At 44.2% G+C, this 72089-nt stretch overlaps 1 protein-coding gene across 1 annotated transcript; it reads right to left on the reverse strand.

Annotated features, from left to right (window-relative positions):
* Nucleotides 1-13655: 13655 nt before the first annotated feature.
* PRPS1 (phosphoribosyl pyrophosphate synthetase 1) lies at nt 13656-56011 on the reverse strand. Its single transcript, XM_056125667.1, has 7 exons — nt 55740-56011; nt 37031-37214; nt 30666-30764; nt 27277-27401; nt 23038-23211; nt 16314-16473; nt 13656-14730 (listed from the first exon to the last, which is right to left on the reverse strand). Exons 1-7 carry the CDS (start codon nt 55859-55861, stop codon nt 14638-14640), a joined length of 957 nt encoding a protein of 318 aa, XP_055981642.1. The 5' UTR covers nt 55862-56011; the 3' UTR covers nt 13656-14637.
* Between the last annotated feature and the right edge of the window lie 16078 nt (nt 56012-72089).

Here is a 72089-nt window from a genome sequence, read left to right on the forward strand (position 1 = left end):
TTGCTTTTTGGGTCACACCCAGCGATGCTCAGGGGTTACACCTGGCTCTGCACTAAGGAATTATGCCTGGTGGTGCTTGGGGGACCATATGGGATGCTGGGAATAGAACCCAGGTCGGCCGTGTGCAAGGCAAGTGCCCTACCCGCTGTACTATCACTCCAGCCTCTGAAGGAGACTCTTTTACTCGTCACCAAGGTTTGACTCCAAAGTCCAGGCTGTTCATCATTACACTGCACTTGTGGTAAATAATGGAACTCAAATTTAAGACGGGTTTGTGAAGAACTTTCAAACCTCAGGTTCCTAGGTTTGAGTAAGTAAGATGATGTGTGTGGCAGCATCTACAAGCTTGTATATGAGGGATACTGGTCAGTTTAATTGCACATGACTGCATGGGTGCATCATGTAGACACATGAGAGAGAGAGAGAAAGAGAGAGAGAGTAGAGAGAGAGAGAGAGAGAGAGAGAGAAAGAGAACTTTGGGCCAGTCATATTGGCCTCAAGTTGCCCATGCCCTCTGATTTGCCAGCCAGATAAAAACTACAAAGGTATCAGCTACTCTAGTGTGGAGAATAGTGGGTTATAGGGGGTGTGGGAGAACTTCCAGGATGCCAGCAGTGATTGATTTGGGGATTTTTGCCTTTGTTTGGGGGTCATCTCTGTCAGTGCTCAGTGGCTATTCCTGGGAAGATGCTCAGAGCCTGCTTCTGGTGGTGCTTGTTGGATCAAGCAGTATTTGGCTTGAACTCAGGCTTCCCACATGTAAAACATACACTGAGTCTTTTAAGTCATCTCTTGGCCCATTAATTTTTGGTTTTGATCTAGGTTTCTAGATATGTTCAGGCGGTGAAAAATCATTGTGGTGTGGAATGCATCCACCAGGCATTCCTGCCAGAAAGAAAATTATCCTAGATTTCCCCTTCTTCTCAATCCCAACATCATAATTCATTTTACTAGGACTAGAGAGATGGCTAAACGGGCTAATTGTGTGACTCTGGTTCAATCCCCAGCACCACACACCCCTTCAAACACCACTATGACTGACCCCCAAGCACTTAGCTGGAAATAGTTCAGAACCACCATTCGGAGTAGCCCCCCCAAGAAACCCAAAAAATTCATTGAACTAACGAAGTGTACACTTTCCTAGTTAGACTTCAACAGAAAGGTTTTTCTTTCAGAGGCATTTGGAGTTCTGGGAAAATGGAGCAGATGAACTTTTGCCTATTTCTTCTGCTAAGTTCAGTTGAAAATTCAGGACATCATTTGGAAAATAACCACAGAAGACTATGAAAGGTAGTGAGAAGACAGGTCAAGTGGGGTGAGAGGGGACTCAAGAGACAGCCTGGTGGTGAGTAGCCTGAGTTTCCTTCTTGCCTCTTGTCTACACCCCATAGTTGGAACTGAAGAAGCTGATGGTCTGGAGACCCCAAGAAGGGCTAATCCAAAGACCCCAACCAAAATCCCTTCATGCCTGGAAAGGGGCAGCATAGGATTGGAGGCACTGTAGAGGTTGATCTTTCTTTTTTGCGTTTTTGGGTCACACCTGGTAGTTCTCAGTGGTTACTCCTGGCTCTGCAATCAGAAATTATACCCGGCTGTACTTAGGAGACCATATGATGAGCTGGGGATCAAACCTAGGTTGTCTGTATACGAGGCAAGCACCTTAGTCCCTGTACTCTCACTCGAGCTCTGATACTGTTCTTTCGACTGTAGCTGAAACACCACCAGGAAAACAATGTGGGGAGCATCAACTTTAGTTTCAAACAAGGTTTCCTGCTGGAGGGGGTAAAAGAGGGCTAGGGTCTCTGTTGAACCATCACAAGGCCACCCCCTACAACTTAGGCAGTGCCAATGGAGCCCCTGGGGACTCTCGGCTTTCACTCCCACATGGTGAAAATGAGGTCCCCCTTTCCCAGCACCACATGGCTCCCTGTGTATGGCCTGGAGCATCCTTCAAGCACTGAGCAGTGAGAAGCCTCCCGGCACCACCAGATGTGGCCCCCAAACCAAACCAAATCAGGGCCAGAGAGAAAGTGCAGTGGATCAGGCACTTGCCTTGCATGCGACTGACCTGCATTCAATCCCCAACACCCCACAGGGTCCCACAAACACAGCTAGGAGTGATCCCTGAGCACAGACCCAGGAGGAAGCCCTGAGCAGGAGTGAGTATAGCACTAACATGTCCTCCCCCACCCCCTCCAAAAAAAACAAACCAAAACTATGAGGTCCTTGTACCCTGCCTGACAGGAAGTATCTGGGAAGGAACTCCCAACCCTGCTCATCAGTAATGGGGAGGATCCCTATCAAGTTGTCAACAGATATTTGGTGGGGACTACTTTGGCCCCTAGATGGCAATCATGTACGAATGCCCCATCTTCCTGTCCCGTGATGGGGTGAGATCAGAGGGAGACCAGCTAAAAGAGAAGGCTTCCATGAGATCCAAAAAAAAAAACCTTGACTAGTGATACCACTTCTTAGTGGCTATCCCGAAAAACATTAATTTCAAAGGATATATGCACACCTATGTTATTGTAAGTTATTTCCATATTTTACAATAGCTAAGATATGGGAACAACTGAAATGACCAACTACAGAAAAATGGTTCAAGAATTTGTGGGGCTGGAGCAATAGCACAGCATGTAGGGCGTTTATCCTGCACGCAGCCAACCTGGGTTTGATTCCCAGCATCTCATATGGTCCCCCGAGCACTGCCAGGATTAATTCCTGAGTACAAAGCCAGGAGTAACCCCTGTGCATCATCCAGTGTGACCCAAAAAGAAAAAAAAATGTTGTGATGTAGTTACTCAATGGAATACTACCCAGCTCTAAGAAAGAATAAAATTAGGCAATTGATCGTGGCATGTATGGAACTACAGGATACCATGCTGAGTGAAGTCAGTCACAGAGAAAGGGACAGATACAGAAAGATCTCACTCCTATGTGGGACTTACACAGTAAGGTAGAAACAAAGGGCTGAAAGCAAATGGGAGAACTATAAACCACATATTTAGTTGTTGTGGGGAGCGGGTTGAGAGGAAGGGGCACTGAGTCCTTGAGGGGAGGGAGATGGGTACACTGGTGATGGGTGTGGTGTTGGGATTGTGTGCACGGGAAATAACCAAAAACATTATTTCAAATCACAGAATCTCAATCAATAAAAATATTTAAAACAGAGGCTGGAGCAATAGCACAGCAGGTAGGGGCATTTGCCTTGTATGCAGCCGACCCGGGTTCGATTCCCAGCATCCCACATGGTCCCCTGAGCACCGCCAGGAGTAATTCCTGAGTGCAGAGCCAGGAGTAACCCCTGTGCATCGCCAGGTGTGATCCAAAAGCAAAAGCAAAAAAAAATATTTAAAACAAAACAGACTTGATTGGGCACTTCAACAAAGAGAAGTCTGTTCACTATCCTCAGTTAAGCAGAGAAATGCAAATGAAAAGCACCCAAAAGACCCCACTAGACAACCATCAGAATGTCTGAAATTGGCAACGCCAAGATATAAAAGAGGTCCCCCTGCTACCACATTCACATGGGATGGAGGTGAACTGGACCACATCTGCATTGCTGTTGGGAATGGAAAGTGGGACGCCCACTTCTGAAACTAGTTCTGCAGCTTTTTAAAGAAATAAACATCCTGGCCAGGGAGAGCTCAACAGGTGGAGTGCATACTTTGCATGTGGGAGATATGGTGGTTTGATCCGTGGCATCTCTTTGTCCCCTAACTAAAACAAACAACAACAACAACAACAACAACAAATTAATGAAGCAATTACCAGGTTGGGGAGATAGTCTAGCAGATAGGGTACCTGTCTTGCACACGGTTAACCTCTGTTTGATTATCAGCACACCACACAAGGTCCCCTGAGCCAGCCAAGAGTGATTTCTGAACACAGAGCGCTGGAAATAAGCCCTGAGCACTGCTGTGTTTGGACCAAAAACAAACAAACAAAAAGATGCAACTACCATTCAACTCAGTAACCCCATTTCTGAACATTTATCCCAAAGAAACAAAAACTTTTGGGGGCTGGAGCGATAGCACAGTGGGTAGGGCATTTGTCTTGCACGCGACCAACCCAGGTTCAATTCCCAGCATCCCATATGGTCCCCCGAGTACCGCCAGGGGTAATTTCCAAGTGCATGAGCCAGGAGTAATCCCTGCGCAATGCGAGGTTTGACCTAAAAAGCAAATAAAAATTTAAAAAAACCTTTGTTCACACACACATACACAAACACACACTCGTACGCACACACACATCAGGTGCGTGGACGTTTACAGCAGCTTAATTCTTTACTTTTGTGTTGTTGTTTCATTTGGGGGCCACACCAGGTGATGCACAGAATTTGCTCTTGGCAGTGCCTGGGGAACCAGGTAGTGCCAAGGCTAGAACACAGCCACCTCGCCTCACTGCACACAAAACCCTATGAGTTTTATCTCCTTAGTCCCCTCAGTGTAGGCATAATAGGCAAAATCAGTTTGGGTTTGTTTATGAATTATATCCAGAAGTGCTCAGGACTTACTCCTGGCTCTGTGCTCAGGGATCACTCCTGCTGAGATCAAGGAACCATTATGGTGTACCGGGGATTAAACAAAGTTCAAAGTTCAGCCAGGTGCAAGGCAAGCATCCTAGCCCCTTGACTATCTTTCAAGCACAGATACTGGTTTCATACTACTCTGCAAGGTCATTGTGGGGAACTAGGCAAGGGGCACAGAAAACGCTCTGGATTATTTTCCACAAACGCATATGAATCCTTACATATTTCAAAAGAAATATTTTGAGGGGCTGGAGCAATAGCACAGCGGGTAGGACGTTTGTCTTGCATACGGCCAACCCGGATTTGACCCCCAGCATCCCATATGGTCCCCCGAGCACCGCCAGGAGTGATTCCTGAGTGCATGAGCCAGGAGTAACCCCTGTGCATCACCGGGTGTGACCCAAAAAGCAAAAAAAAAAAAAAGACATTTTGAATAAAGAAGAAAGGCAGAGACTCTCTCTGCAGCTGGTACACAAAGTCCTGAGGCTTCCTTTGCAAAAATAATCACCAGTCCCTATCTCAGCTGCTGCTGGTACCTTCTAACCCTGGCCTTGGACTCTGTTAAACTGTTAGGGTGGATTCTTTAGTTAACCTGCTGTGACCACTCTTGCTTCACTCATGCATTCCACACCAAGTCGTGCGGTTCTGCGATGTTGCCACTGGCTATGGATAAGCTTTTGTACATGTTTCCAAAATTGTCCGCAGGGTCAGTTTTTCATGTTCCTAGTTGCTATTTGGAGGCTACACCTGGCCAGGATGGGAGGCTCCTCCCAGGGAAGTGCTGGGGTACCATACAGTGTCTAGGATTTAAAACCAGAGCTCCTGCATGCAAAGCAGGCATGCCAGGTCTCTGAGCTATCTCCATGGTCTATTTAATTTTTAAAAGACCTCTATCTTCTTTCTGAGACTTCTTGTTGGTTTCTATTTATTTTGCTCTGTGAGATAACCTATAACCCGGATTTTTATCTTGTGCACTTAAAACTTTGGTAACCTTTCCTCTTTATCCTCTAGTTTCCCTTCTATTCCGTAACACCCCTTCCCTCTTTGCCTTGCCCTTTGGATCCACACCCCTAGGATTTTGAGACCGGCCCAGTTTATAGCCTCACCACTTCATGGTATCTTGACAGGGCATTTGGACAAAAAATGTTTCTATGGTCATATTTATCAGCTAGCTGCAGCAGTTGCCAGTTGAGTCATCCAGAAGAGGTATGCACCTTAAACTTTGCAGTTCCACTCACAGTTCCACTCACCACAGAAAACTCACCATTCCCCCATACCCCCACCCCTCAATGACTACTATTTACCAGACCAGAAATAATGGACGCTGCCCTGCACTTTTCCTTCATTCCTACATCAAAACACTACCAAGGGGTTACAGAGAAAGCTCAACCAACTGAGCACAGGTTCTGCACGCCGGAGGTCCATGTGCAATCCCCAGCATGATGTGGACTCCTGAGCACTGCCAGGCATGTCCCTTTCGAACAAAACAAAAATTCCTAATAAGTCTTACAAGGAGGGTTACCACAGAGTGGATTTATGATCTTACCCAAATCAGGACACTCGAGAGTGCAAAAGAATGCCATCAATGAGACTGACAGAACAACGGGCATATGGTCACTCCTGCCCTCCCATTGTTCATCAATTTTGCTTGAGCAGGCACAAGTAACAAATTGTGAGACTTGTTACTGTTTTTTGGCATATCGAATACGTCACAGGGAGCTTGCGAAGCTTTGCCGTGCGGGCTCTCCGAGAGGGGCGAAGAAATCAAACCCGAGTCGGCCACATGCAAGGCAAACGCCCTACTCGCTGTGCCATCGCTCCAGCCCATATGGTCACTCTACATACAAAAACCTTCATAGGCTCAGCTCACCAACCTCCACTGATCTCCACCTCACCCCAAAGCACACACCCAAGTTGTGTTCTTTTTATGCACTTATTTTATTGACTGAAGTTCTGTGGTTTACTATTCTGTTAGCAATGGTTTCTTATACACATGATTCCAACACCATACCCATCACCAGTGTACCCATATTCCTCCACAAAATCCCAAACACCCTCCCACTCAACAACCTCACAACTCTGTTGTGCAGATCAGTTTTCCTGTGTTGCCTTCAGTCCCTTTTTTGCTATCTCATTGTGTATTTTTAAGTTCCACTTGTGAGACCATTGTTTATCGCTTTCCTTTTGATTTTATTCTGCATATCTTCTAGTTCTGTCCACGTTGTGGAAAATTGCATGATTCTATTCTTTCAGAGCCACATAGTTTTCCATTGTGTATATATGCCACAACTTCTTGATCCACATCTGGGCATTTGAGTAGTTTCCATGTCTTGGCAAATGCAGTGATGAACATGGGTGTGCCATGTTTCCTTCTGAATGAACGTTTTTTGTGTGTTTTGACAGAAGATGGCAAAAAGAAGACCCAGCTGTCTTCTTCTGGATGATCAGGTAAACACACACCACTCTGAGAGATGCATCCTTATCCCCACTCCCTCGCTGGCTAACTTTGAATCAACTGCTTCAGGCATAAAAATAGGGCCAGAGAGATAGGACAGGTCTGAGGCACTTGTCTTGCATACAGCTGACCCCAAATTGATCCTCCTGGTCCTCTGAGCGCTACCAGGAATGATTCCTAAGCACAGAGCCAGGAGTAATACCCGAGCACTGTCTATTGTGGTCCCCAGAACCAAAAAGTCAAGAGGTTATTTTTTTTTGGTGGGGGGCACAACTGGCAATGGTCAGGGGTTAATACTGGCAGTGCTCAGGGGACCATATGGGATGCTGGGGATCGAACTCTGGTCGGCTGTGTGCAAGGCAAGTACCTTATCCACTGTACTACCTCTCTGGCCCACAAACACTCAAAATAATTTTTACCAGGAAGCCTTTACTGCTCAGCCCCCTGCCACTCACCACCCCGTGTGCCTGCATCATGCCTGGTTATTTCCTCCTCCTCCTTGCCCTGCTTGCCCTCCTCCTATCAAGTTGCAATGTCATTTCCCCTGAGACAGAATCAGGGCCCGGGGGCCCATGGGACTGTTTCCAGGGCTGAGGACCCATGGGACTGTTTCCAGTACTGAGCTGTGTGAAAAGGCGTCGCGGCACTTACACTCCATACACTTTCCTAACTGCCCAGCGGACGAGAATCAGGGGCCATGTGGTCACCCTGGCAACTGGAGATGGAGAAAAGTGGGGGATTGAGACATGGAGGTTGCCGTTTAGGTCCCCTTAGAGCCATTTCCCCAGGTCTCCTTCCCTCCAGCCTGCTAGGCTCCCTCTGGTGGTCACTGAGCGGTAGTGACAGACAGGTCGTGGCTGTGGGAAGATGGGGATGGTCCAGCAAGCAGGAGGTGCATAAGCTGCCAGAGACCTGGGGAAAGATCAATTCTACTTTTTTGTTTTGGTTTTGGGGCCTCATCCGGCGATGTTCAAAACTTACTCCTGGCTCCGTGCTCAGGAATTATTCCTGACAGTGCTTGGGGGACCAAACCCTGGTTGGCTTATGAAAGGCAAGCGCCTAGTATACTATCCAGCCCCAAGGCTTCCACTTTTCTTGCTTTGGTCCACACAGGGCAGTGCTCAGGGCTTACCCCTGCCTCTCTACTTGATCACTCCTGGCTCTGTGCTCAGGGGACCATATGCAGTACCAGAGATCATACCTGGGTTGGCTGCTTTAACCCCTATACTATCATCTCTCCTGCCCAAAGGCTTCCACTCATCATGGTGTTCCTCCTGCTTGCCTACAGGCCCTCCTGCTCCCCAAAATCCCCACCCACTGTGTCATTAGACACTCTACCACAACAACCTCTGAAAGTGATGTACTGGCAGCTAGTCTGGCTCCAGATGAACACCAGAGGAAGAAAATCTGTGTGGGGCCAGGTAGATACCTCAAGTGATAGCTATACATACATGGGAGGTCGTGTGATTCCATGACACCGCCAATAACTGTGGTGAATGGTCCCTACTAAACAATAGACTTTCCAGAGCTGGACATACTGCAAGGATTAAGGAGCTTGCTCTGCATACAGCTCACACCATTTCAGTTCTCAGCACTATATGGTTCCCTAAGCACTGTCACGTGGGCTCCAGAAATAAACAAAAGTCCCCCTGAGAAAACAAATCTCTCAGGCCAGAGATTGTACATTGGGAAGGGGAATACGGTGGGTAGGGCATTTGACTTGCATGCAGCTGACCCGGATTCGATTCCTAGCATCTCATATGGTTTCCTGTGCACCGCTAGGAGTAATTCCTGAGTGCAGTCAGGAGTAACCCCTGAGCATTGCCGGGTGTGGGCCCAAAAAACAAGACCAAGAAAAAAATTCTTAGTGTTTTGTCCTGGTGAGATGATTGGCGACTCATGGCTGTGGCTATACCGTACTGTCTTCTAGTCAATCCCTGATTCAAAACCTTAAGATGTGAGCAAACTCGGGTGAAACAACACGGCCAGAAGCAGATTGTGCACAAGCTTGAGTGTCATGGGGCAGACATGGAGAAAATCTATGTCCTGAGTCAGATGGGATCAGGAGGGGTCAAGGAGAACGGTATCCCAAAAAGAAAGTGATCTAGAAAGAGGGCAAGAGGCAATGTTTAAGAATCACTTCAATCTTTTCTGAATCTATTGGGGGGGGAGAGCGGAGGAAGGGCTGGGGCCACACTATCTGTGCTTAGGTCACTCCTGGCCAGTGCTTTGGGAGACTATATGAAGCACCTGACACTGACCCAGGGTTGGCTGGATGCAAATAAGTGCTTAGCCCCTATCGTTACAGTTCAATTATTTTTCAACGGACTCACTATAATAAAATAGTTGTTGGCACACATCCAAAAAAACAAAAGCAACCAGTGTTGGCGTGGATGTGGGGAGAAAAGGACTCTCCTTCATTGTTGGTGGGAATGCCAACTGCTCCAGCCTTTTGGAAAACAATATGGACATTTCTCAAAACACTTGAAATTGAGCTCCCATTTCATCCAGCAATACCACTTCTGGGAATATACCCCAGGGCACCAAAACACACAGCAGAAACACCATCTTCACTCCCATATTCACTATAGCATTATTCAGCATAGCCAGAATCTGGAAACAACCTGAGTGCCCAAGAACAGACGAATGGATAAGGAAACTATGGTACATCTACATACACAATGGAATACTATGCAGCTGTTAGGAAAAATGAAGTAATGAAATTTGACTATAACTGAATGGACATGAGTCAGGAGAGGGACAGATACACAATGATTGCATTCATTTGTGGTATATAAAATATATATATAATAAAAGACTAATATCCATTGTCAGGGAAAAAAGGAAGTAGGAGGACTGGTCAATGGTTGGATCTAACCAAAACTGTGTGGGGCTGAGGGAAGATAAGATAGATAAGAGACCAGTATGACAATAATAGCTGGGAATGATCATGTTGGAGAAGAACTGAGTGTTAAAAGTAGGTAAAAAGATATTCTCAATAACCTATCAGTATCAATATTGCAAACTACAAGGCCCAAAAGGAAAGAGAAAGAAAAGCACCTGCCATACAAAGGGGGGCGGTGGAGTTTCCCTCCCCATCCAAGCAGAACCTCCGCAGTTGAAGACCTCCAGAACTCAACCGCATATCCATGCTCAAGGCTGCTCTCCACAGGCTCAGGCAAGCCTCACCTATGAGAGAACCTGCAGAAAAACCCAGGTATGCGGGACCCGTGACTGAGACCTCCAGGCTTGCTCAGAATGGGACTGGGCCTCCTCCCAGCTCCCCAGTTTTCCAGTAGCTTGGCAGTCACACCCACAAACTGTCTCTGGCGCCATATAATCTCATCATCGGCCAAGATCCAAGACCTCTTATACTCTACATGCTTGTTAACAAAATAGGAGACTAACACCCAAGAATAGCTAAGTACCTGGAGGTTTACTCCATAGCTTGGAAGCCATCCGCAAACACTAGGGGAAAAGGAAGCTCAGATAGAGAAGGGAGCACCAAATAAATGGTATTGGGAGGATCCTCCCAGGATGGAAGATGCATGTTGAATGTATACTATAGACCGAACATGATTGCCACTCAATGCCTCCGCCTCCTTTGCAAACCACAGCACCCAAAAGGAGAGAGAGAACAAAAGAGAATGCCCTGCCATAGAGATAGGATGGGATGGGGGGATGGAGGGTGGGAGGGATACTGGGATCAGTGGTGGTGGAAAATGGGCCACTGGTGGAGGGATGGGTACTCAATCATTGTATAATTGAAACCCAAACACAAAAATTTGTAAGTCTACAACTGTTCCTCATGGTCTCACTAATAAAAATAAATAAAAAATATATGGGGGTATGGTGCCGCCAGCAGGTCAATCTGTACCTGTGAGGCGAGTGCATCAGCAGCCTCAAGGCGCCTTCAGACTTCCAGATACCCCAAAATTGCTGCTGTGCCTTTGGCCAGACCCCAAAAACTTGGGGCAAAGTTTACCAAGAAAGTAAACGGCCAAAAGTTAGGTATGTGGGAAACACACCCACAAACCACCTCTGGCTCAGCTATATAATTGGAGGCAAGGCCTCTTTGGTTCCTGATTGAACTGCTTAATGGACATGATCCCAGAGACTCAGAAACGAATCTCAGAACACAGTGGCTTTTGGTAGAAATGTGTCTGGTCTTTGCAGTAGGCTACTGGTGCTGGGCCAACCCAGGTGGGAATAGGTTTCGTGCCTTGACCTGTTCCCCCTGGCGGCCCAGTGGCTGCCATCCGTCTGAGGCCACTGGATAGTCACATTTGGGCCCCCAGTGACGAGACACACAGGGCCTCACGGGATGGGGGTGGAGCCGGGCTTGTCCTCCCCACCCCAACGAGACCCCAAGTCATCGCCCACGAATGGCCTCTCTGGCTCCTCATCAAGCTGATTAACAGCCATGATCCCAGAGACTCAGAAACAAATCTCAAAACCCAGTGGCTTTTGGCAGAAATGCATCCGGACCCCGCAGTAGGTTACTGTCGCCAGGCCACCCCAGGGGGGAATGGGTGCTGTCCCTCCGCCTGCTCCCTCCTGGCGACTTGGTGGCTGTCATCCTCCAGAGGCCATTGGACAGTCAGGCTTGGGCCCGCAGTGACGAAACTTGTTGGGCCTCACGGGATGGGGTGGGGGGTGGTGGAGCCGGGCCTATCCTCCCCACCCCAACGAGACCCCAAGTCATCGCCCACGAATGGCCTTTCTGGCTCCTCATCAAGCTGCTCAACGGCCATGATCCCAGAGACTCAGGAGCAGATCTCTAAACCCAGTGGCTTTTGGCAGAAATCCCTCCAGATTTAAGTGTTAAAATTTCGGAATTTCAAAACCACATGGCCCTAGTGCAGCCACATGACATCATGTTATTCATAACCAGCAATAGAACACAAATTGTCTATTGTTGCCTTTTCAGCAGATCTGAGTGTTGGGGTAAAATCTCAAATAATGGTGGGTCTGGTGTCGAAATAGTGAATGTGTTCAAAGTAGAGAGAGAGTAATGTGAAAATCATCTGCCCCACAGGCAGGGGGAGGGTGTGGGATGGGGGTATACTGTGGTTGTTGGAGGTGGAGAATGGGCACTGGTGAAAGTACGGGTGTTTCATTGTATGACTGAGACTTAGACCCAAAAGTTTTGTAACTGCTCTTACTGTGATTCAATAAATAAAATTATAAAAAATGGAAAAAAATATAAAATACATGCTTGTAATCTCTTATATAAGGGCTCCAGGACAAAATACAACAATCTCCATACACTTTCCTCTTACGGTATTGGAAAGGTGCTCGATAGTGGAATTGGTATTTGAATATTAACTGTAACGAACTATTGTGAACAAGTTTATAAAAACAAAATTAAATTAAAAAAAGAAAAGCACGTTCCATAGAAGCAAGTAGGGGGTGCGTGGTGGTGGCGGTGATGGGAGGGAACCTAGAGACACTGGTGCTGGGAAATGTACAGTGGTGGAGGGATGGGTGTTGGAATACTGTATGACTGAAATCCAATCAACAGCTTTGTATCTATCTCACAGCAACTCAATACAAAATGTTTTAAAAACACGGATGCAAGAAATAGTTATTCCAATATTCAACATCAAACAAAAACAAAGAAAAGGCAGAGCTATACTTCAAAGGGAGCACTGTTTAAAAAGCAATAGAGCATAGAGCATCCCAAAGGGCCCCCATTTTGCTTATGCAAAATCTTACATTTTTAGGATGCTTTATAACAAATTCTTTTTTTTTCCTTTTTGGATCACAACCGGCTACGCACAGGGGTTATTCCTGGCTTTGCACTCAGGAATTACTCCTGGTGGTGCTTGGGGAACCATATGGGATGCTGGGAATCGAACCTAGGTCGGCCACTCACAAGGCAAATGCCCTACCCTCTATACTATCGCTCTAGCCCCTATAAAGAATTCTTAAATTTGTTTCCCCACCTCTCCCACAACAGGTTTTATTTTAGAAGGGCTGGCAGTAATGGTCAACCATGTCTATTGATGAAGGGAAATAATTTTATCTGGCAAAGTTGATTCAAATGGAATGATACTCTCTTGTAATTCCTACCCCCAAGAATAATAACTAGATATGAGAGGTATGGTTCATCCTACTATAATTCAGATAAAATGCATGATTACCATACTTCTAATTCTCAGTATAATCTGGCATCAAATACTTGGCTTTCTGCCCCCTTTTGAGTATTGGCGCACATCCATGGTGCCCAGGGATTTTCCCTGGCTCTCAATTTGGGGGTGCTGGGAATCAAAGGTGGTCAATGTAAGAGAAGCACATTAGGGGCTAGAGTGACAGTACAGAGGGTAGGATGCTTTTCTTGCACATGCTGCGCATTTGATCTCCAGCACACATAGGATTCTTCAAGCCCCACCCCCCAGGGGCGACCCCTGAGCACAGAGCCAGCAATAAACCCTGAGCACTGCCAAGTGTGGCCCAATCCCCCTAAAAGCATCTTAAGTATTTTACTGTCTCTTTGGCACCCTACGCACCCACCCCATACTTACAGCTGATTAAATCTTACTTAATGTCTTATCTGGGTGGATGGAGCAAGTAGTATGGAAACAGGACATGAGACAGTGAAATACCTAGACCAAAGTTTTGGCAGAGGCACCAAGAGTTATCACAACAGGCCTATGATCACACACAGACAGATCACCATTTGTTTTTATTGATTTCTTCTAAAGAGTCAAATCTTTTTTTTACAGTTTATGAAAGGCCAAATAGGTCCAAGGAAGACAAAAATTAAATAGTTAAATTAAAAGGCACTACGCCACCACCTATAACCTATACCCCAGGGGTAGCAGGCTATGGAAGAGTACGCTACAGTAATCTCACGGAAGTGGTATAGAATACCTAGAGGAATTCAGTTGTTTTGGAAGACTGTGATAACATGATCAGCTGGGTTTCTGAGGACATTTGGCCAGGAAGATGTAGCTAGTTCAGTGAGGCCAAAGGTAAGGATAAGTATAAAGAAGAATCCTTGTCATTGAATCACCTGATTGTGATTAATTAGGCTTTTTTCCCTCTCAAGCCTTTGTTGTGCTGTGCACTGGCTCCCCTTGGGTGCCAGCTGAGCACTGCTCAAGCTAGGTAGAGAACCACTGCATACAAGGATTTGGCAATCAGGTCTTAAGCAATTATTTGACATAGACTTTAAAAACCTAAGAGACTTAGGACTGAAGTGCGGAGCGGGGAGGGTGGTGTTTGGAGCAATGCTGGGGTTGGTTTTCTTATTAGCAGATCTGAATCATGGAAGCCCAGAAATATTGTCATGCAAATATTTGTGAAAGATCAGATAAGCTTTTCCAATCCCCAGCAGCCCTCCACAACACCCTGCAGCTGCTAAATCTAGCAAAAGCTGAACAGGAGTAAAAACTGCAAGACCTATTGAACTCAAGCAGCAAGAAGAAAGGAAACGATACAGCGGGAAATCTGAGTTATTCATCTCAATCTGCCTCTGCCTACAGTTAAGAGCGACACTAAAGTGGGTGAACTAAACTAGAGCAAGCTGGTTCTTCTGCTCAATCTTCGAGTACCAAGGGGAAGAAGGGTGACAGATAGGGAGGGGGAGTGGTGTGGGGATGGGGCTGGCTTGCTGGATTTTTTTATAGCCCCGGTAGTTCTCCTATTATAAAGGGACATGGCTGAACAGGTAGGAAACTGACTCCCCATTGTGAGTTCTCCTGATGGCTTCTGCCAGGATCATGGAGATATCGATCACCTGGAAAGTCACAGAAAACAGCAGGTTAGCATCATGGAGCACCACGCATGGAGGGGCTGTCCAACCAAGGGCCTCCATCTAAATTTCCGTGCTGTTTCCCCTCAAGTCAACACACTCCTAGTTATCCTAACATTTTCACTTAAATAAAAATTTATTTCCTGGGGCAGGAGAGATAGTACAGCAGGTAAGGCAGTTGCCTTGCATGCGGCTGATCCAGGTTGGATCCCCAGCATCCCATCTGGTCCCCTAAGAACCACTAGGAGTGATTTCTGATTGCAGAGTCAGGAGTAAACCCTGAGCACTGGTGGGTGTGGCCACCAAAGCAAAAAAGAACCCCAACTTTTTCTGCAGGGGGGGCTTGGGGTCCACAGTGCTCAGAGCTTATTCCTAGCTCTGTGCTCAGGGATCACTGCTTATTGTGCTTGCCACCACCGTGCTAGGGAACAAACTGGGCTGGCAGCATGCCAAGTAAGGCATCTGTCTTACTCCCTATACTATACTATTCCCCTGAACCCTCTTCCCAACATTTTAACTATAAACCACTTGAGAAAAAATCAAAATACTACTGAATAAAAAACCATGAGAGTAGACTGACATTCAAGTATTTTTTAAGAATTAAAAAAAATCTAAGCCAATAAAAAATCCTGAAGGAGGCCCAGTGATAGTACAGTAAGTAGAGTGCTTGCTTGCCTTGCACGTGGTCAACCCAGGCTCGATTCTTGGCACCTGATATGGTCCCCTGAGCCTGATGGCCAGGAATGATCTCTGATTGCAAAACCAACAGTAAGCTCTGAGCACCACTGCATGTGGCCCAAAATTTAATAAAAAAATCTTGAAGGACTACCCTCCAATTTGACATATTAAACCCAGAAAGCAAATGGATTGCTGTATTTTTTCCCTATTTTTTTTGCTACTCTCTGCTCTATGCTCAGGGGACCATATGTATTGGGGTTGAATTTGGGCCTCCTACATGCCAAGCAGACAGACACTCAGCCCGCTAACTCTCTCCAGGTCCTCAAAAGTGACTGTACATTTTTGGGGGGGGGCACACCAGTGGTGCTCAGGGGTTACTCCTTACTCTTCACTCAAGAATTACTCTGAGTGGGCCAGGAAAACCATATGGGGTGATGGGGATTGAACCCAAGCTGTATGCAAGGGAAATACTCTACTTGCTATACTCACTCTGGCCCCAGGTTACCGTACATCTTCAGTGAAGCAAAAGGCCACATTCTTTTCATGCAACAACACTCAACTGTTAGTGTCCTGGGTCTAAGTGAGAGCTTAATGAGCTGAAGCACATGCTTTGCATGCAGGCTAGGTTCAATTTCAGGCAACGGTGGGGTTAGCAGTGACATTCACACTGCGAATGAACGGGACGAATCCTGGGGTCCACTCTCAAGAGATTTTAAGGTTTGGACATTTGTATTTAATTTTTTTTTCCTTCTTTCACTTTTGGATCACAGATCTGACTGAGACTAAACCTTTAAATGCAATGGAAGCACTTTAGAAAATCCAGTCACCTAACTCAACATCTGTCATCACCACCTCCTGAGACTCTTATTTGGCAAGAGTCTCATCCTCACCTGTATTTTGGAGCAATGTTTCATCTTATCCTCTTGAGGTATGGTGTTGGTGACTACTACAGCTTCGAAACAAGCATTGTTGATGCGAGAAATGGCTGGACCCGAAAAGATTCCATGAGTCAAGATAGCATAAACTCTGGTGGCTCCAGCTGAGAGAAGTCTACAACAAAAAGCAGACTCAAGTTAGCTTCTTCTTACTTAAAGATTGCTGCTAGGAAGAAGAGCTATCAGTATAGGCTGCCGTCACAAAAAAAAGCCAGACTGGCTGGTTTAAAAATTTTGGATTTAGGGGCTATACAGGGCTTAAGGTGCTTACCTTGCATGTGGCCCTGGTTGATTCCCGGCATTCCATATGGTCCCACAAACACAGACAAGAGTGATTCCAGAGCAGAATCGGAAAAAGCCCTGAGCATCGTCTGGTGTGGTCCCCAAACCAAAAATAAACAAAAAAAAATCTAGATTTTTGGAAGATGGGTGTAGCTTAGTTGTAAAAGAGCCTTTCCCGGGATGTGTAAGGCCCTGGGACCTCATTGCTCCCTGAAGCAGCGCCAAGTGACTGAGCACTGAACTAAGTAAGAGTAGTTCCTGAGTGCTGCCATGTGTGTCTCCAAAATAAGCAAAAAAAGAAAGAAAGAAAGAAAGAAAGAAAGAGAGAGACAGACAAAGGATAAGGAAAAATGAAAAAAAAAAGCACAAAGCAAAAAGTCAGAATTTATTTTTCACGGGGCTAGATGCCGAGAAGTGTGACATCAAGCAGCAGTTAAGGTCTATTTCATTGGGGTGTCTTCCCTTGGTCTGCTGGCAGCTACCATCAGGCGGTGTGCTAACATGACCCCTGTATGTACACACATAAATGGAAGCAGTGCAGCAGTCAGCTTTCCATACTGTCCCCTAGAGACACCATCTCCTGAGGTTGGGCTGAACTCTTGCATAGGTGCGGGGTGGAAGCAGCGGGAGAGGGGTCAGGGGCGGTGTTTATTTTTCCAAACATTGCTCAGAGAGCCTGGGAGTCCTTCCAGAGATTCTCAGCCACCCTGGTTGGCAGACTAATTCGAGGTCCAGCGGACACAGTGCTGCCAAGGATCACCTGGGACACCTTCATGGTGCTTACGGCTCTCTAGGGCTGTTAACATCACCTAGGTGATGCTGCAGATTGAACTGAGCACATGGCTTAAGCCCCACATTATCTCTGTGGCCCGGGTAGTTCTTATAAAGGCACTTATTCCAGCATGGGGGCCCATCCTCGTGACGTCACATACCCATAATTACTTCCCAAAGGCCCTCTCTCCAAATAACCACCATACTGGGAATTGTGGCTCTACCTTCTGAGTGAGAGAAACAATTCAGTCAGTCCACAGCAACGAAAGAAAACTGGACTGAACACTTACCTGAAGGACTTGTGTAAAAGGACTCTGGCACAGGCTTTTAAACTCATTTAAACCCATCCCCTTGTCTGTCTGGGCACAGAGCCAGGCTGCATTTCCCAGGCTCCCTTGCAGAATAAGGTGAGGCTCCCTTGCAGAATAAGCTGACTTTATTCTGACTCCCACAATGTTGGCAGAGATAATGGACACCATCTACTGGGGTTGGGCTGAACTCTTCCATTGGTCATCCTTGTTCTGCTAGTCCCTTTTTGTCTGACTAACAGAAGTGTCTTCCAAGGTAATCTTGGAAGCCACCGTTTTAAAATACAACACAACTAGACTGAAAGAATAATACTGGTACTGAAGCACACCATGAAACAGAAATTTGATCATCTCAAGCCACTGACATTTCAGAGCCCAGCTATTTAGCTTTTAAGCGTCATTATCACTGATGAAGCAAAAATATTTGGAAACTCCAGGAACTAAACTAGGATTCAGTGGGCACAAAAAGATTCTTTTAGCACATATTATATGCTAGGCCTTGTGCAAAGACTGCATAATTAACTGAATGCTTTTTTTAAGCGATGAAGAGCAGGGCTGGAGCGATAGCACAGCGGGTAGGGTATTTGCCTTGCACTCGGCTGACACGGCCGACCCAGGTTCGATTCCTCCGCCCCTCTCGGAGAGCCCGGCAAACTACCGAGAGAATCTCACCTGCACGGCAAAGCCTGGCAAGCTACCCGTGATGTATTCAATATGCCAAACACAGTAACAAGTGTCACAATGGGGATGTTACTGGGCCCGCTCGAGCAAATCGATGAACAATGGAAGGACAGTGACAGTGACAGATGAAGAGTGATAGGTAGAAGGGAAATTTGATAGCGGTGAATGACACTTCAGAAATGAAAAAAAAGTTAACTCAGGACCAGACAGATCAGGGGCTAAGGCACTTCTCAGCAATGCAGCCAACTACAGTTTGATCCCTAGTACTGCATATGCATGGCCAGAGGTCACTCTGGAGCAGAGCCAAGAATAGCCCAAGCACCACTGGGTGTGGCACAAACCTTCTCAGTCAATTCAACTGGAACAGAAAACATAGGAAACACAATACTACCCATTGTAAACAGTGGAAAGCCACGAAATTTTAAAAGGAGTGACAGGAGCTAGCTTTAGCTAAGATTAGAAAGCAGGAAGGCAGTGTGAAAGATGAACAGAAAAGGTTATTAGAGATGGGTGACTGGAAGCAGAGAAAACAGAGGGAAGGCAAGTGAGTACAGTGAAAGCAAGAGATGGAAAAAGATGAATGAGAGAAATTGCTTGTGCTAAAAGAGACAGCTGGATGCGATCAAAGAGATAGTGCAGAAGGTAAGATAGATGCTTGCCTTGCATGTGGCTGATTTCCGGCACCACATTTGGTCCCTCGAACACAGATAGGGATCTATCATGAGCAGAGCCAGGATTGGATTAGACCTTGAATACTGTCAGGTGTGGCCCAAAACAAAATAAAGAGGTAAAACCAGTGTTACTTAGATAAAACATTAACTTTAAAATATTATTTCAGGCCTTACAGATTTCTTTTACTTGTTTCTTTTTAATTAAAAATTTTTAATTTTTTTTAACTAAGAGAGACAGTACAGGATTTAAGGAGATTGCCTTGCATTCAACTGGCCAAGGTTCTACTCCCAGCACCACATAAGGTCCCGGCAAGATAAGCATTTGCCTTGCATGTGGCTGATCTTGGCCTGATCCCCAGCATCACATATGGTACCTCAGGCATAGCAAAGAGCTAGAAATAGTCTTTGAGTACTACCATGTATGGACCCAAACACATCCAAAATAAAACAAAGAGGTAAAAATCAGTGTTACTAGTTTAGGTGAAATATTAACTTGAGAATATTATTTCAGGACTTATAGATTTCTACCTTTGTTTTCAATAAAAATCATGGGGCTAGCACCTTCACCTTGCTGCTCCACCATCCCAGGTGAAGCTAGTCTGGATGACATCACTGAGTCTATTCCGAAAAGGGAGGCAGAATCTCTCCCTACCAAGTGGGTCCCAGCTGCCTCCATTCCTAATGTGCGCCATATTAACATCCCACACCACAACTTCTGCCTGACCTCCTGTTTGCTGCTCTGTCGTGCCAGGTGAGTGCATCACTGGGCCTATTCTAGAAAAGGGAGCCAGAGTCCCAACCTATCGGGTGGGCCGCAACAGCCTCCACACCTGAAGTGCACCATATTAAGGGCCCACACCATGACTCCTGAAGTGAACTGCTTATGTGGCCACATGAAGATGTTTGTGACAAATTACACACTACTCACAGTTATGCTTCCAGTCATTCTGTGAGGACGGACAAAGAAAGAGAGCAACCTTCAATCTAATCCCTCAGCATCTTCCAGGGAGGTTATCTACAAAGACTCGCACCCAGCACAGCAATAACACTAGAAAACCAATGGGGGAAAATAACACAGAAGCCCACCAAATTCAATGAGCAAAAACAGCTACACCAAAGACATAAACAACACAAACTATCTCAGTCAATCCTCTGACAATGTCTTTAGTGATAATGTGATGAGGATGACCAATGAACTCAAAGCAATCATAGCACAGGTAGTCAGCAAAGCACAACAAAGTATGAGAGTTGAAGTGAGAAAACTATCAAAAGTGACAGAAATGAAGAACATGGTAGGTGATATTAAAAACTCAAGAGAAGCTCTGAATAGCAAAATAACAGCAGCTGAGCAGAAGATCAAGGAGCTCCAAGATGAGGAGGGAACTGATAGGAAATAGCAGAAGATGGAAAATAGAAAGTAATGCACAACATACCAGAGAAGTATGGGATGAGTTCAAGAGGAACAATATTTGAATCATCGGAATCCCTGAAGAACAGGAAGGCAATGTGATGAATAAACAATAATCATTGATAAGAATTTACTAGGGTTGAGGATTATAGGTGCCGAGAGCCAATCAGGAAAACTCTAAAAGATATTACACTCAAAATGACAAAATCGAAACACAGAAACAGAATATTGAAAGCAGCAAGATCAAAAAAGGAACTTAAAGGAAAACTCATAAGATGTTAACAGAATTATCAAATGAGACTCCATGAGCCAGATGAGTACAGAAGGATAAATTACAAAAATTCAACGAAATGAATACCTCACCAATACTCTACCCAGAGCTTTGTGGACAAGCAACACCTTAGGGAATTCATAGCGTTGGAACTAGTTTTTCAAGAGCTACATAAATTCACAGGAGAAACTGCTCGAGTTGATTATGGCACTCACTAATGATGTGTGGTTGTCCTCTACTAGACTAAGAAAGCTTAAAAACATATAGCAATCAATAATCACAAACTAACTTTTGCTGACTTATTTTCTGATAATTCTATTTGCCATTCCTTTAATTTTTACTAGAGCAAATAATATGAAATAAATTTGATGAATACCTTCCAATGGAGCAGGCTGTGGGGTGGGGTGGGGGATCTGGGAACATTGGTGAAGGAAAGGGACATTGGTAGCAAGATAGGTGTTGGAACATTGTATGCTTGAAACAACTCTATTATGAAGTAGGTAAGGTTCTGGCGTTGGCGAGGAGTGAGCTCAGAGGATGATCTTATTCATGTCAGAATGATTCCCTCCTGCCACTAGGAAGGAAGCGCATAAAAACTCTTATTTTAGATGTGAGAGAAAGGAGACTTAGTACTGCAAAAGATTTAGTCACACTTTATCTACTATTGGGGAATAGAAACATTAGGGATTTGATATGATTTAATTTTGATGTGTGTATATGAAGGATGGGGACCAGCTCTCAAGTGCATCTCAAGAGGTCTAAGGGGCCCACCAGCAATTCTTGATAAGACAGTTTAGCGGTTCCATGAAAAGGCAGGGATGCATTGCTACTTGTGCTCCACAGTGCTAGGGAACTCTCTGGACCACTCCTGCAGTGCTGGCTAGGCATATGGCCTAAGTGCCATACTATCTCCTGGCCCCCGCCTGTGGGCATTTTATCCAGCTGTACCAGCTTTCTAATTCCAGGCTCTCCATCATGTTCCTCCAATTCTACAGGAAATGCCCCAAGAATGAGCTAGGCTCTCCAGTTCTTGCAAACCTGGCCACTATAAATTCAGCAGGAAGCAGGGTTAGCAAAATGCTGGATATATGACTTTGAAGGGGGGGGGGTCCTTGGATGCCAATTTGGCAGCAGTTCCGAGGAGGGGAGCCCTCATGCCTACAAGGTGTTCATTCACACAGCTGAGAAATTTCGAGAGGAAACTCATGTGTCAGGGACTGTTCTAAGTGATGTGGGAATACAGTCAAGAAGCCAGACAAAACTCCCTAGCCTTGAGCAATAGTCCAGGGGTTAAGGCAGTTGACTTGCATGCAGCTGACCTGATTTCCATTCCCAGCATCACATATAGTCCCTGAATATTGCCAAGAGTGATCGATCCTGAGCACAGAGACAGTCAGAAGTAATCTCTGAGCACTGCTAGGTGTGGCCCCCAAACAAAACAAACAAACAGTCTGAACTGGAGTATTTAGAGGGCCAGGATATTATAAATCAGAATAGAGTTACACACTTTCAGGCATGACATACTGAGTTGATTTCTAGCAAAGTAGAATATTTAAAGACAAAATGTTGGAAAAATATTGAAAGGTTAAGGCTCTCGCCTTGCATGTGGCAATCCCTGGTTTGATTCTCAGCAGCACAAAAAGCAAACGAAAAATATTGCTTTGGAATACAGTAATGACAGTTGTACAACAATGAGAATGCAACCAATACCATTGTATTTTACCCTTTAAAAAGAGCAAATTTTATGTTACATATATTTTATTACAAATACACAGTAGTCAAAAAAACTCACAAAGAAATCTGAGGAGAAATAGACTGATTCAGGGCTAGAGATGTAGCTCAGTGGTGAAGCACAAGCTTTGCATGCATGAGGAGGCCCTGAGTTTGATGTCTTGGCACCACAAACACACAAAAACAATAAATAAAAACACATTAACTCCCCACTCCTCTCAACCACCCTACTCCAGACCCGGGAATCAAAATTTATATACAACATTCATCAATTGACACTGTAACTTAATCCTAAAGTGATGCAAAACTCCCCAGTTTAGTTCTCATCTCCTTATGAGATTGCCCAGATCAGCAGGCTTGAAGCCAAGGATAGTTCAAAGGGCTGGCATGCACACTTCCATGTGGGAATCACAGGTTCAATCTCTGGTACTACATGGCCCTTCCCCATCCCTGCCAAGCACTGCTGGCTGTGCCCACTCCCTGGCCAGCCGCCAAAAAGAACCTGCAGCTGTGACCTTTTCACTTCCAGTTACCGTGCCCACCACTCAGCACTCACTTGTCGGCTGCATGACAGATTGTGCCACAAGTGTCAGCCATGTCATCCACCAGGATGGCGACCCGGTCCTTCACATCGCCTACCAGCACCATGCGGTCCACTTCATTTGCCTTCTTCCGTTCTTTGTGAATCAAAGCAAAATCCACATTCAACCGGTCAGCGATGGAGGTCACTCTACAAAACAGTTTTTGCAGTTAACTCCTACATGTATGTGTCAAGAAACAGAAGAAAGAATGGGTGTGTTTGCTGGGGGAGAATATTCTGCGCAATGGAACATTTCCCAGGGTTGGAATAAAGCAATTTTGTGGGTATTTTTTTTAACAAAGACAAATGAATTTTTTTTCGTTTTATTTATTTAATTTTTATTAGTGAAACAACATGAAGTACAATTGTAGACTTCCAAACTTTTGCGCTTGGGTTTCAGTTATACAATGATCAAGTACCCATCCCTTCACCAGTGCCCATTATCCACCACCAATGATCCCAATATCCCTTCCACCCCCATTCCCCCATCCTACCCTGCCTCTGTGGCAGGGCATTCCCTTTTGTTCTCTCTCTCCTTTGGGGTGCTGTGGTTTGCAAATGAGGCATTGAGTGGCAATCATGTTCGGTCTATAGTCTACTTTCAGCATGCATCTCCCATCCTGGGAGGATCCTCCCAACACCCTTTCTTTGGTGCTCCCTTCTCTATCTGAGCTGCCTTTTCCCGTAGTGTGTGCGGCTGGCCTCCAAGCCATGGAGTAACCTCCTGGTACTTATCTCGGCTATTCTTGGGTGTTAGTCTCCTATTTTGTTACTTTATGTTCCCCAAATGAATGCAATCTTTCTATGTCTGTCCCTCTCTTTCTGACTTATTTCGCTTAGCATGATACTTTCCATGCAGTACCACTTGTATGTAAATTTCATGACTTCATCTTTTCTAACAGCTACATAGTACTCCACTGTGTAGATGTATTGTGGGTATTTTTTGAGGGGGGAGGGAACCCACACATGGTGGTAGTGCTCAGGAGCTATTCCTGGCTCTGTGCTCAGGAGTTTGCCGGGTATTTTAGGTTAAATTTCCTTTCACCAAAGTTCTGGTGAAGTTTGGAGGACCATATGTACGGTGTTGGAGGATTAGTTATGAGGTTGGACACAAACAAGCAAGTCAAGCCAACTTTACCCCTATCCTATTTCTCCAGTCCTCCTCCCTCCCCCACCCCTACAAAGTGACTGTTTATAGACTAATGCTTCCATATTCTGCGAGTGATTTATGGATGTATTAATCAAACTTAGTTCATATAGTTCATTCAGGGCTACAGTATGCATCAAATATCTCTGCCATTCCAAGGAAGCGTATCATGCCAAGACATGTTCATCTAATGGACTGAGTGTGGGACAGTGAGAGAGATTTGGTTAATTCTAGGGGTGCAGACTGCCCCAGTTTTCCCTGCAGGCGTGGTGGGAAGAAAACTGGAACCTGGCAGGAGCAGCCCACAGTTCCTCGCACTCCCCTCAGTGAACCAATGACAACAGCAACTGTACCTGGACACCCAGCTTAGAAATTTCCTTTTACAAGAGTTAGAAAGAAAGTGACACCTGTGAGCAAGGCAAATTGAGCACCACAAAGTCAAGTCTGAAAGTCAAAGCCATATTTTGCATCTTCTTTTTATGGAAATACAAGTCTGGCTAAACGGTGGGCCCGAAAATAAGTATGTCTGGGAACAAGGTACATATAATCTACCGAAACAAATTCAGGCTATGTAAATGCCATGTGCTGCCCAGTGTCATGCATGTAATTCCATGGTCTACATAGCCAGTCTCAACATACACACAGTGGCCTGGGCTTGTAGTATTGGGTTTTTGTTTTCTGTGGTACTGGTGATCAAATTCAGGTTGTCATAGTTAGCAATAGCCACATCTGGGTCATAGTTTTTTTTGGGGGGGGGAGGGAAGCGAGAGGGTTGGACCATTCCTGGCAATGCTCAGGGCTTATTCTTGGCTTTATACTCAGGGATCACTCCTATAATCTGTCGCACAAAAGGCAAATTCTATAAGCCCTGTACTAGCTCTCTCCCCCAAGCAGTCTATTGGATATTTGTTTTTGTTTTTTAGTTTTTAGGCCATCTCCTGCAATGTTTAGTGCTTCCTCCTGACTTTATGTTCAGGGATCACTCCTGGTGGTGGGTCAAGGGGCCATATGCAATGACAGGAGTCAAATGGCTCCAGGGGCCATATGCAATGCCAAGAACCATTTGCATGTGACAGGTGGCTGCAAGTCAGTGTCTTAACCCCTGTACTACCTCTGTGGCCCCATAGTTCTCTTTTTAATGCAGCACTAATCTAACCAGAGCATTATGTTCAATTTCCCTTGTGACTATGACCACTATCATAGTTCGAGGTGGATAGGAGAGAATCTATAGCCATGTAATTGAGAACATACAAGACGGATCTGCAGTCTGCCACTGGGTGGACCCTGAGCTAAATAAATGAACCACCCCCCATGCTTGCCATTCCAACTGTGTGCGCACACAGCTTGAACCAATTTGATTAGAATGATTACAAATTTGAGCTAAAGACATGATCAATTAGTTTAAGCATCACCAACCAAACTCAAGGGCCAATGAACTCAGTGTGTGACAAAGCAGAAAAGGAACTAGACAAGTCACACTCTGTGCCCTGAGAGGGGAATTATGTGCAAGTTACAATCACCCTTCTCCAAAGCCTGCCAAGATGGAAGCGAGAGCCACTTACTTTGAAAAGACTCCATCACTACTCAAAATTATAAACAAAACAAAATCACGCGGCAGTAACGTCATCTCCTGAAGGCAATTTCAACACTCAACTTGGGAAAGAAAATGCTGCCCGAATATTTCAAACATGACTCGTTCCTCAGCCCCATGGCATCATGTGGAAATAATGCCGAACAAGTTGAGACAAGTATGACAACCAGACCATTAGGGAGAAGATTTTAAGGGTCTGTCTCTGGTATTATAGATGGTAACCAGTGATTACATGAGACTCACAAAGCCATATATCTGGCTGGATAACAACTCAAATTCTCGGCTTATCAGTTCTGCTGAAGTTACTGACATAAAGAGGTTGTTGAGAAACAGTCACTGAAGATATGAATGGCTTTTAGAAAGACCTGAATTAGCTTTTCCAAACCATCTGTGTTTGTAGCTCTTCTTTCTATTTCCACAACAAGAAAAACATGTGTCACACTTCTGAATGCATTACTAACGAGTGATCCATGAAGGAAATCAGGAGCTTAGTTGGTGCTATGTGAGTTGCAAAGCACAGCAAATAACAATCCCTGACATTCAGTTTATTTAAAACGTTAAGATCTTGGCTATAAATAAAAACCTGTACTTTATTTTTCCTGCTTCATGTTTCAATACCATGACCAAAATGGTCTAACCAGGAGCATTGTAAGAAGTGTGTACAGGGGGTAAGGTGCTTGCCTTGCATGCAGTCTACTCCTGCTCAATCCCCAGCACCACATTCGGTCCCCAAAGCCCTATCAGGAGTGGCCTTCAGCACAGAGCCAGAAATAAGCCCTGAGCATTGCTGGTATGCTGCTCACCCCCATCAAAAAGAAAACAAGAAAAAAAGCTGTGTAAAATCTTACTACTATGCATTAATATGCATTCTATAGCAGATACTATTTTTTAGAAAACCCATTTTCCAATCCTTCCTGTCAGTTTTGTAGCAATGTTCCTGGCTCTTCAGTGCCAAATCACCAATGGGATATATTCAAGCCCACACTATCATTAACTATTTAAGGTCCCTTTCTTGATGTCCTGTTTTGCAGACAAGTGATTTGGGCCAGTTAAAAAGGAGGGGGTAAAACTCTACCCGACCCATATCCCGCTACTGATATATCTACCCTGAAGTGTCACTTAGAAAAATATCACCTTAAGGGGGAAGAGGGGGTGCTGGTAGTTAAATAGTACTGCTCAAGAGACCTGGGGCACTCAGTCATTCAGTTGGCAGTTCGATACAGGGGCCTGAGGATATGATGCTGCTTGGGCCATGTAATGCTGGGGTCACCCTGGCAGTATTCAGGGAATCTTTCCTGAAATGCTCAAGGGCTCTAGGGCTGTACCAATGGTCTGGGAACCATATGGTGCTGGGAACTGAGCCTAGGTGAGTTGTGCTAACAGCTATACTCTCTCCCAGTCCCCAAATATCACTTTCTGACCTAAGTATTTGAGATTTTCTCCTAGTATATTAGGAATATATTAATTTCAACCATACCTCTTAGCTCCACCAGCATCTGGTGAAACAATGGTACAGTTTCTCCACTCAGAGATGTTCTCTCGTATCCACTTGAGGACAGCTGGCTCTGCATAGAGATTGTCCACTGGGATATCAAAAAAGCCCTGTAGAAAGACTCTGGGTTAGTTTTAGTTCGTGGTCCTCTTCTGTTTATAGAAGATGGACACAAAGAGAATATGGTAACTTGTCCAAAGACTACCATTCATACTGGGGGGCTGGAGATATTATACAAGGGTTAAGGAGCTTGCCTTGTGTTTGGTCAACCTGGTTTGATCCCTGGCACCATATAGGGTCCCTGAGTACAGAGTCAGGAGTAATCCCTGAGCACTGCAAAGCATGGCCCCAAAACAAAAAAAAGACTACAATACTGCAACATTCAAATCAACCAGAATGAGTGCTCAGTGTGGTAGATTGTACAATGGCCTCCTCTGTTCTGACTGCATGAGAGAAATCACAGCCACAACTGTAGAACTGGTCCCTAGCTGAAAGTTGACTGAGTTAGTGCTAGGTTCTGAAGCAGGGCCAAGTTCAGCCAAGATAAGAACTACCCAGCCATGTGCTCATACTTACAACCATGAGGTCATACTTCCTGCCCTATGTCACTCAACATTAAGCTGGTGTGTTAGGTGCAAAAATTAATCAGTGAATTAGTTTGAGATGCTAATGATATACTAACTTAATGCAATATAATTATAATAAACCATTGCTGAGTAACTGTGTTAGATACTATAAGTCTCAAATGATAATTATTTGAATGTTTCTTGAGTATGGTACTCACTCATTGTACTTAATGGTTGCCCTCTAGTAAATTAAGGTATGTTTACTTCTAGATTGCTAATGGATTTTATACATTTTCATAAAGCAGTAATATCACATTTGTATTGAATACTGTAAATCTTATATCCATAAGGTTTTTATATCCATAAAAGTTTTTTTTTGCAATTTCTTATGTGTCTGCATTAGCAGACACTTAAACAGTATCTGTAATACAGTATTTTCTAATATAAAACCAACATTTCCTTTCTTAGGACAAAACACTTTTCACTTTAATAGGCCTAGCCCTTTAAAATCTTTGTTTTGTTCTTGTTTCTTTGGGCCACGCCCAGTAATTCTCAGAGCGTGCTGGCTCTGCGCTCAGGGATCACTCCTGGTAGGGCTCAGGAGACCACATAGGATGCCAGCAATGTACCTGTGTTGGCCACGTGCAAGGCCTTCCTGCTGTACTATCACACCAGCACTTCCTTAAAATTTTCTGAATTCTCTTCATTCTTACTGAATTTTACACTTGTAGGCTTTACGTAATTCATGTAAACTCCAAATCACATTAGCACAGAATTTAAAAATCTAGTTTTTTTTAATGGCAGGGAAGAGACAAGATTATTACCACAATGATACCCAAATACAAAATATAATGCAATGTATTTTAGATTCCAGAGCTGAAAACTTATTTATGTAAATGAATAGGCATTATATTTGTATTAAATCATTTGAATTTTTACAAAGGTTAAAACCATATAGCAATAGATCATCACAGATGAACTTTCATTGCTATCTTTTTACCTTTTTTTTAAAAAGAAATTTAATATTTTTTAAAAGGTTTTTGGGCCAAGCCTGGCAATACTCAGGAGTTACTCCTGGCTCTGCACTTAGGAATTACTCCTGGGTGGTGCTCAGAGGACCATAAGGGATGCTGGGTATTGAACTCGGGTCAGCCATGTGCAAGGCAAATGCCCTACCCACTGTACTTTTGCTCCAGCATCTACTGATATATCTGCTAATAATTTCATTTGCCATTCCTTTAAGTTTTGTTGGAGCAAGCAATATGAAATAAATTTATTATATGCCTGTGAAGAAGAAGGCTGGGGGTGGGGGTAGAAAGAAAACTGGAGGCACTGGTGAAAAAAAGGTCACACTGACTGCAGGATTGGTGTTGGAACATTGTCTACCTGAAAGTTTTATTATAAATAACTTTGCAAATCATGGTAGGGTATTTATTGGTTTTTTTTTTTGTTTGGGTTTTTTTTTTTTTTGCGCTTTTTGGGTCACATTCAGTGATGCTCAGGGGTTGCTCCTGGCTCTGCACTCAGGAATTACTCCTGGCAGTGGTTGGGGGACCACATGGGATGCCGGGGATTGAACCCAGGTTGGCTGTGTGCAAGGAAAATGCCCTACCCACTGTACTATGGCTCCGGCCCAAATCATGGTGTTTTAATAAAATTGCAAAATTATTTTTACAAAAAAATTAAATGAATTAAAAGATAGCTGCCCTCTCTGTATACTCTGGTTTATGCTAAGAAACAAAGTCCTGGCCTAATACTGTTGATAATTCTGGAAAATGCTTAAAAACTTTAAGCAGTACTTTCTGATGTAGTAAACAAAAGCAAGTTCCACGATAACTTCCCTAAGCACTGCTACGAAGCCCCTGAGCACTGCCTGGCATGGCCTACCCTCCCCAAAACAAACCAAATATTCCATTTTCTTCTTTCTAACTTTGTTTTTGAGGCCACTCATGGTAGTTCTCAGGGATTAATCCTGGCTCTGCATTCAGGGATCACTCCTGGCAGTGCCTAGGGGACCATATGGGGTGCTAAGGATTGAACCTAGGTCAGCTGCATGCAAGGCAAGCACCTTACTCTTCATACTAATTTACTAGCCCCAAAACTATTTTTTTTGTTTTCTCAGTAGTGGACAAGATTTTTTTCCTCACTGGTGCTTAAATGAAATGATTGGAAATAAACAGTCTTATTTGAGAACCTCCAATACCCAATGCTTCTAAATTTAAGACCCAAGGAGAATGAGAGTAACAAGACACATTTATTACCTGACACGATCTAAGCATTACACTATGAATTTGAGAGCTTACTGAACTTCTGAAGAACAAAGCAGGGTCAGAAAGGTAGCTCAATGGGCTGAAAAGGAGCTCAGTGGTTTGCATGCTGGAGAACTGGGTTCAATCCCCAGCACTGACATGGTCTCAACATGAAGCACAGAGCTGGGTGTGCCCTCCCCTAAAAAATAAACTTCACCCTAAAAAATAAACTTTAAAGCAGCAGTGTATGTCTAACAAGTTAAATATCTACACATAGTCACAAAGCGGCAAGCATAATACTAGTTAACTATTCAATATTGTATTTACTCAATGGAATATGCATAACAAAATACCTACAACAGTCTTCTGAGGCTCCCTCCCTAGCCAACCCTCCCAAATGACAGATCATGAACTATGCTTAGACTAATAGATTTAAAATATTGTCAGGGTGAGATTTATCTGAGCTGTTACTTGGGCACTTTTTGGCTTCTCTGTAGTCTTCAGCAATATCAGTCTTCTCTCACCTTCTACACCCGCAATATTGAGCTCCCACCGATACCTGAATTTGGGAGGCATGAAGGTCCATAGTGATAATATGGTCTGCACCTGCTACAGAAAGCATATTTGCAACAAGCTTGGCTGATATTGGAGCTCGGCTCTAATGAGAGGGGAAGAAAGAAAAAAAAACAAGTTAATTTCAGAGATAATCCACTCACTCAGTCAAAAGCATTTACATGTAGTACACCTGCTATGTATACGGCACTGAACTACAAAGGAAATTCATAGAAATGAACGTAGCTGTGGACTCTAGTCTAGCACAAATTCTAGGCTGCCAAGTATCGCTTTTCCAACTCAGGACATGTTTCGGAAAAGAAAACACTTTCATTACCTTTTTATCATATTTCTTTTTTATTGCGGTACTGAGAATCAAATTTAAGACCTCACACATGCAAGATGAGAGCTCTATGGCTAAACTACATCCCCAGTTCTGAAGCTTTTATCTTCCTAATACATAAATTCCCAGACTTTCCAAGTGTTACTCAATACTCAATGATTTAAACTGGGTTAACTTAAAATGTCTTTTGAAGGGCTAGAGATGTGGCTTTGTGGAAGAGTATATGCTGTGTGCAGGGAAGATCTGAGTTCAATCCCAAACATTACAACACCCCCCCCCAAAAAAAAACAGCAACAAAAACAAAATAACAAAAAGGGTTCTATAGTTCTACTGGGCGAGAGAGAAGGTATAGGAAATAAGGCTCTTGTTTTGCCTGAGATGCTTTAACCACAACCCCTGATTTGATCCCTGGACCACATCTGCTCCCCACCCCTCCCCGCCCAGCTCTGCAAAGAGTAGCTGCTGAGAACAGAGCCAGGAGTAAGCCCTGCACACTGCTATATGTGGCCCAAAAAAACAAAACAATAAATTAAAAAGAAAGAATCTCACTAAATTTTTTACTGCAAACAGCAGCGAAAGCTCTTGCCTTGCAAACAGCTGCAGTTGTGACACTGGTTCAAATTCTGGCACAGAATATGGTCCTCTAAGTATTACCAGGTGTGGCACCAAAACCAAGTAAATAAATAAATCTAACCTATACAGGGAATCTTTATTTTGGGGGGGGGGGGTCGACACCAGCAAAGCACAGGGGTTACTCCTGGCTTTGCTCTCAGGAATTACTCCTGGTGGTTCTCAGGAGACCATATGGGATGCTCTAAATCGAATCCGGGTCAGCCGTGTGTAAGGCAAATGCCATACCTGCTGTATTATCACTCCAGCCCCTAACCTATATGGGGAAACCTGCCATTGTATCTGCCATGTCAACTCTGACATACAGATCATGAAATAGAGTAGTTTTTGTAAATTCATGTGCAGAACAACCTTCCTGCTATCATAGTCCCCTGAAGGAAGAGGAAAATGAACACACTACACTATGAAATGGCTACACCCGTGCCTTTGACATTGTGCTCAGTGGGAACACTACTCCAATGGTCTTCAACTTTTCGACTCCTGCATACTGGTCCACAAACTAGCACTAATAAGTAAAGTAGTATATTGGTGTTTTTCAACCTTTTTCTGTCTGCGGACTAGCACTGGTCCATGAACTGGTGGTTGAAGAACACTGTTGTACTCTACCAGAATAGAAATACTTAGCCTTAGGCTGGAATGATACAGTGGGTAGGGCATTTGCCTTGTATGCTGATGGTCCTGTGTTCAATCTCTGACACCCCTTATAATCCCCTGAGCACCGTCAGGAGTGATCCCTGAGTGCAGAGCCAGGAGTAAGATCCCAGCATTGCTGGATGTGGTCCAAACACAATAAACAAGAAAACCAAGCACACATCTGTCCTTCTCCCATGGTAAGACCTGGACACCAAGTATGAACAAATTAGAAAGTTTTATACAAGGTAGAAAGTTTTACACGCATGTCTTATTCTTTAATAGAGGAATAGATGTCTATGTGTGTGTCTGTATGATGAAAGTCAATGTTATATTAACATGATGATGTGTTAATTAAACTGAATTCAAATGTGAGCCATCAGTGATACAAACCAGCATCAGCGTGCTGATTAGTGACATTAGTAACATTAGTAACATAGCTTACATTTTATGAAGAGGTCAATTAATAGCCTACAAGGTCCCAGAGGACTTATGACAATTTCAAAAGGATTCTTTTTTTCCCAAGAAAATGTTTGCTTTATTTATTTATTTTTGCTTTTTGGGTCACACCCGGCGATGCTCAGTGGTTACTCCTGGCTCATGCACTCCTGGCAGTGCTCAGGGGACCATATGGGATGCTGGGAACAGAACCCAGATCAGCCACGCAAGGCAAACGCCCTACCCACTATGCTATTGTGTCAGCTCCTCAAAAGGATTCTTATGAGGGCTGGAGAGATAGTACAGTGGGCAGGGTGCTTATCATGTACATGGACAACCCAAGTTCTAACCACAGTACTGTATATTATCTTCTGAGCCACACCAGTACTGAGTCCTGAACACAGACCAAGGAGTAAGACAGGCAGATCTGGCCCAATAATCAAAACGAAAAAAGATTCTGGGATCAGAGCAATAGTACAGCAGGTATGGTTGTTTGCCTTGCATGCAGCCCACCTGGTTTAGATTCCTGGCTCCCCATTTGGTTCCTCACAGCCTGCCAGGAAAGATCCCTGAGGCAGAGCCAGGAGTAAGTCACAAGCACCGCTGGGTGTGGCCCCAAAATTAAAACAAACAAACAAAAAGAATCTACTCTACTGGCTTTAGAGCTTAATCTTCCTGACACAAATTAAAATTTAGTGAGCTGAGTCAGTTCAATGCACTAAGCATAGGCTTTACGTGCAAGAGCCCTGGTATTTATTTTTTAATAGAATTGCCTAGAGACAGACCATCACAAAGCTATTCATGATTGGGTTCCAATCATACAATGTTTCAAAACCCATACTCCCTTGCACCAGTATACATTTCTCACTACCAATGTCCCCAGTTTCCCACCAATCTACCCCCACCCACCTATCTGGCAGGCACCTTTCTTCTTGTTCTCTCTCTCTCTCTCTCTCTCTCTCTCTCTCTCTCTCTCTCTCTCTCTCTGTGCATTATGGTTTGCAACTGGGTGACAGCTCTAGGTTGTGACTGTGACTGCCAGGGCTTCCAGAGGTACAGGAAGGTGGGAGAGAATCTGGAGATTTCAGTCACAAAACCCGCATCCTGGTACAGTCCATCCTGAGATGGTGGAGTGTGGCTGGGAGCATGGTGGTGATTTTGAATTGTGGGAACAAGTGGCTTCTGGGGGCTCAGCTTGGGTGGGCACTGGAAAAACGCCCCCCTTTGATGTACTCCATTTGTATAGCTTTGTCTGGGTCCAAAATTAATTACGGCTTCTGATCTCTTTCAAGATTTGTCTCTGAAGCAAGGACGGAAGACCTTTCATGGTGTTGCTAGAGTTGGTTCACGAGGGCACTGCCGATGCTTTCAGGGATATAGGGAGGTGTGGAGGGATAGCCCATCCTGAATCTAAGAAAGCCAGGAGATTTCAATCACAAAACCCACATACCCAAATTTTCAGCAGATTAATATCTCGATGAGGTTTGTCCTCAACAGTGGAATATGGTTGAGGTTCTGGCGCAACTTTGGATTGGGAAGGCAAGTGGCTTCCAAGAGTTCTACTTGGGTGATCGCCGGCAAACTCCCCCCATGTCCCCCATTCCCATTCCCAATGTACCCTATTTGTATGGCCATGCATGGGTCTGAGATTAATTTCAGTTTCTGATCTTTCGAGATTTATTTATGGGATTCTGAAGTATGGCTGGTAATTGAGCTTATATGGCTGAGCCAGACTTGGTTTGAGCGCGTAGCTCCCACGCTAATTTTTGGAGGGCTAATAATTCCTCGGGAAACTTGGTCCTTAGTCGCTGGGAGTCCAGACAGAGGCACAGAGGCTATTTTGGGGTATGAGGAAGTATAAGGGCACCATCAGGTTGCTAATTCCTTCACCCTGTGGGTCCCGGTTGACCTGCCAGGAGTGCCATACTCCCTGGACCCCAGTACTGACAGCAACAGTGGACTCAGTAGGAACCAGGACCTGGTCCAGGGCTGCTACAGTATGCTGGCTTGGGCACTCTGGGCAGGTTGCAGCCACCAATCCAGCAGAACCTGACACCCCCATTTTCAGTCTCCAGACAGTTGGCACTGAGGGAGAATTTCCTCCATAATATGCTGTGGGTGGTGTGGGCTGGTCAGGGGAAGAAATGGGGATGGGGCTGCCCCGCTGACAGTGAATCATAGGGGCACCATGGTGGGTACCCAGAGCATCTCCTCAACTCTGGGACTTCAACCCCCGCACTCGACAGTGGTGCCGAGTCAGACCTGAAGAGCCCTGTTCAGACCCCTTAAAACTCTACCGCTGCCCACAGTGCCAGAGTTGTCACACCTCCTCCACCTTCAGCATTGCCATACTCAGTCAGTTTCCTTTTCATTTAATGGGACTCTCCCTGAGCCAGAAAATCCAAGGTACCCACGTTCATTCACGCAGAAATTCTGTGCCCCATTCGCTGTTCAGAGCACTGAGAGCTGAGAGCTGCCCCCTCCAGCGCTTGCTGCTGTGTCACCGCCATATTATATTTGGAAGCTCCCTTGGGCAAGTTTTAACAAAAATAAACACCCCCTGTGAGCCTCAGGGGCGAGGGTAGGGGAGACTGCCCTTGGAGGCCAGCCCTGTAGTCAGCTTCCCAGGCTCCCGGCCCAGCATAGTGGCCACAGATCAGCCTTCACTTCTGGGAGTCTGGGTTTTGATCCCCAGCACTGCATGTTCCCCCCAGTCTTATCCAAACCAATGAGTACACATATACATACACATACACACATATATTACAGATGTGTAAAGGTAAAGGTAAAGGTAAAGGCCCTCCCGTTGATCGTCGATTTGCTCGAGCGGGCCCAGTAACGTCTCCATTGGAGACTTTGTTGTTACTGTGTCTGGCATATCGAATACTCTCGGTAGCTTGCCGGGCTCTCCGAGAGGGGCGGAGGAATCGAACTCGGGTCAGCCATGTTGGCTGCGTGCAAGGCAGACGCCCTACCCGCTGTGCTATCGCTCCAGATGTGTAGCTCAATATAAACTAATCTGTTAGGTCATAGGAAGATCAGACATTACATAAGAAATGATCCTGGTATCCTCCCAGGAGGGGAGATGCATGTTGAAAGTAGACTATGGACTGAACATGTTTGCCACTCAATGCCTCTTTTGCAGACCACAACACCCAAAAGGAGAGAGAGAACCAAAGGGAATGCCCTGCCACAGAGGCAGGGGGGGATGGGGGGATGGGGGTGGGAGGGATATTATCATGGTGGTGGAAAATGGGCACTGGTGGAGGGATGGGTATTTGATCATTGTATAACCGAAACCCAATCACAAAAATTTGTAAATCTACAACTGTACCTCATGGTGTTTCACTAATAAAAATAAATAAATAAAAATTTAAAAAAAAAAAAAGAAATGATCCTGGTGACAAAGGAATTTTTGTACTTTGGGAAAGTGCTCCTGCTTTCCTGATTTAAAAAAATTTGGGCCAGATAACTCTATTTGCTCCACTAGTAGTAATCTCTAAGTATAAACCTGAGGTAAGCACTGAGCACCACTGAGTGGGGCCTGAAAACAACCAAATTGAAAAAATTTATGTTGAATCACTGTCTGAGATATACAAATGTTTATGATTGAATTTCAGCCATACATTTCAATGCCCATCCCTTCACCAGTGCACATTTCCCACCACCCCACCCATCCCCACAGCCTGCCTCTATGGCAGGCCTTTTCTTCTCTCTCTTTATCTCTTAATTTCCTTTCAGGCACTGTGGTTTGCAATACTGTTACTGAAAGAGTATCATGCATATCACTTTACTTCCTTTCAGCACTCAGTTTTGTCCAGATCATTTCTAACTATCACTATGGCAGTGGTCCAATCTCTGTCCTAAGTTCACTCCCGTTCCAATTTTGTAGCAAGCTGCCTACCATGGACAAGTCCTCCTAGCCCTTGTTTCTACTGTCTTTGCCTTAGCCTTTTTGGAAAACAATATGGACATTCCTCAAAAAATTAGAAATTGATCTTCTATGTGACCCAGCAATACCACTTCTGGGAATATGTCCTAGCGGCAGAAAGGCCACCTGTGCTCCTATGTTCATTGCAGCACTGTTCACAATAGCCAGAATCTGGAAACAACAAAAGTGCACAAGAACAGATGAGTGGATAAAGAAACTATGGTATATCTACAGCTGTCAGGAAAAATGAAGTCATGAAATCTGCTTATACATGGAGAGTATCATGTTGAGTGAAATGAGTCAGAGGAAAAATGACAAATATGGAATGATTGCACTCATTTGCTGGATAAAAAATAGTACGTGAAAAACAACCAGTTTTTTAAAAGAATTCTGCTTCTACCTTATCCTTCTTGTCCTGTCTTGCGTAAGGGAAGCACGGGATGACCGCAGTAACTCGGCTGGCTGACGCGATCTTGCAGGCATTAATCATGATCAAAAGCTCCATGAGGTTATCATTGATTTCACCACAACCACTCTGAACAATGTAGACATCCTCTCCCCGAACACTTTCACCAATTTCCACACTAAAAGGGAAAAGCAAAGACAAAAACAACACATTTTTAAGCACTACGTTGGATTTCTACAGACAGCAGCAATCAGTAAGGTCTAACAAGTACACAACCCTACAGGTATGTTGTAAATGGGCTACAGATGCATGTGCCACGGCTGCCCCACTTTGCCTTCAGGACATCCCCCTCAATGTATGATCAAAATATTACCTTCTTTTTCTTTTGGCTTTTGGGTCACACGTAGCAGTGCTCAGGCTTACTCCTGGCACTGCACTCAGGGATAACTTCTGGTGCTGCTCGGGAGACCATATGTGGTGCTATGGATCAAACCCGGATTGGCTGCAGTCAAGGCAAGTGCCCTAATCCCTGTACTATAGATCTGGCTTCAATAATTTAACATGACAAAGACAGACCAAAGAGCTTACAAGCAATTGCATCAACCTTTCCGTAGGAAACCTGAACCTAATTTCCTTCATATATAGCACATGTGAATGCAGAGTTGATTCAGCAGCTAAGTTTGTCACATATTTAGCAAAAGAAGTAAAAAGGTCCTATGAGAGACGAAGCACTACTATTTGGTGGTGATGCCAACTACAGAAGATAGTGCACTCCTAAAATATTAAATAAAGGGGGGGGCCAAAGAGACAGTAGAGCAATTAGGGTGCCTGCTTTATATGCGGCCAACCTGAAATTTGAAATGGAATAGAGTATGGACTCCTCACCCCCACCCCACCAGGAGTGACTCCTGATTGCAGAGCCTGGAGTAGGCCCCGAACACTGCTGAATGTGGCCCCAAAACAAAACGAGAAATTTCAGAGTCTTACATGCAGCTGACTCCAGTTCAATTCTCAGGATTATAGAGACTCCTGTGAGCACTGTCAGGTGCCACTCTTGAGTGCAGTACCAGGAGTCACCTGTGAGCACCACCAGGTGTGGCTTAACATCCCCCCTCAATTCTATAAGATATTCCAATTTGGAACAGGGGTATTTTACCGTAAAATACGTTTTAATATCCATAATTTGATTCTTATCAAGAATAAAGTATGAGGGATAGTAGAAGGCTCAAGGAGCTAGAGTTCATACAGAGCATGAGGGAAAGCCAGATTCAGTCCCCAACACTGCATGGTCCTCTGAGCACAGCTAGGAGAGTCTCCTGAGAACTGGACCAGGAGAAGTCCCAGAGAGTATGACCCCCTTAAAAACAATGATTAAAAACAAGACAACTTGGAGTTGGAGAGAGACAGTATATCGTATAATATGTGTGCAAGCAGGGTTTGATACTCAGCATGAATATGGGCCCCTGAGTCAGCCAGGAGTAATCCCTGAGCACAGACCCAGAAATAAGCTTTGAGCATCACTGGGTGTGTTCCAAAACCCAAAATAAATAAATAAACCACCTCAGGAACCAGGGATATAGCTCAGCTCTAAAACATTTGTCTTGCTTATTGGAGGAGGAAGGGGAGGAAAAATGTCCCATTGCTGCTATGTAAGCTCATCTACAAGCCTTGTTTCAGAGGACTTGATAAACTGTGAAAGAGATCAATTAGCCACAAAAATTTCTTGGACATCCATTCCTGGCTGACACATCTGGGGCGATCATAGATGGGGGTGGGCCAGCTCCCACCCAAACAAAACCCCTGGGCAGCCACTCCCACACCCCAAAGCTGCAGTCATGCCTCTGGCTGGACTGCCCAATTAAATAGTCTGGATTTTCTGGACATCTTCAAACTCTGCAACACTGGCATCCCAGTAGTAGCACACCAGATTGGATGGGATATAATGCAGAAGCCAACCAATCTTGACTAACAAAAACATTAACACAGAAGGCTGACACAACGGCTTAGTAAACCCTCAAAGACTTAATGTCCCTAAGGTGAGATACAATTTTCACAAATTTTCTTCTATGGGAATATTTTTTGATCATTTCTTTAGCCATTTAGTGGTAACGAGCAATATAAAATAAATTATTGTAGGCCTCGATGAGGGCAGGTTTAAGGGGTGGTTAGGAAAATGGAGACAATGGTTGAGGGAAGATTTCAGTGGTGATGGGATTGGTGTTTGAATACTGAATGTCTGTAACAAATCATCATGAACAACTTTATAATGCATGGTGTCTAAATAAAGTGGAGGAGAAAAGAAATACAAATAAATAAGACTTTGAAAATAAGTGAATATAAACTTAAAATAAAAGTGAAGTCAGGGCTTAGTGGTGACACCTGAGGGCAACAGCATATTCCCAATTAACATTCTAGGTGAGTTGGGGATGTTTGTGGGCAAGAGTGCACGCATAGCTGTATACAGATGAAGAGTAGATTAAATGGTGGATTCCCCCACATCATGAATGAAGAAAGCTTCTTCAACAGGATATAATTCCATTACCAGAAAAGTGTATATAGGGGACAATTATTTAATATTTATTCTTTCTCTATTCGAGTAGAGTTGGAAAGATAGCACAGTGGGTAGGGTGTTTGCCTTGCACATGGCCAACCCAGGTTTGATTCCTCTGTCCCTCTCAGAGAGCCCGGCAAGCTACTGAGAGTATCTTGCCTGCACAGCAGGGCCTGGCAAACTCTCCATGGCATATTCAATATGACAAAAACAGTAACAACAAGTCTCACAATGGAGATGTTACTGGTGCCCACTCGAGCAAATCGATGAACAATGGGAGGACAGTGCTGCAGTGCTATTCACGTAACGATTAGAAGGATCCTTTTTAAAAAATAATGAACAGGGCATGCTTTTGTTATAAATAAAATGCAGAGAGGGGAATAAATGAAACCAATAAACTTCTAGGAAGACCAGCCCAAAACTGGTTCACTGCATTCTATAAAAAAAAAAGAATGAACACAACTTTGCACAACTTTTCCCAGAAAACAGATGAGATGAGAATATTTTTTATTTTTTTTTTCTTTTTGGGTCACACCCATCAATGCTCAGGGATTACTCCTGGCTCTGCACTTAGGAATTACTCCTGGTGGTGCTTGCGTGACCATATGGGATGCCAGGGATGGAACCTGGGTGAGCCACATGCAAGGCAAATGCCCTACCCACTGTACTATCACTCTGGCCCCAGAGATGAGAATATTTTCAACTCATTTTATAAGATACATCTCACCTAGAGGCCAAAACCAGACAAAGGCAATTCAAAACAAATGAACAAGAAGGGAAGCAGAAAGGTAGAAAAGAATCTTTGTGGCACATAAAGATTGCTTTGCTTTTATTTTTCCCCCATATCTTGGTTTTATCAATGCTGATACCCTAGTTGTCACATTACAACAGGATTTTGGGGGCTTACTTCTGACTCTGCACTCATGGAAAATTACTGGTGGGTGCAGGGAACCATATGGGGTCCCAGGGATGGAATCCAGTCAGCGGCATCCAAGGCAAGCACCATATCCACTTGTATTATGGCTCTGGCTCTATGCAGCAAAAAAGGGCTACATATTTATTAAGCATGTTTACAAAAGCAAAGAACTGAAAATAACCAAAGTACCCCCAGACATATGATATAAAGCAAAAGACCGGAGTCAGGTTGAAACTCATCCAGGGCACCATGGAATAGGGTGTGTGAGCCCTCCACCAACCCCAGCAACCGAAAACCTCCAGAACCCAATTGCTGCCATGCTCAAAGCTGATCTCTACAGGCTTGGGACAAGCCTCATCCCTGAATGAATTTGTTGAAAAGCTCAAGTATGCAGGTTTCGTGACCAAAATCTCCAGGCTCTCGGGGAGTCGGGGATGGGAATCTCCCCCCATCCCCGTTCTTCTGGGAGCCTGGCAGTCATGCCTATAAACTGCCCCACTGTTATATATATATGGTCATTATCTGGCCATGATCCAGAGACTCATAAATAAATCTCAGAGATCAACAAGCTGCAGATATGTCTCCAGACCACAAAGCCAGCATCCATTAAAAATTTAACTCCAGCTGCATCACCCTATTTAAAATTTTAGAATTCCTGGAGTGCACAGTTATGTGACATCTCATACTCAATACCACTGATGTATCAGAAGAAGCACACCACTTTGGATGGGATGTAAAGTAGAAGGCAACAATCTCGATGAAAAAGAATTAGCACACAAGGCTCAATCTTTTTTTTCTTGACTCTTTGTACCTCCTGTACTAAATGTCCAACATTTTCTCCAAGATATGTAATTTGTTTAAAAGCCTGGTAAATTGGTACATAAAGTGCATACTTGAGTGAACCATTATTGCAGCCCTCAATAAAAACTGAGGTCATAAAACTATTACCGAAAGCAAAGATACTGCTGGAATTAAGTCAAAACAACCTAGTCTGTTGGTTAGATTAAATTTCATAATTTTTCATAAATTTAAGTAAGACTGAAGAAATTTGAAGACCTTTCATTTGAAGTTAATTGAAAAACAGCTTATTGCCAAATACTGTCTCCCTAGCTTACCCTGCAACACTCACAGCCTAGCAAGTCCCAAAATGAGCAAGACCATCCAGGGCACAGCAGCTGCCTCAGATGCCACTAGGCACACAGGTTCAGGTGGGGGAGATGGGGAGGGCGCTGAAGAGGTGGATTTTCTGTTTACTTAAGGAATGTGGATTTCCAGGGGACAGAGTGATGGTTTATTTTCAGTTTTTCTTCCTGCTGAGTGATTTTTCTTTCCCTGAAAGTGGGCATTAGGCCAAATAAAATGGGGGACCCTGAGTCATCACACTGCCTTCCTTGAAGTTCCTCGAATGATATACCCATTCGCACTTCACAGCCTGCACATGTCTTCCTACCATGAAGAATGACCTTTCTACAACCTGCTTGCTCATGCCTCAGCCCGCCAATCTAAAACATCTTTCTTCCCTGACCAGCTTATTAACAGGGACTTCTGGGGCCAGAGAGTTAGTACAGAGGGGGAGGCAGGCTTGCCTTAATATGACCAAGCGCAGTTACATCCCATTAAAGGTGCCTCAAGCACCACCAGGAGTTGATCCCCTGGGTACAGAGCCAGGAAGAGTCCCAACCCCTCCCCCACAATGAATAATTAAAGTGACTTCCCAGGGCAGGGTCATCACTCAAATGGTAGGGTACGTGCAAACCTAGGGCAGGTTCCATTCACAGTTGCCAGGAGGGTCCCCAATGAAAATAAAAAACAGATAAATGCAGCTTTCCTGGGAATTTAGAAGATTACTATGATTTGGGGGTGAAAGGTTGGGAGCCACACCTGGCAGTGCTCAAGGGCTAGTTTTGGCTCTGCTCAGGGGACCATGGGTGGTAGCTTACCTCTTGGGTTCTTTGTAAAATTACCTTGGAGGATTCTTTTTTGTAGGGAGGCCACACCTGGCAGTGCTCAGGACTTACAACTGATTGTGTGCTTATGGATCACTCCTGGTAGGGCTCGGGGAACCATTTGTAGCACTGAGAATCAAACCCAAGTTGGTCACATGCAAGGCAAGCACCCTACCCCCTGTACTAAAATTCTGGTCCCTCTGTCAGATCTTTTTTTTTCTTCTTTTTTAAATGTATTGGGAAAAGTTTTCAATTAGCAATAATGTATGAGTATTGCTATTTATTCAGTCATTGATTAGGCTGATTGAATTGGGCATGAACTCCACCTTACTTTTTTTCTTCTTTTTTTTATAAATTTATTTATTGAAACACCGTGAGAGCAGTTACAAAGCTTTCGTGTTTAAATATCGGTCCATACAATGATGAAACACCCATCCCTTCACCAGTGCCCATTTTCCACCATGAAAAACTCCAGTATACCCCCATCCCACACCCTCCCTCTACCTGTGGGGCAGATGATTTCCACATTATTCTCCCTCTACTTTGATTACATTCAATATTTCGACACCAGACCCACCATTATTATTTGGGATTTTATCCCAACACTCAGATCTGCTGAGAAGGCAACCGTAGACAATTTGTTTTCTATTGCTGGTTATGAATAACATATGATGTCGTGCAGCCCTCTGTAGGTTTTTTTTTCTGCTTTTTTGGATCACACCCAGCAATGCACAGGGGTTACTTACTCCTGGCTCTGTATTCAGAAATTACTCTTGGCAGTGCTCAGGGGACCATATGTGATGCTGGGAATCGAACCCGAGTTGGCCGCCTGCAAGGAAAAAGCCCTAGCCATTGTGCTATTGCTCGAGTCCTGTAAGATCATTTTTGGCTTTTCGGCCACACCAAATGAGGCTCAGGGGTTACTCCTGGGTCTGCACTCAGGAATCACAACTGGTAGAGTTCTGGGGACCATGTGGGATGGCAGGGATCAAACCCGGGTCAGCCACTTGCAAGGCAGCACCTTAACTGCTATATTATTTCTCTGGCACCTCTAAAACAATTTTTAAAGGTGATTTTAAAAAAAGTCAATCAATCGCATTAAACCAACCATAGCTGCATATTGATTTCAGTTAACAGTTTAAAGAAAGACATTTTAAGGGGCCAGAAAGATAGCTCAAAGGGCAGAAAGTGTATGTCTTGCATCCATGCGGCCCAGAGTTCAACCCTTAGCACTGCATGGCCCCCAGAGTAGCTGCTGCCCTCAGCACCTCCAGGCTCAAACTGCACTACATTACTGGACTCAGCACAAAAGTGTCAAGCCCACATTGCAAGACCAACTATCATATGGTTTCTCATTCCCTAAGCTCCACGGGAAAGCTCCCCACCACAAAAAACCCCTAAAATTAAATTTAGTTAAAATTCCAACACCAATCCCACTACTACTGCATCTTCCCTTCACCATTGTCTCCAATTTTCCCAAATGTTCCTTAAGCCTGCCCCGATAACAGGCCCTCAATAATTTATTTTATATTACATGTTATCAATAATTTTGCTAACAAAATGATCAAAAACTGATTACCTCAAAAGAAAATTAGTGTGAATTGTATCTCACCATGAAGACATTAAGTCCTTGTATGTGAGATCATTAGGATGTTACAGGTTAAGTCTTCTGTGTTTATGTTTTGTTAAGTGAATGCTTGTAACAAATCATCATGAACAACTTTGTAAGCCAGTGTTTATATAATAAAATATAAGGGGAAATTTACATATTTAGGCTTTATCTTTTCCATGTAAATTCCAAAATATATTCATATAGAATTGCTTTAAAAGTTTTACTAATGACAGGTGAGACATGAGTATTACCATAACGAGATCCCAGTATAACACTTAAAGTAATACTTTGAAGTCCAGAGTTGAAAACTTATATATGTAAATAAGAATAGGCACTTTACTATATTGTATTAAATGGTTTCAATTTTCTTATTTACATAGGTCAAAATCATATAGTAATCACAAACTGGCTTTTACTGATTTTCTGATCATTCTGTTTCCATTTCTTAAAGTTTTGCTGGAATAAGCAAAAAAGTAAATTTGTTATGTGTCTAAGGGAGCAGGGTGGGATTGGAAGGAAAACTGGGGATACTGGTGGAGGAAAGGTCACAATGGAGGTGATGGAGCACTAAATACTTGAAACAACTGTACAATGAACAACTTTGTAAATCACAATGTTATTAATATAAATGGTCTTAAAAATGAATCAAAATTAAAAATACTTTTAAGAGACAGGAAAACCTGAAATCAGGAGTGGTTGATGTTTTTATTAAAAGACTGAAATATTAGGACTGGAAAGATTGTACAAGTACAGTGAGTGAAGCTTATGCCTTGTCTAAAAATCTGCCATCTATATGAAGACAAATATTAAATTTTATTCAACAATTTTTCAATTTCAAATGTGAAAAACTCGGTCTATTCTCAAGCAGATAGATTCTGTTCAAGGGGCTGGAGAGTACAGTGGGCAAGGTACCCATGGCACATGGCCGACCCAGATATACTGGTTTGATCCCTGGCACCCCTTATGGTCCCCTGACCACCACCAGGAGTGATTCCTGAGTGCAGAGCCAGGAGTAAGCTTGAGAACCACTGGGGGTGGACCAAAAATAAAACAAACCAAAAAACAGAAATGAGTAGCCTTATAGCTAAAACATTTGTGCGATGATATATCTAGTTTTGCTTAGCTATTGAATAATTATTTGAATTTTTCAAAATAATCCAATTGTGGGGCTGTGGAGAGGGGAAAAGCAATAGATAAACAAATTAGCCATTTATCGCTAACTGTTGAACAGGTGCTGAGTAAAAGGCGGGGTGTCTGATTTAATGAATCTCTCTACTTCTCTAGTTGTGCTCCATAATAAAATTAAGGAGAGGCCTGAGAGGTCCAGAAAAAAGCTCAGTGGCTTAAGAAGTAGGGGCTGGAGAGACAGTACAGGGGTTAAAGCTCGTGCCTTGAGGAAAAAATAAAAAGCTCTTGCCTTGCATGCAGCTGGACCCCAGGTTCATTCAATCCACGGCACCACATACGGGTCCCCTAGCAGCAGCAGATGTGGCCCCCAAGGAAAAAAAAACAAAAAAAAAACCCACAAAAGCACATAAGGTAGGGCCAGGAAGACGGCCAATAGGCAAGAGCACTGCAAGGTTGAGCACAGAGCCAAGAGCCACTTGCCACGCCTTAGAAAGCACCAGGAGGAGCTCCTGAGCACCACCAACAAGCACCTAGGGCAAGTGTGGGTGAGACTAAGCTGAATTCCGGGCATGGTCACACATGCCTGGGTTACTTGGAGAGCACCTGGATCTCAGCATGGAGCCGAAATAAAATAGACTAACTCATCCCAGTTTTTTTTTTTAATTACTTTTCTCCCTTCTTTTCCCTCTGTTGTCCTTTTGCTCTGGAGTCACACTCTTGGTTGCAATGCTGGTGGTGGTGTCAGGGATTACAGTGGCAGTGCCAGGGACAGCACAAGGCCAGGTGGTATAGCATCTGGATTCGAACTAGAGGCCTTAAGCATGCAAGGTAGGTACTCGACCACTGAGCAACATCCTTCAGGTCTGCCAACTATTTCCTGGTTATCCACTCTCAGAACACGTTTCAAAATTTTTTACTACCCTATTATTTCATTGTTGTTGTTTTGGCAATACCCAGTGGTGCTCAGGGATCTGCTCCTGGAGGCATTCACGGGATCTTATGAATTGCTGGGGATCGAATGCAGGTCAGTTACGTGCAAGGCAAGCACCTTACCTGCTGTACTTTTGCTCTGGCCCATCACCTTGTTTTTCATGCATTCGTTTATGTTCTGTCTGCCACTGGAATGCAAGTGCCACAAAAATAGTAATGACATGTAAAATGACTGACTAGGTACTGTATGAGTAAATGCATGAATATCCCTCAGGATTAGGCTGTCTGTTGTACCTACTTAAGGCAGAATTTGAACATGCACAGGCCTTCAGTTGCAAACATTGAGCAAATTGACTTTCTCTTTCAAACTAACACTTCTATGTTAGAGAAAAGTGGGTTCCACCCCCTTCTTTGGCCAAAAAAGTCTTTTTTGACAAATCAGCACCTTCCCTTTTATGGACACTCAGCTCATAAAAACTTACTTTGAGGACAGAACAAGAATTTTCATAAGAGATAAAAAAGCTACAAAGAATTTGATGGCAGAAGCCTGGATTAGCAACATTGAAAAACAGATAAACAAAATACAGCCATTTTGTGTCCCCCATCACACTGCTGAACTGACATCTATTAATCACCAATGTCCAAGTCACTGACTCTGTCAGCAATGGTAACTCAGTTACTGGTGATATACCTTTTAGAAGACATTCTGGGAGGAAGCAAGGGCTTGCTAGAATAGCAAAACATCCATATTTTTCCAAAGTGCACATACTAGAGCATCTCTGTCCAATAACGGAGCCATTGGCCTTGTGAGGTTACTGGGCACTTAAAATGTGGTCGGTGTGAATGAAGGACTGAACGAGATGTGCTGTATACAGACAGTACTAAAAAGCACTATAAAGGAGGAAAAAACCCTCAATTTTTAAATATTTAAAAATTTTAAATTTCATAATAATAAAATTTTAGTATCTTGGTTACGTTGCAATCAACAACACATAAAAAAATTAAATGCAGGGACCGGAGTAATAACACAGTGGGTAGGGTGATTGTCTTGCCCATGGTCTACCAGAGTTTAATCCCTGGTATGCTATATGGTCCCCCAAGTCTGCCAGGAATAATCCCTAAGCACAGAGTCATGAGTAAGCCCTGAGCACCACCAGGTGTGGCCCAGGAACCAAAAAAAGTTAAATGCAAACACAGGATGTGTTAAATAATACTTCCCCAGGACAACGATTTAAGGCCCTTGCCTTATACATGGCCACCCTGGGTTGATTCCCAGCACCATATACAGTCCGCCAAACCCTGTCAGGAGGTGACCTCAGGGCACAAAGCCAGGAATTAACCCTGAGCAGAGTTGAGCATGGCTTAAAAAACAACAAAAAATTAAATTAAAACATCTTTAAAATGAAGAGATATAGTACAGTGGGTAGAGCACTTGCCCTGCACATGGCTGACCTGGGTTCAATCCCCAGCACCCTATATGGTCTCCTGAATCCACCAAGAATGATCTCTGAATGCAGAACCAGGCATAAGCCTTGCGCACCACTGAGTGTGGCCCCAAAACTTAAAAACTAAAATAAAAAATAACCCCTTTGTAAGCATGCATAAGCATGTTCCACCAGTCACTGTGGTGGCAGGTCCAATGAAGAGGTATCACGCAGTCCTTTCTATGTTTTATAGTGCACAACTATGGATTTCTAACCACATCACCACATATAGCTGAGTAAGTAAACACAGAAGGCTGGAGAGATGGTTTAAAGGCAGAGGTGTGGGGGCGTGCAAGCTTTGCATGCATGAAGCTTGTGTTTGATCTCAGGTGCTACATGATTCCCAACCAAGTATCACTGGGGAAGTGATGCCACTGCAGAACCAGGAGCAGCATCTCCTGAATCCTACAACCTCTCCGTTGTACTGAGTGTGCCCCCCAAAGCCAGGGGGTGAACAACAAAAACTGGGGCGAAGGGACAAACAGAAATTTCTTCACGGAAGAAATCAACTGGCCAAGAGGCACATGAAAAAAAAGCTCTGCATCAATAATCATCAGAGATATGCAAATAAAAACAACAATAGGGGATCATCTCACACCAGAGACTGACAACATCAAAACAAACAAGGACAACCAGTGCTGGCATGAATGCAGGGAGAAAGGGACTCTCATTCACTGCTGGTGAGAATGTCGATTAGTCCACCCTCTCTGGAAAACAATATGGACATTCCTAAAAAGTCTAGGAATTGATCTTGTACTTGACACAGTAACCTCACTTCTTGGAATATACCTCAAGCCCCCCTCCCCCAATGGAGAAAACACATTTGCACCCCTATATTCCTTACTCACAATAACCCAAATCTTGAAACAAACAAATGTCCCAGAATAGATGAGTGAATAAAGAAACTATGGGACATATACACAATGGAATATTATTTGGCCTTACATAAGAAAAGATAAAGTCATGAAATTTGCTGCTACATGAAGGGACCTGGAGCATACCAGGATGAGTAAAGTTAGTCAGAGAGAGACACCAGATGATGACTCTCATATACAAGATATAAAGACACATAATGGTGGTATAAGGAATACCCAAAGACAGTGGAAACAAACATAAGAACTTGTGTTCAGTAGTAAACATGCCATTCAAGGGACTGGGGGACAGGACAGGGGCAGGGCAATTACTATGGTGGAGGGAAGTGTTCAACCTGGAGGTGGAGGTGGTGCTGAAAGGTGGTAAAGTGTTATGTACGAACCCCTCTCAGCAACAGTACTGGAAACCACAGTGCCAAAACTTATTGGTAAAGGAAACAGGACCCCAGGGAAGGGACCGGTGTTGAAACACTGTATGCCTGAAACCCAATCACGAATAACTTTGTAATTTCACGGTGACTGAAAATAAATAAATAATAAGCTGCAGAGACAGAAGGAGGAAAAACATTTCTAGAGAAAATCAAAGATGTTCAAAAATAAAGTGACTAAGGGTAGGCCATTTGGGCAGGGAAGAAAACGCCCAAATCAGGGAGAGAAATGAAGACAAAGAACTACCTCGCAAGGGGTAGGGGAGGGTGGTGTGTGGGCTGAATGTGGGATGTGATATAAGGCTGAAAGGGCAGGTTTTATGACAGTGGCTTAAGTGACTCAGTGGCTTAAAGCACTGGCCAGGCAAATGCAGGACTGAGGTCAACGCCCTGGATTCTGTCTCCTGGGAGAGCAAAGGGCCCAGGAAAGGATTCAGTGGGTTAAAGTGCCCAGGACTGGTGAGCACAATCCAGGATACAAGTCCTCAGGCGGTCCTGACAGCCCACTGTCTGGGGTCACCGGGGTGGGAAAGGATAAGTTAGAAACTCCTGCACCCCTCCACCCCGGAGTAAGGAATAGAGTCTCAACTTTCCACTATAAACATAGGAAACTGGATAAAATATAAGAAACAGCTCTGTTCTGCTCAGAGTATAGGCAACACAGGATTTGGATCCCTGTGGGAACAAATGAGGTAAGACCCCTGGTGACTCTGGAATACTGCTGGGGGCTACTTTCCAAGTAGCAGCACCCAGAGGGGGGCTTGGGCAGAGGATTGCAGTAGTGCTGAGTCAGATCATATTCTGGGGAGTCTGGGAACTGTGGGGCAGAATACAGGAGAGGAGCAAGTGTGGCCAGAAAGGCTTCGGAAACCTAAGGGTCCATTTGAGTCTTGTTGAAACCAAGCAGTACCTTCTGTGGGCTGAAACTTCATGAAATAGGGAGCTATAAACAGTAGGATTCTCAGAATTCTCCCCGAGCTCATTTGCAGGTGGAAAGACCAAATTGCACAGCTGGGCACTCACTCCAAAGAGATCCCAGAAAAATTAGGCCTTAGTTAAAGTATATACAACACACTATTTGTATACTAATAGCAGTATCAGCTTTAAAGTGTAGCCTTTTCTAGAAGTGCTCTAAAAAAGCCAAACAATGTACCTCAAAAGGCTCAAACTCACCAAAAAGTAACTGAACTGCTGCTTGTGATTCACAGCATGCCTAAAGTCTTTAAAGAAAGAATCTAGGATTCCAGAACCACTATGAATCATCTCTAAACATAGAGGCAGGAGTTGAGGCATAGAGGCAGTCCTGAGCACAACTGGATGGTGTGGTCACATCCCCCAAGAACTCATAATTTATTCTCACCCACAATTATCCTCCATGCCTTACTTCCTTTCTGACCAAGACCTCTGTTTCCCTGGAAGAAAATAAAAGTGAAGTAGGCCAGAGATACAGATACAGTACAGGGATTAGGGCACCTGCTTTCCATGAAACCAACCCCGGTTCAACTCCTGGCACCACATCCCTGGTCCTCCTTACAGTGCCAGAAGTTCCGCCCTGAGCACAAACCTAGGAGTAGCGTCTTAGCAACTGCTGGGCCTGACCCCAATCTCCCCACCACCCCAGAAGAAAATGAAAGTGAAAGGTTGGAGAAAGAGCAATAGGCTGGAGCAAGCAATGCAGGCAAAGAGGCTTTGCACTGCCAAGAGCACTGCATGAAATAACTCCTGAGTACTGCTTGATATATTGTTACCCTCCCCTCCCCCACACTGATAAAAAAAAAAGCTAAAAGGAAAGTCAAACACATCAACTTCCAATAAAAAGCAAACCAATCCCAATAAAAAGTCAACAGTTGAGGCTTTTGTTTCAAGAACACAGAATACCATCTGCACTTGCCATTCACCAGAAAGGCAGGTTGTTTGATTAAGAGTTAGGAACCCACAAGCAATTTGACAAATCCATCCAAGGCAGTATAAGGAATGGGCTACTTCTCCAGCCTCAAGCTTTCTTTGTGTGGGGCCTAGGAGAGGGCTCCACTGCTTCTTACAAACAGCACGACACAAGTCTGATTCCTAGTGCTGCGCACACGCTGGGCTTGGTTCTGCTATATTGTCTGGGGATCCCCAGGCCCCCCACAGTGTGATCTCTGGAGCAGACACCAGCACTAAAGGTGTACAGGCAGCCAGGCCTGAGAGACAGTACAGGAGGTCAGGCACTCGCCTTGCCTGCTGCTTTGATCCCTGGCACCTCATAAGATCCTCCAAGCACCCCCAAGAGTGACTGCTGAGCATCCCTGGGCACTGCTTGGTGCTTAAACAAACTAACGACAACAAAAAACGAAGTACAGGTACCATGGCTAAGAGTGTGACACTGAGAAGCACATATGTGAGCACCAGAACACAGAGGTGCAGCCCTCGCTAAGCACTGAGCCTGAGTGTGTGAGCACAGCAACCAAATGTGCGCCCCACAGTGAGCACTGCAATCGAAAACAGGAGTTACATAACCAAGCCTGCCTGTGCTCTCTGGTTATTGCAACAGCAACAGTAGCAGGAAAGGGAAGGGGAAAAGGGAACAATTAATTAGCTTTTTAAAGCTAATTGACAATTCTTATTGTCAAATAAACCCAGAAAATAACACAGTCAGACACACAGCCGCTGATTTTTCAACAAATGCCTCACTCTCAGCCCCAACACCAAAAATACTAACATTATCTGCTTCCATTGTTCATTATGTTACTGACTGTGATTTAAGGATCTACCCCATAAAATTCTTAGAATTGTATGCCTGGAAGTCTTTAAATAGTTTGTTTAATGAAAATAAAAACTACATAATCCATTGCACACCTTTATCCCTTTGGCTGCCAGGAAGCCAAGGGAAACAGTTAAGGCAAAGCTAAACCTTTATAATGACTTAATGCTGAATTCTTGGCACAATTACTGTAGTCCTTTGTTCTGTAAGGTTTCCTATGTACCAACTTAATGAACCTTTTGCATGTGTGACTATTATAAAACACACTTCAGATCTTTCCTTGAAAGCAGATGAGGTATCAATTATAAAATTAAATTTCCACTGTCAATTATCAGAGCACTTGCTAAATATACCTGTAATAAAGATGACTGCTTTAAAAAGTATATTCTAGGGTTAGAGTGATAGTACACTTGCACAGAGCTGGGAGTAGACCCCAGCCCCCCTGTTTGTGGCCCAAACTCAGCTGCCAAAAATATATTTATAGAGAGACTTACAAATATACATATACACATATATACTAAAACTGAAGAGACAGTATATGGGTGAAGGCACATGATTTGCATGCGGATGATCCCAGCCCTGAAGGCCCCCAATTCTGGGTAATTAATCGCCGCCTCCCCCCCCCCCCACCTCACAGGATGTACTTAGGCCCTTGCATTAAACCATCAACCTAGTTGGTTAAAAATTGCTGGGAGCTCCCCACCCCAACCAATTTTATATTCTGATATCACATAAGGTTTGAAAAGTCACCAGACATCTTGAGATGATGGTTCAGTAGTATACAGGACTGCCATGTTTGCGTGAGACTGTGAGTTTGATACCCAGTGTGGCCCACATGTGCAAGTGTGGCTCCAGGGACTTTGCTGTTTAGTAGCCCAGACACTGCAATGGAAATGTTTAATCTAGGGGCCACCATAGCCAAATGTGTGTTAATACCGCAGTTGAAAATGTGTGACCCTTGGTAAGAACTGTGTGTGTGCATGACTCCCAAATCATCACCCCAACAAAGGAGGGGAAAATGCATCATTTCACCACCTAATATGATCATTAGTACCATTTTGTGCTATTTTATCAATTATTGGTTGCTGATGATAATCAACCAAACAGTTCAATCATTTCCCAAGTTCAGATTTAGCTCTAAAACTTAGGTTTAAGCACAAAAGGATGTTATGACAAGTCATGCTTTTCGTTTACTTAACAGGGTTACAAGTCAAGTGGTGTATATAAATTTGGACATTGCCTTGCTTTATATGTAGGATTCTAATTTTGCTGATAAAGATCAATCTTCCCCTGCAGTAGTATCATAAAGACTTCCATAAAGCTTTAACAACTCATGAACTAGAAGCACAGAGAGAGCTCAACGAGCTGAGTGCAACTTCACATGTCAGAAGCTTAGGTCTGATCAGACACCACATGGTCCCCTGAGCATAGCCAGGAAGCAATCCCCAGAGTCAGGAGTAGCACCTGAGCACTGCCGGATGTGGTCAACCCCACCCCCCTCTAAAACAACAGAACAAAACTCACAAACTACTCTCAGATTACACAGTTTAGTTAATAAACTCAAAAAATTTCATGTAATTTTTATGGCTCTCTCTATAGGATGATAATTAGGCAGTCAACTCACTGATGGTAGAACAGGTTGTACCTACAACCCAGTTGCTCTTACTACAGATCTATCATTTTCACTCGCCTTCCTCTATAGTTCTCTCATTTATACACACATTGGTGCAATTAATGTTGAACCATATTCCTTTGAGGCAGCTCATTTACATTTATTGCTATTTTGGCTTGGGGGGGTGCACAAGTGGTGCTCAGTTTTACTCCTGGCTCTGTGCTCAGGGATCTCTCCTCAGAAGACCATGTAGCATCAGGGACAGGACCTGGAATTGGTTACATGCAAGTCAAGTGCCCTATCCGCAATACTATTTCTACAGCCCCAGCAGTTAAGCAATAGTTATCAAAGATCTGAAAAAAAAATGTGTGTACCTTTAATCTAGTTAAGTCCCCTTTTAAGGACGTATTCCCTAAGGAACGGTTGAAGAGCTAGCTCAGACTGGGGAGATAGCTCAAAGGACTAGTGCAAATGCTCTGCCTGAGGATGACCTGGGTTTGATCCCAACACCAAATAGTCCCCTGAGCACTGATTGAAATGAGCCTCTGCAGAGCAAAAACAAGCCAGGTTCAATCCCAGACACCCATTTAGTCTCCTGAGCCCTTCCACAAGTGATCCCTGAGAATCCAGAAGCCCTGAGCACCACTGGGTGTGACCCCAAAACAAAAACAAACAAGAAATAACAGCACAAGCTCAAAAAAAGGGAAATTAAATCCATTAAGGATTTATTATCTTAAAATAGCATAGACAAGATAGGTATTTAAATCCATGTAGTCTTAATATTAAGGGGAATATTTACTCAAGTTGCAAGGTAACAGGAAGTTATAAACAACGTACCTCACACTTCTGATAAATTCACAGACACACACCTTTACTAGGTAGATTCCCTTGGGACAACAGTTTGAAAACTACATTCCTCTCCCCACCTTCTTCAAGACAGCCTCAGACTGAGTGTGTGGCATTATACACACGTGGAAGGGTCAATGTGAAGTGGGTGGGAATGATGGTTTTCCCTGTAGAAGCCAGTTCTCTTAAGGAGGTGGGTGGGGGCAAACACACTTTCAATGAAAATCATTCTCCTCCCCTAGTTACATTGTCAATTTTAAAGTTGATCCAGTTTGTCATTCTAGCCCATGAATCATAATGCTGTGGTCTAATAAAGACAACAGCTTGGCGAGGCTCTTTGGACTTAGGGATTGCTTGGTTACAGATGGCATCCGTGTTTGCACTATCATTTACATCACAGCCACTGGCACAATAACCAAGCATCCAGAAGGAAGCTGTCCAGTACAGATGAATGCTTTTATCAGTAGCATCTAAAAATGACAAGCAGAGTGACACATCAGTAATTAAAGAAAGAGGAAACAAAAGAGGTGAGGGGGGAAAATTGCTCAAAGAAATCTGATTTGATCAACGGGGCAAAACAATCCGCCAAAAATTCAGGTACTACTAGATTCTACAGTTAGGTGGAAGGAGGTATTGAAAGGAACGAGTAAACAAACAAGTTATCCCAAAAACAGCTCCAAGGACTGAGGCTGGGAGGGGTGGGGGAGGGGCAGGGATTAAATTTAACTAGCAAGGCATAGAAAAAAAGGAGCTGCAATGCACTGTGGGACCCCTGATCTTCCATCCCATTATCTTTCCTTGGTTATGTTAATTCAAGGATACACAAGAGTCCTAAATTACCCACATGGCGCGCCAAGAGAAGTTAACTAGTTCAGAAAAGACGTTGCTTCTGAGAAGTATGCTTTTGTATATCTGCACCAGCTGCTGGACTGGGGAAGGTCGAGGATTCCTGAATTAAGATCCCCTGAGACTTTCTGAAAGGTTCAAACTGAAACGCTGGAAATCAGTTAATGAATCATTTTGTCCAACTAAATTTAAGCACGACATAAAAATGAGTCGTGAGAAGCCAACACTTGTCAATCTAAGGGGAACAATTTTGGCGTCCTCAGTACATGTCAGTTTCTCTCTGCACCAAATCCAATCCATACCGGTTCAAATTGAAAAGCGGCTCCTTAGACTTTAGGGGAAATAGCAAGAGGACCCCGTCTGCAGTAGGTGCTCTTATGCAAGCTGGTCCAAGAGCTGGAGCGTACCCAGTTCAGCCTGGTGGCTCACCAGTTAAGCTACAAAGCCACGTGTCCCCACGGCGGAGGCTACGCGTCTCTCCCCTCCGTCGCTCAATGCAGCCACCATCCACGCACTGGGTTCTGCACCTCCTGCCTTTAAAGCCGGCAGCTCCGCTCACCGCTCCATCTTGACTCCACCCCAACCACACGGTGGGGATAAACGTAACCTTCCCGAGCGGTAAATAACGGAAAGAGCCCTCGGGGGCACGTTCACCGGGGAGCAGCCCCTTGTCCCTTACCAGCCCATCACAAGTCATGCTGCGGTCCCATCCCCCTACCGTGGCCGCCCAAGTTCCGCTCTCACCGCCTAGGCAGGTGAGATCGAGCGGGGTCCCAACTTTGCCCTTACCAGGTCTCCTGGTTACTGAATTTCTTAGTCACCACCTTGCCTAGCTCCAGGCCCAGGCGGTCGGCAATTTTCTGGGACAAATCCTGGTGGGAGCTGCCGCTGAAGATCTTGATGTTCGGCATCTTGGTCAAGTACCCTAACACTCTTCGTCCACCGATTACTGCTGCTGGAGAAACCCGAACTGAAGTTGGCCCAGACACTCAGTACTAGCCGGTTCGCGTTACCACACCGCCATCTTACATTCCCGCCGGGCGCGCGGCTCTAAAATTGCCGGCCCCACAGGGGGCGGGGTCACCAGAGAAGCTACACCCCTCCTACTTCGGTTGGTCGAGTGATGGTGAAGGGGCGGGACCTCCCGCAATAACTCCGCCTGTTACCGACTTTCAGGTATTAGGCAGAGGACTGAAAGGGGGCGCAGCTAAGAAGTAGCCCCGCCCCTTATAACTAAGCCGCTGGAGAACGCTGACTTAAGAACGCGGAGACAAACCGCGTACGATTGTGGGTGGAGGGATGCTGATGACGTATAGGGCTAGCGCTTGCTTGCAAAGCGGGAAATCAGCCACTTTTATTCCCCCACCCCACCCCGAGCACCAGAAAGTGAGACTCTGGTTTACAATTTCTTCTTCAGAAAATACATTCCACCGGGCCAAAGACACAGTACAAGTGTTTAAACGCTTGCATGCGATCAACACTGGGTGGGTCCGGCACCACAAATGGTCCCCCTGAACACAGAGCCAGGAGTACTCCCTGAACTCTGCCGGATGTGGCCCCAACCCTAACCACCCCTGCCCGCCCCCGCCAAAAAAAGAAAGTAAGTTTTGAGCGGGAGAGTTAGCTCTATGTCCTGAGCACATGCATTGCCTGAAGGAGGCCCAGGTATGGCTTCCAGAGCACCACAGAGGGCAACCCCACCCCTAGTGTAGAACTGAGACGACCCCCAAACACCACCAGGTATGGCCCCAATCGAAAGAAAAAAATATTTCTGGACTGGAGAGATAGTGGGACATATGCTTTGCATGTTGGAGTGTCAAGTTTCTGTTCCAGGCACCGCGAAGTCCCAGAACACCAGGAGTGATCCTGAGAACTCCCCAAAGAAAATCAATCCAGACTCAGTTTCTTAGGGTGTCAGTCACAATGCATTAAAATGACAGAGATTTCTGGGGCTGGAGCAATAGTAGAGTGGGCAGGGCACTTGTCTTATGTGCGGACAATCCAGGTTTGTTTCCGGGCACCCCATATGGTCCAGAAGTGCAGAGCACTGATAAGTGTGGCCCCAAAACTAACTAAATAAATAAAACGAGAAATTTCTGAATATGAATGTACATGTTTCTGAACATAACACCTCTTATTATTAGTTCTTTGTGGGACCAGTATTGGGCCGGGTGCTCAGAGAGCACTTCTGGCCCTGTGCACAGGAAGCAGTCCTGGTGAGCTCAGGGAAACATATGGAGCTCTGAATATAGAACCTGGCTCAGGTGCCTGCAAGCCAAGCACCCTATCTGCTGGACTATTGCTCAGACCCTGATTTATTTATTCCAGAGCTGAATTAAAGTGCTTTTTAAAAAAAAAAAAAACACCAGACACCATAGCATAGGCACATCCAAAGGGCTAACTTTCCCTTTGTAACAAAAGCATACTGATGCGTTTGTTAAAAAGACAAGTCTCAAGGGGCAAGTGACTAAAGGCTTGTCTCCAGAATCATCCAGTTATCTTGCAAAAGAAAGTTGTCTTCACAGTGTTCACAAAAGTGTAAGGGGAACATTGACATATGTAGGCCTTACCTATTCCATGTAAACTCCAAAATATGTAACACAGAATTACTTTAAAAGTGTTATCTACCCAAGAATAGCTGAGATCAGCGCCAGGAGGATTACTCCATAACTTAGAGGCCAGCCGGGTATCCTAGAGGAAAGGGCAGTTCAGATAGAGAAGGGAGCACCAAATTAAGGATGTTTGGAGGATCCTCCCAGGAGGGGAGATGCATGTCGAAAGTAGACTATGGACTGAACATGTTTGCCACTCAATGCCTCTTTTGCAGACCACAACACCCAAAAGGAGAGAGAGAACACAGGGGATTGCCCTGCCACAGAGACAGGGGGGATGGGGGTATGGGGGTGGGAGGGATATTATCCATGGTGGTGGAAAATGGGCACTGGTGGAGGGATGGGTATCTGATCATTGTATAATTGAAACCAAAGCACAAAAAATTGTAAATCTACAACTTTAAAAAAAATAAAATACAATAAAGGGAAAAAAAAAGTGTTATTGATGACAAGTGAGACATAGTTATTACCATAATGAGATCCAAGTACAAAATAAAATTTAAAGCAATATACTTTAGATTCCAGAGTTGAAAAGTTATATATGTAAATGAGAATAGCCATATTTATTTATTTATTTATTTAATTTGCTTTTTGGGTCACACCTGGCGATGCACAGGGGCTCCTGGCTCTGCACTCAGGAATTACCACTGCCGGTGCTCAGGGGCCCATATGGGATGCTGCAAATCAAACCCGGGTCTGCCGTGAACAAGGCAAACACCCTACCCGCTGAACTATTGCTCCAGCCCCGAGAATAGCCATTTTTATATTGCACTAAATGGTTTTAATTTTCTTATTTACACAGGGCAAAACATAAAGTAGCACTGTAGCACTGTCCTCCTGTCATTCATCGATTTGCTCGAGCGGGCCCAGTAATATCTCCATATGGTTCCCTGAGCACCACCAGGAGTAATTCCTGAAGCAAAGCCAGGAGTAACCCTTGTGCATCGCCGGGTATGAACCCCCCCCCCAAAAAAAAAAACCGACAAAAAAAACCATAAAGTACTTTTTAAAATTTTTTTCTTGAATCACTGTAAGATAGATCCTTACAAAGCTGTTCATGATTATATTTCAGTCATACAGTATTCCAGCACCCATCCCTCAACCAGTGTATATTTCACAGCACCAGTGTCCCCAGTTTCCCTCCCATCATCCCCACCCCACGCCTAGCCGTACAGTGTTCCAACAGCCATCCCTCGACCAGTATATATTTCGAACCATCAATATACCAATATCCCCAGTTTTCCTCCTGCCACACCCTTCTCTCAGCCTGTCTCTATGGCAGATACTTTCTCTGTCTCTGTCTCTTTCTACCCCCCCCCCACCCGTCAAGTCCAGAAATTTTTCTTCTTTAGTTTGGGGGCCATACCTAGTGGTGTTTGGGCTTCGTCACAGTTGTATACTAGGGGTAGGTTCACTCCGTGTGGTGCTCTGGGAGTCATACCTGGGCCTCATTCAGGCAATCAGGAAATGGTTGTGCTCAGCCCACAGAGCTAACTCTCTGGCCCAAAATAATAAACTAAAATAAAGCAACTCTTAGGTCTCTTGGAGGCCACTGTATCTTGACAATGCAACAAAGCTTTTATTTTTAATTTTAAATAAACTTTTGCACCATGATTTACAATACTGTTAAAGGTAGGGTTTCATGCCTAGAATGTTTCAGTACCACACCCTCCACCAAAATGTTCATTTCCTGCCACCATTGTCCCAGTGTTTCCCCCAACCCCAACAGTTGAAGCAGAGTTTTTAAATGAAGATTTGCATGGACCTGGTGACGGTGCTGTCTGCATCTATATTCCACCCACCAATTTTCAAGAGAGAAAGTGAATTGAGTCATTATTTGAGTCATTTCTCCTCTGTCAGTTGGTATCACAGAGATTTGTGCTTTGAACCCTCATCAGAAATGGAAGGCTCTTAGGAAGAATTTCAGTGGTTTCAAGCATGTTCTTGGGGGGTGGGGTGAATATAATGCTTAAAGACCTTTTGTTTATTATCTATTAAATTTAAAGAAATTTAAAAATACATCTAGTAATCACTAGTTGATCCTTACTGATTTATTTTCTGTTTATTCTATTTGTCAGTTCTTAAGGTTTTGTTGGAATAAGCAATATAAAATAAATGTGTTAGGTGCTACAGGGGGCAGGTTGGGATTGGGGAGAAACTGGGGATATTGGTGGAGGGAAGGGTCACTGGTGATGTTGGAATATTAGATGCTTGAAATAACTGTATAATGAACAACTTTGTAAACCACGGTGTTTTTAATAAAAATCATTTTTTTAATTTAAAAAGACTTCCTCCCCCAGCTCCCCAATTTTCTAGTAGCTTGGTAGTTATACCCATAAACTGCCCCCCCTCGCACCGCCCTGAGCCATATAATCTCATCAACGGCCACGACCCAGAGACTAATGAAATAAAGCTCCCGGAAGAGAGCAACACAGAACATCCTGACCCTGTGCCAGACTGTTTTCACTGGGGCATCTCGGAGAGGCGGGTTGAGTTTCCCTCCATGCCCCAAGCAGCACCCAAACAGACAAAAACCTTCAGAACCCAACCGTAGTCATGCTCAAGGTCACTCTCCACCAACTTGGATAAGCCTCACCTCCAGAGGAACCTGCTGAAAAACCCAGGTATGCAGGACCCATGACTGAGATCTCCAAGCCTGCCGCCCCCCGCCAAGATCCTCAGTTTTCCAGTAGCTTGGCAGTCACACCCACAAACTGCCCTGGCCCTATATAATCTCATCAATAGCAAAGACCCAGAGAGTATGAAATAAAGCTCCCGGAGAGAGCAACACAGAACATCCTGGAACATATGACCGCATTTGCTTGCTCTTACACTCTAGTCCACTGATGTACCAAAAGTATCACACATTTGTCTGGTTTTAATATACATGCTTGTAATCTCTTATATAAGGGCTTAGATGGCTCCAGGGTGATATACAACAACAATCTTACCAAACTTCCTCTTATGGTGATGGGAAGGTGCATGGTGGTGAAACTGGTGTTTGAACATTATTTGCAATGAACTATTGTGAACAACTTTATGAAAATTAAAATTTAAAAAAGTTTAAAAAGATTTATTTAAAACAAACTGAAAAAATAAAGTTAACTTTGCCTTCTGTAACACTGGCATCAAGATCAAACATGTGAAGAAAGCTGGGGTGTAACTCAGTGGTAGAGTGGCTGCCTTGGATGTGTGAGGCCCTAGGTTTGATTTCTCTTTTTTGTTGAATCACCCTGATATGCACTTACAAAGCTGTCATGATTGAGTTTCAGTCATACAATGTTTGAACATCCTTCCCTCCACTAGTGCGCATTTTCCACCACCAATGTCCCCAGTATCCCTCCCACCACCCCCACCCCATCCCACCCCCTGCCTCTGTGTCAGGCACCTTCCTTCTTACTCTTTCTCTACTTTTGGGCATCATGGTTTGCAATAGAGATACTGAGAGGCCATCATATTTGGTCTTTAGTCTACTTTCAGCACACGTCTCTCATCCAGAGAGATCCCTCCAACCATCATTGACTTAGTGGTCCCTTCTGAGTTTAATTTCTGACTTGAATAAAAACAAGTGAGGCAGCAAATGTTTTCCAAAATATCCAAGATCATGTAAAGATGTGGTTAATCTAAGCCTTTCCAAGGAGGATAAATAAGTATATTTATGAGACTTGGTATAAAGAGGCTATTTTAATTATAAAACCTGGGTTTTCCTTTGTTCCATGTAAGCCTCAGCGTCATCTACACACTGTGAATGTGACCTTTTCCCACTGAGTTTTGTTATTATATAATGATAATTGTTAATTGGACCAGAGAGCCTCATTGCTTAGTTTGTTTTTGAGCCACACCCAGCGGTGCTCCGGGGCGGGCTTACTACTGCTCAGGGATTGCTGGTGGTGGTTGGCCAGGGGAACAGATGTAATGCCAGGGATTGAACCTGTTTGGCTTGCATGCAAGGCAAGCACCTTAATCCCTGTACTATCTTTCCAGCCCAAGAACCTCAATGCTTTTTGTTGTTGTTGTTAAACAACATATTTCTAAACAACATGTTTGGAAAGATGTGAAGGGAGAGAAGTACATGCATCCGAAAGAACACCACTTCTCCAGGATGGAAATAACCAAGCAAAGTGAGATATGTATTCAAGGGAGAACATTGGCTTGAATAGCAAGTCTTACAATTAATTCTTACAATAGCAAGCCTTACTTAATTCTTACAATACATTTAGATTAACATGTTACAACAATGGATTCAGAAAAAATAAAACTTATAAAACTTTAAAATTTGATGGGGAAAGGGCAGCTCCCAAGTAGTGCTCAAATCAAACACCAAGGGGTGCCAGAATCAAACATCAATCTTCTGCATTTCAGATAAGTGTGCCAACCAATCCTTTGAGCTATTGCCCAATTTTAGAATTAATAAAAACATGCCATTTTAGATCAAACAATTTCAGTTAAGTGAAACACAAGATGTAAAAATAGAATGAGTTTCTGTGTTCAGCTCATCATTAGCTTCAGTTTATACATGGTGAGCAGACCCAGAGATGAGGGTTTGTCCTCCCTCATTATCTTTCTCTATCTCTTTTCTTCCTTCCTTCCTCCCTCCCTCCCTCCCTCCCTTCCTCCTTCCTTCCTTCCTTCCTTCCTTCCTTCCTTCCTTCCTTCCTCTCTCCTTCCCATCCTTTCTTTCTTTCTTTCTTTCTTTCTTTCTTTCTTTCTTTCTTCTTACTACTTTCTTCTTACTACTGGCCCTGTGCTCAGGGATCACTCTTGGATGTGCTTAAAGGACCATAAGGGGTACTGTGGATAGAATCAGTCATGGCCACATACAAGGCAAGTGCCCTCCCCCCTGCATTATCTCTCCAGCTACAACACACACCAGGATTTAGTACACAATCCTAGAGAACCCTGTATTTGGGCAGAGTAAGCTGCTGTAGTAGAAACTGTCACATGCAGTAGCTCAACTAAAACAGATTTCTTTCTTACATAACATGCTGGCTTGTCTAGGTCAGGAGTCAATTTTGTTATATACTAGGTCACGATGTCGTACTGTGTCATGAGTACATTCACATTCCAGCTCATAGGAAGGAGTAAAGAGAAAAAGCTCAATATGCTTCAATCCCTGGCAGCCTATATGATTCCCTGAACCCTGCCAGGAGTAATCCCTGAGCACAGCAGGGTGCGGCCCAAATAACAACAAGAAAAGAAATTTCCCTTGAATCAAGTTAGATGGCATTTGTCCATCTCACTTTCCATGACATCCCTTGGTAAGAGCTAAGTCACAGGGCAATAACTTCATTGCAAATCATACCTACATTGCAACAAAGTCTAGGACATATTTCATTAGGTGTTCTTGTACCCAGGAAGAAGAGAATGGATTTTGGAAGTACACCTAGAACCCCAAAACTATTAATATGCATACTCAGTGGTGAAAATTATCACCACTCCATGCAGGATGTATCCTGGATGTACTTTTGGTGGTGGAAGTACATGAGCTCAACCTTGAAGAGTGAGTGTGGTTAGATATAAAAACTTACTTGGATGGCTGGAGAGATAGGACAGGGGTTAAGGCATTTTCCTTCCATATGGTCAATCCCAAGTGTTATCCATGGCACTGCATATGGGCCCACACCTCCACTTTAGCAACATCAGGAGTGGCCCCTGAGCACCACTGAGTGTGACTCAAATACAAAAAGAAAGAGAGATAGATAAACTATTCAAAGTAGGTGGGTATCCATTGGCATAAAGCAAAGGTGAAGACATGAAGAAAGATTGTTTTGGAAAAAATTTTTTATTGAATCACTGTGAGATATATTTACAAAGCTTTTATGATTGAGTTTCAGTCATACAATGATCAAACACCCATCTCTCCACCAGTGTGCATTTTCCACCACTGTGAGTTTCAAAGGAATAGTGCGTGGGCACTCAGGACTTGAGCGTTTAGTGGCCAAGAGCCGTTCCCCTGGCCAGTCCCCTCTCCTCCCCAACATAGTACGATCTTAAGGAAGTATTAAGTAAGTCTCCCCTTACAGCACAGTCATAGTCATAGTTTTTGTCCTAGTCCCAGTCATCATAGTTCCCTCATCCTCTTTCTCATCGTAGTCCTCTTAGTTCATGTCTAGACCTCGTATTCTTGTCTTTCCCTCTTACCCCTTGAACAATAGTCATATAGAAATCATAAAGGGTGGGGGTACACATAGGTGGGGTTAAACATTGTCATAACAACAAACAGAGGTAATGTCACTCCTTCAGGGGAAGTTCTAGGAGATTAACTCAAGAGAAAGATCTCATTTGAGAGTTCAGTTCTCTAGATTACTAAAAGATCTGCTCAAGGCAGGATTCCATCTAGGGTGTACTGCTTTCTTATTTCCTCAGCTAGTAATCCATTTAAACAATCATAGTAAATTTACTTCTTACTTAACAGAGCGATAGCACAGCAGTAGGGTGTTTGCCCTGCACGCAGCCAACATGGCCGACCCGAGTTCGATTTCTCCGCCCCTCTCGGAGAGCCTGGCCAGCTACCGAGAGTATCTCGCCCGTGCGGCAGAGCCTGGCAAGCTCCCCGTGACGTATTCGATATGCCAAACACAGTAACAACAAAGTCTCCAATGGAGACGTTACTGGGCCTGCTCGAGCAAATCGATGAACAACGGGAGGGCCTTTACCTTTACCTTACCTTACTTATATTTCTAGTCATTTTGTATGAACACAATAAGAGATATATTAAGCATAAAGGTTGGCTCTTCCTGGGGACATCTCGCTATATATCCTAGACTACAGTCCTCAGGCCAGGTTAGTCTTTCTTAACCCCAGCAAGGTCCTTATTCAGTTACTTCTTTTTGAGTCATGACAGAGTATGTCCCATGAGCATGCTCTTAATTTGTTATACTTCTTATGGCACTTAGCTTGTCCCTTTCCGATGCTGGGGGAGCTTACAGCTTTCCCTGAGTTCATCCAGTTCCTTCGTTGGGACCCTCCTTTTGGAGGTGTTAGGAAATAAGAGCAACTGAGGCCTAAGTCAAGTAAATATGACGGAGGCCCAGGAGTAAATATTATTTGGAGTCAACTCCCATATTAAAAAATCATAGCACCAACTGTCTTCCTATGTCTATACAAAAAGGACATTGCTGGAAAAAAACAAGCAAATGACATAAAGGAAAGAGAAAAGCAATTTAGGATTATCAGTGCTTGATAGAATTGGGTGTGCCTAAGGGGCACAGTTATAGGAGTAGCTCAATATACCTAAACTCCCTGTGGGAAGAGCAAGGACAACCCAATGTTATCCAGATATACCACCAATATTCCCAGTATCCTTCCTGCCACCCCCACATCCTGTCTCCATGGCAGGTACATTCCTTCTTACTTCAAAGAAAGGTTCTGAGGAAAGAGGAATTATCTTGCTGAAGTAGCAGGTACCATGTTGAGTGGGACTTTATCCTGCAGGCAATAGAGAGTCATTGACTATTGTAAAGTAAGGAATGAGTTGTTATTATGCTTTAGGTAAATCTATATGTGTAAAGAGTGAAAGAAAGTATGTCCCAAACAAAAAGCTAACCTACTAGTGTTGGGGCTCAGGGAACCATATGGGGTGCTGGGAAATGAATATGGATTACCTGCATGCGGGACAAGTTTCCTACTCACATTCTTTGGTGCAGTAACCCAATTTTAAAATGGGCAAAGGACCTGAACTGACACATCTTAGAAGGTGTACAGACAGCGCACATTAGAAAATGTTCAATATATCTCATTGTTGGGGAAATGCAAGTCCAAAAAACTCAGAATGATCGCAACTTCTAACTGTGAGAATAGCCTTTAGCAAAAAAGACTAGCCAGGGCTTAAGAGATAGAATAGCAAGTAAGGCATTTGCCTTGCACATGGCCAACCTAGGTTTGATCCCTGGCACCCCATATGGTCCCCCAAGAACTGCCAGGAGTAAATGCCAAGTTCAGAACCCCTTAGCTTCACCAGGTTTGGACAAAGAAAAAACAAAAAAAGGGGAAAAAAAGACTAGCAAGAGCTAGAACAGAGGTTAGAGAATTTGCTTTGCATGCCCACCACTGGAGTTCAATCACTGGCACTCCATATGGTTTCCTGAGCACCTCCAGGAATGATCCAAAACCAGGCATGAGACCTGAGCACTATCAGGTTTGGCCCCCAAACAACAACAAGTATATCCTCCAACCAAAAAAAGACTGGTGAGATTGTGGAGAAAAAGGTACTCTGGTACATATCTGACAAAAATATTAGTTGGTGCAGCCTCTTTGGGAAATATTATGGATATTACTTAAAAAACTTGGGAAAGATACTGTGTAGGGCTTAAGGTATTTGCATAGCCTGTGGTTGACCTTTGTTCAACCCCAGCACCTCCAGGAATAGCCCATGAGCACCACCAGGTGTGGCACCCAAACACCCCCTATCAAAATAAATAAACAGCATGAGAGAGATAGCTAAATGGGTTAGAATGCATGTTACCTATGTTCATTCCCTGCCACCACATGATCCCTGAGCATGGAGCCAAGCATAGCCCCTGATAACTGTCGGGTGTGTTCCAAAACCCAAAATAATAGCAATTAATATGATGATAATAATAATAAAACAAAATTATAGAGCCCAGGGATAGTTTAGTGGTAGAGTGTCTGCCTTGTAAGCATGAGACCAAGAGTTCTATCCTTGACATTAGTCTCTCTCCATACCCATGTGGGTTCCTAGTTGTGTGTCACTGCCCTTTGTGTTCTCTAACACCATAAAACAGTGCTAGGTGTGGCCAAATCCCTTACCCCAAAATAAAAATAACAATGGAGGGGCTGGGGAGAGAGATCTAAGACTGGATGGAATGCCTTGCATGTAGAGGCCCCTGAATTTGACCCTGGTATCACATGCTCCTACCACATCAACAAAACCATACAAGAAGTCCTGGTGACCTCTGAGTACTGTTGGGTAGCCCTCTTGACCTTCAGTACTGTCAGGATAAAGAAGCACTACACCACCTGGCCGGAATATTGAACCATCAAGTTTTTACAATCTGGCCAAGTAATGATAGGAGTAGGCCAGAGGCCATCACTTGGGTAATCCCAAAAAGAAAAAAAATAATGAAATACCATTTGATACAACAATACATTCAGTTGCAGGCAAATAGGTAGGGGGGTTCTGGAAATGTGCTTTGGAGAAATAATAAGATTTTTTTATTTTGGTTTTGTGACACACCTGACAAAGCTCAGAGGGTTACTTACTCCTGGCTTTTCACTCACTAATCACCTTTGGAAGCATTCAGGAGACCATATAGGATGCTGGGGACTGAACCCAGTTGGCTACGTGAAAGGCAAATATCTTACCCACTGTACTATTTCTCTGACCCCAGAAATAGTAAAACTTAAGAAGGGATTGCCTAACCCTGAAAGTAGCCCAAAGGCATGGAGACCACATCCCTTTGACATACAAACCTTGAGATCTTTGTAGAAGAGAAACTGAGACACTGCACAGATGTAGAAATCCAAAGGTCTATTCAGAGAGGGGTGGATTCTTCAGGAAAGGAAAAGCTACAGAAAATTTTGTGAAAATTTGAAAAGACCATCAAAGTGCATGGGATGAATTAATGAAGAGACTATCCAAGTGCAAGGCTTCCTTATAACAATACCCAGATTAACTTTTATGTTGCAAAATTCTAGGGGAAAGAAAATTTGGAAAAAGCTACTCCCCATCTGAAGTAGGTTACTGTCTGCAGGCCACCCCAGGGAGGAAAGGGTACTCTCCCTCCACCTGCTCCCCCTTGGCGGCTCAGTGGCCACCATGCGCCAGAGGCCATTTGACAGTCAGGTTTGGGCCCACAGTGACGAGACACGTGGGGCCTCACAGGATGGGGGTGAAGCCAGCCAGCTCTTTCCTCCCCATCCCAATGAGACCCTGAGTCGCCGCCCACGAACGGCCTCTCTGACTCCTGATCAAGCTTTTTAATGGCCATGATCCCAGAGACTCAGAAACAAATCTCAGAACTCAGTGGCTTTTGGCAGAAATGTGTCCGGACCCCGCAGTAGGTTACTGTCGCTGGGCCACCCCAGGGGGAAAAGGGTGTTGTCCCTCCACCTGCTCCCTCTAGGTGGCTCGGTGACCGCCATCCTCCAGAGGCCACTAGACAGTCAGGTTTGGGCCCTCAGTGACGAGACATGCAGGGCCTCACGGGATGGGGGTGGATCCTGCCCTTTCCTACCCATCCCAACGAGACCCCAAGTCACTGTCCATGAACCGCCTTTCTGGCTTCTGATCAAGCTGCTTAACGGCCATGATCCCAGAGACTCAGGAACAAATCTCGGAACCCATCAGGTTTTGGCAGAAATCCCTCCAGATTTAAGTGTCAAAATTTTGGAATTTCAAAATCGCGTGGCCACTACTGCAGCTGCGTGACAACATATGTTATTCATAACCAGCAATAGAAAACAAATTGCCTAGTGTTGCCTTTTCAGCAGATCTGAGTGTTGGGGTAAAATCCCAAATAATGGTGGGTCTGGTATCAAAATATTGAATGTGATCAAAGTAGAGAGTAATGTGGAAATCATCTGCCCCACAGGTAGGGGGAGGGTGTGGGATGGGGGTATACTGGGGTTTTTGGTGGTGGAGAATGGGCACTGGTGAAGGTACGGGTGTTTCATTGTATGACCGAGACTTAAATCCAAAATCTTTGTAACTGCCGTCACGTTGATTCAATAAATAAAATTATAAAAAATGGGGGGAAAAGTAAGGTGGAGTTCATGTCCAATTCAATCAGCTAATCAGTGGCTGAATAAATAGCAGTACTCCTACATAAAAAAAAAAGAAAAAAAGAAAAAGCTACTCCCCAAGGCCATTTAGGAGTATTCTTCAGGATCACTGTTTGCCTTGAACACGTATCTAGATTGTTTGTATCTTTGCTTATGTTTTTCCTCTCTGGAGAAGTCCATGCTTCCTCTTGAATACCTACTTTCTTTCTTTCCCCTCATATCTTTCTAATTAAGTTTTATTCAATAAAAACGATACTGCTTCACTATTTTGCTTTCTCCAAAAATTCTTTCCCGTGAGGGAAAGGCAACAGATCCAAAACGTCTCTGTTAGGTCTGACTTTCCTTTCCTGCATAAAGCAGTTCCTTATTCCAGTCTGAGTATATGGCTCCCTGAGGAATTGGGTGAAAGGGATCATTTCCCATGTTGTGCAGAACAAGTGGGCTCAAGTCACAACTTGGCAGCTGCTTCAGTAGGGACTGGTGGGACATGAGCATCCATGCCATGTAGGTGCTCACAGCAGACTATGCCAGTCCTAATCCAAGTCAAACATTCTCTGAGTGCTGGTGACCAAGGTGAGTTGCGCAGAGAGGTGGAAGCACTCTTTTCTTGAGTCAGCCTCCCTTACTACCCAACTTTACTGAGCCATCAGCAACAGTACTTCTCAAAGAAATTCATGCAAGAGACATAATAGTGTTGAAGAAATTCTCACCAAAAGCCAGTGAAAAACCAAGCAACACTCCTTGATAAGTGGGAAAACACTTGTATATTATGGTAAGGATCCAGCAGAGCTGTGCTCTGAAAGAAATAGTGAGACTTATTCTTAATAGAATATCAGATGGGGGTTGGGGTATTTGCAGACAGCTGGCAGGAGAGAACAAAAGAATAAATTTCAAAACATGTTATTTTACAAAGAGGGTCTGGACCAACCCAAGGACATGAGCACAACATTTGGCATATGTTCCTAAAGGTAACAAAGAAGAGTTGGACCATCTCAAGAATTTCCTGACTGCACTTTAGGGTTACATTATGTCTCCCATACTCAGTTTGCCCTCGGAAAGTCCTGCTCTCTGGTGTTAGTCTGCTTCAAATATAGTCAGGGGTCACTTTTCCTCGTCATTCTCCCATTTGATGCCTTCACTCCTCAGGACCAAGGCATCAACACTCTAAGGCATCCCTTAAAGGTCAATATATGGTCAGGAGCAACTGGAATTAATATCCTCCCGCTGTTTTTGATAATGATACTGTCACTGTCCTCCTGTTGTTCATCAATTTTCTCGAGTGGGCCCAGTAACATCTCCAATGTGAGACTTTGTTGTTACTGTGTTTGGCATATCGAATACGTCATGGGTAGCTTGCCAGGCTTTGCTGTGCGGGAGAGATACTCTCAGTAGCTTACTGGGCTCTCCGAGAGAGGAATCCAATTCAGGTCGGCCATGTTGGCTGCGTGCAAGGCAAACGCCTTACCCGCTGGGCTATCAGAGGGGTCTCAGTAGAGGGGCCATCCATAAGACCAATTCCACCAAGTATTTTCCTTGCACTTATCTCCATGTGTCTGAATATGTTCTTTTTAACTGGTCTAGGGACTCTAGACCACCCCTGAATCGGTGTATAAATAATATTCCTTCACAGGGAAAAAACATAGCCCTTCTCTGGTACTGTAAAACTGCTGAAGCTAAGGAATCTATCTGACCCTGAAAGTCCCTCACAAGTCTTAAGCATCTGAGATCTTCATCAACCTGGACAAAAAAGCTCTTGGTACTGAGTTTGTGACTGGCCAACTCCTGCGGCTCACAGGGTGGATAACAGGTGCACATCTTATGTAAGGAGGTCACTGAGAAGGAGTGGGGGGCTCATTACCTGGAACTACAGTGAGGTCAGGAAACAGCTTGAATAGGTCACAGGTTCAGGGTCAGGGTCAGTTCATGTTCAGGCAGCAGAAGTTTCCTTGGTAGCAAGCAAAGAAAGTGTCGCTGGAGGCTAACTTGGTAGTCTTCCAGAGTTGGTAAGGGGTCTGCACTAAAGGCCACTTACAGAATGATGTCTTCATCCTTTCACACTAGTGCATTTCTCATAGGGAAAGAGGAAGCCTCAGTTTCCTTTGTGCCAGTGAGAGAGAAAGCCAGTTTCTTGTCTCCAGCGTTTCCATCTCTCCCTCATCAATCTGACACACATTCCATCCCCAAGGCTCTGCCTAAGCATTCCCTAGCCTTCCCTGAACATAAAACTCTGCCCTGATCTCTAAGCTGACAGAGAAACTAAGATAAAAGGCAATCCTGGAGTCTAGGTTGAAGGGGAAACTGAGATAATTGGCAATTAGTCCTGGAAGATTTGTTTCCCTTTGCCAGTGAAGGAAGCCACCTTCTTCAAGGCAGTTTCCCCTCGCCACCTTTCCCCCACTGACCTCACACATTTCATTACCAAAGTCCTGCCCCAGGGGTCATAGAGATTTTCAGGACCATAAAATTCTGTCCTGGAGCCTAGGCCGACAGGGAGACTAAGATAAGGGACAGAAATGCCCAGAAAGATTTAGACCTGCTAGACATCCTTGTAATTTTCTGGCACCTTCTGTAAACACTTGTCAATCAATAAGGGGTACCAGGAGCCCTTTAACTGACCTACACAGAACTTCTTTGCTTTAACTTAAAGTCTTATACTAAGTTCCTCCCCACTTGGGGAGCCTCTTTTCTCTTCTTTTCTACTTTGAAATAAACTGTTCTACTTTCTAACTGTGAGTCTGAGCATACTTACTATTCAATAATTTCATTCTTGAAAATATTGAAGAACCTGGGGATGACAAGCAAACATAGAGACCTGCCGTTGCTCCACTTGCCTCATCTGCATCATAGTACTTCTCACCCACCACTTTATTTTTTCAAGTTTTTTTAATTCAATCACCATGAGATAGACCATTACAAAGCTGTTCATTATTGGGTTTCAGTCATATAGTGTTCCCACACCTCCCCTCCGCCAGTGTACATTTCCCAGCACTAATATACTCAGTTTCCCTCTATTCACCACTCAACTCCCCTCTCCCCAGCCTCCTCCTTCTCCTTCTCCTTCTCCTTCTCCTTCTCCTTCTCCTTCTCCTTCTTCTTCTTCTTCTTCTTCTTCTTCTTCTTCTTCTTCTTCTTCTTTCTCCTCCTCCTCCTCTTCTTTCTCTCTCCCTCCCTCTTGCTCCTTTCAGGCACTGTCTCACCCACTACTTTTGAACCCATATTGCAGGAGGAAGAAAATGATGCAAAGATAAATATTCAGCAGGATCAGTAGGGCCTTCCCAGTGGCCAACAATCAAGGAGACCATAACAGATAACTCTGCAGAAAAAGAAAGGATTAGTAATCCTTCTGCTACCAAGAACAGAGGAGTCACGGGGCTTCTAGTGTTTCTGTCATGCTCCTCAATCTTTCACAGTGTATTGATTGATCAGCTTCTGGTATGTGGTCAGAGTAAGGTTGCAGGGTGATGTGGACTTGGAGGGGTTACAAGAATGTTTCCTGCCAGTCAATTGGAGGGAGTTGCTTGGATCAGGACTGGTTTTAGCTGCATGTTAAACTCTCGACGGATGGGCAAGTCTATCATTTCCAGGTCAAAGACTACTACATATCCAGCTGGCCTCCTGCTTCTTCTAGAAACTAGGTTGTTATCATCAGTCATTTGATTTATCCACTGGGATATCTCAAATATTCCGACTAGATTGTACACTTTTAAATCATTTGTGTAGCAGTTGGTGCTAATTTGTAACAGAAAGGCATGTTATTGAAACATAGTTTTCTTTCCACCTTATC

This window comes from Sorex fumeus, unplaced genomic scaffold, assembly GCF_029834395.1.
Source record: "Sorex fumeus unplaced genomic scaffold, SorFum_2.1 ptg000058l, whole genome shotgun sequence".
Classification (NCBI taxonomy): Eukaryota; Metazoa; Chordata; class Mammalia; order Eulipotyphla; family Soricidae; genus Sorex; species Sorex fumeus.

What these genes read in the sequence shown, in the direction of transcription:
- PRPS1 (XM_056125667.1), bottom strand. Translation starts at nt 55,861, where the DNA reads ATGCCGAACATCAAGATCTTCAGCGGCAGCTCCCACCAGGATTTGTCC. An exon ending in TTCAGTAACCAGGAGACCTG is followed by an intron (nt 37,215 to 55,739) that starts GTAAGGGCAAAG and finishes TTTCCCTTTTAG; the next exon opens with TGTGGAAATTGGTGAAAGTG. An exon ending in AACATTGCTCCAAAATACAG is followed by an intron (nt 14,731 to 16,313) that starts GTGAGGATGAGA and finishes GTGACTTTCCAG; the next exon opens with GTGATCGATATCTCCATGAT.